Source organism: Taudactylus pleione, unplaced genomic scaffold (assembly GCF_031769625.1).
Source record: "Taudactylus pleione unplaced genomic scaffold, aTauple2 ptg000046l, whole genome shotgun sequence".
In the NCBI taxonomy this organism is placed as follows: domain Eukaryota; kingdom Metazoa; phylum Chordata; class Amphibia; order Anura; family Myobatrachidae; genus Taudactylus; species Taudactylus pleione.
Window position 1 is genome coordinate 8656402 of NW_028284448.1, and position 72089 is coordinate 8728490.

Genomic DNA, 72089 nt, shown 5'->3' on the forward strand with positions numbered 1-72089 from the left:
AACCTGGAGAAAAATTCATTAGATCTAATAATTTCTTGTGTTCAGATTGCCTGATTGATCGGGGGATAGAACCATATCCGATGTGTTAACTAAATTCTACATCCTCAAAGGGTGGCCGACTAATATACCAGAGTCCATTCCACCAAATACAGGGAGGATTAATCTACCGGAGGAGATACAAGGCGGAGACGAGGCCGATAGCATGGACCTGTCGATCGCGAGCTTGTGCCGGGAAGATTAAAAGGTGACTGTGAGCTATCTGAGCTAAAGAAATTGCAGATCAGTGTTGCAGCAATGGACCAGTCCGCTGTGTTCATTTTTGTATTCTTTTTCAGAGCTTTCACCATCCTGGGTTGCTCGGGGATTCCTGGTTTCGGTGATAGGGGACTGATACAGACAATGGGAGTTGATGTCGGCATTGATGCAGAGGAGTCAAAAGGAGGAGTGCTATACCAAACCAGGGGAGTGCCGGTCCAATATGTAGTGTATAATAATGTAGCCTGAGTTTGAGTGGTCATGCATGGATATAACGTTTATGTTGTTTTAAGTCATCTTAGGTAATGCAGTCCCAACCCATTCCAAGGCTCTCCTTATAGGATAGGTGCATCCCAACATCTTTCCCATGATCCCTTAAGGATCCGCGGTGTGCGTATAAGGACAGTTTCATGTCCCTCCCGAAGACGCATTATCTGAATGGTTCAAATGACCATACTGTGTCATACCATAATAACATTGAACGGTATATTCTCATGCATGGCTAAACAGATTCAGAACAGGTTGTGATAGCGCTTGATTGGCTATCAAAGGGTGGACTGTCAAAACCGGATAATTGGCGAAGACAGAATCTGTTTGCAATTGGAATCTGCGCAATGCTGTCTTGTAAAGGGCCAAGACTCCATCTTAGAAATAAAATCTCACAGCACTATTTTGTAAACAAAAGGTACATAGTCAGCCTTCCTCAAACACAGGCAGACTAAACAGGGAGGCTCCGACAGCACAGCTGGAAGCCTCCTCCCTGTATGAGAATTAAATTCACTGTATAAACACATTTTGCAATTGCAGTTTAAAAACATCAGAAAAATACATGTGTGCTTGTATATGTGTGTATATATATATATATATATGTGTGTGTATATGTGGCCCATTTATAATATCACACAGACTTATATTTGAAAAGTAGCAAAATTCCCTGCAACTCATACACACAATGTTAAACAGAATACAGTCAGTTTTTTAGTGATCCTTCCCAAAATCATACTGGCATGACCACACACACACATAGATGCCCTTCCAGCTTAGTGCTGCTCGCTGAGTGCCCCACCGACCCTCAGACGCACAACGCAATTCAGTGGTGTTTTCCCCGCATACATACATTTAAAAGCAATGGTCCCGTAATGCAAAAAGGATAATTAAGAAATGAATGTTTTCTGTAACTATGGCTTAGTAAATGACAATTGAACTGTGTGTGGAACCGTACTGATCGACTCTGTTTCCACAGCATTCCGGTGACATCAATATGAAGATCAGAACATGCGGCTATGAAATATGAATGTTAGAGAGAATATCTATTCGAAATGTTGTTTTCCATAGCAGCTTAGATTTGCATGTTGGGGGATACAAAAGGAGGTTGGAGACCTTTTGTATCCATTTGGAATTGTCCAATAAATGCCCTGTAACAGATTTCTCCAAAGGACTGGTTATTCCAGTCTAATCAATAGAGCTAGCTAGCTGAGAGTAGAATCTAATTAACAGTAGTTTCAGATAACCAAAAGGATACTCCCTTTCTGATGACCTCACAGGTAAAAGGGGGCGGGAACATAGCATGCAGATCCTGAGAAAACACAGTTTAGCAGGCACACTTGCAGATTTTAGAAGGAAGAGAGAGGTACACTCCCTGACCAGACACCGGAAGAATGGGTCTCAGTTTCTCTGGGTTGTTACAGCTGAGTATAAAATGTGCAATATTTAGCTTATTTGGGTGTCTGTAGCTATGTTTGGTGTTAATCTGTTATTAGCTTAGCATGGTGTGTGGTTTGTAGTTTTCTAAGGATAATCATGGGTCTGTGTTGGCATGCAGTGGATGATGTGTTGTCTGGTCTGTGCTTTTCATCTGCACTGTAGGGTACAGTGGTCTGTTGTCAGCATGCAGGAAAGGGATTGATTGTGGAGTTGTTGTGATATTTGTGGATGATTGATGCTGGTTGATTGAGACCCTCTGGTGTGTTCTGTGTTGGGGCCTTGCCATGTGTTCTGTGTTGCAGCCTTGCCATGTGTTCTGTGTTGGGGCCTTGCCATGTGTTCTGTGTTGGGGCCTTGCCATGTGTTCTGTGTTGGTGCCTTGCCATGTGCTTGAACGGTATCTCTGCTTGGGAGAGATGGGCTTGGTGTGTGTTGTATACTCATGAATGTGATCATAGGGTGGTGTCAGTGTTGTATCGTGGAGGTTGAATTGATGGCAGCTATGAATGATCGTGGGTGGTTGCCGTGTGGTGTTGTGTGAGTCAGATGGGTATGTTGTCTGCGGTTTGTTGGAGATGGCTTGCCTCCATGTGGGGTGAACAAGGGAAATGGTGATTCTGCCCAGTTGTGGTGTTGTGTGGGTCAGATAGGTATATTGACTTTGTTGTGGTTGTGGTCATTGATGGATGATTTGCGGAGTTGCAGCTTGGTGCAGGATGGAGTTTGCCTAGGGATCATGAGGCTTGCAAACAAAGGAAAAACATGTGCTTCGGCCCTTCCCCCTCCCCACGGTCTAGTGACTACTGGATGAGGTCTGTAGTAGGATGGTATTGTTGTATATTGGAATCAGCTTGTGTGGTACATGTTGGAATATTAAATGGTGCAGTGTTTGCCTGATGTGTTGGCATATGATATCCAGCGTGCATATTAAATTAACTATGGCATTATGGGAGATTTCAATGAGGTAGCTTCATAATGGAGTTTGTTTGTAGACCATGCGGTTTGGACAATAGGGCAGGAAGCATTCCCAACCCCCCCCTCACACACAAACAAACACACGCACACTCCATCACCAGCCATCTTGAACATGTGCTCTCAGCAGACATTGATATATCTCTCGTTGTATTTTAATGTCTCTCTCTCTCTCTCTCTCTCTCTCTCTCTGTCTCATATTGCTCATTGTATTTTGATCTTTAATAACCGTTTCATGTATTTTAACTGTACCTTATGACCTAATGTTTGTACAATTTATTTGCGCTCATTATTAGATCATAGCGTTGTAACATCTGTACTTTTACCTGAATAATAATCTTTAGCGCTTCGGACCGCTATTCAACTGTCTTGGTATTTCATTAATTGTATAATCAAAATAGCGACATCTTGTGGTTTTAGAAGGTACAGGCAGGTTTTGTCTTAGAGGTTCTAGGCAGGTGAATCTTAGAGGTTTATAGGCAGGAATGTATTAAAAGGTATTTACAAATTTAACAGTACCATGCGTAACGGGAGAACTGGCCCTGGGCACATATAGAAACCGTTGTAATTCCTACACCGTTCACCTGATTTGGATGTAATTACCCTCAAATTAAATTTGAAAGTCTGCAATTAAAGCACGTCTTGTTTGTTAATTTCAAAGCCATTGTGGTGGAGAATAGAGGCCAAAAAAATGAAAATTCTGTCTATGTCCCAATATTTATGCACCTGACTGTATTATATGGCAGTCTCTGCGATGCTCCCTGATCTGACGGTCACTGCGAACCACTCTGCATGATCTGGTAGCCTCTGGTTTCTGGTTTGGGATGGGGCTGGTCGTAGTACTTGTTAATAGCTCTCTGACATAACAATTTTTTATACATTTCATTGTCTATTTAAAGCACACCCACATTAAGCAAACCTTACCTACAGAGGCTATTATCATTTGTCTTTTCCCCATTGCAATGCACTGATGGAGAAACTGGGCCACTTACTTGTGTCTGCCAGGCTAAAAGTTGCCAGCCAGCCCCTGCTGCTTCTGCCCCTGCACAAACGAGGGGGCATGGCTTCTGCTGATCTTGGACAGAGGGAGGGGGGGGGGAGCAGGGAGATGGCTGGGGGAAGGGGGAGCAGGAAGATGGCTGGGGGAGGGGGGAGCAGGGAGATGGCTGCTGGTGCTAAACCTGTGTAATCACACATAGTGAATACATAAACACATACATTGATTATTAGAATGTGGCCACTAAAAAAAAACTGTAAAGGGGAGGCGTTGGGACCAGAAAGGGGAGGTGCCAGTACAGGAAAGAGGAGGATTCATAATTAATCATTAAATCGCCCCCCCTAAAAGAACAGTCTAGATCTGCCCCTGGTTCATGCATGCTGTATGTACTTTACTATTGAGTAAACTTTATGATTCTTTGACTATTTACACTTACTTCACCATTTACTGCTTACGGGTTGAGCGTTGTAAGATTCTTGTTATTGTATATGTCGGTGTTGGGCTACCCCATTACTTGCAGCTCACCCTGCCCCCAGCTGCCTCCTGTATTCACACCCAGTGTGGAAAGACACCCAGAGAGGAGGCCATACTCAGATGGAGGAACTGCACCTGCCATAGGACTAGTGCAAGTTTTGATGGTGTAACCAGGACCGTAGCTAGGGTAGTGCGGCCGGTGCCATCGCACAGGGCACCACAGGTCAGGGGGCACTGTTTGGGCCTGTAAAATTTCTGTTTATTTTCATTCTCACTTGTAGCTTCCTCTTATTTCATTCCCAGCATCTCCTGCCCTCCCCTATCTCTTCCCTGGTTCTTCCCAATGAGGCCATTCCCCTTTTTTGGGTGCATTATTGGAGGGGGACACCAATGCTCTTTCTGACACAGGGCACCAAAAACTGTAGTTACGGCTCTTGGTGCAACCGATGATGCGTCTGAAGTTGACCCCTGATGAAATGCACTGTCTTAAGACACTGCAAGTGGGCATCTCAGTTCTTTACAAATCGGAAGCGATGTCAGCATAAAGATGCAGACGTAACTGCGGCAAAAGACGCAGCTATGACCACATCTGCATCCACCTCTGAATCAGGCCCAAAGTGTCACAAAGCTGATTAGCAACCTGAGTATATTTGTGATGGAATCCAATTATGATCTGTCAGGATGGAGACATTCTAATAACAAAGTAATAAACTGGCCAATCAAATCTGTAGGAGTCTGTAATCTTAGCACACTGATAAAAGACAAGATCAGGAAAGCATGTGGTATGTGTCTGCTAATGTAACCGCACATACACAACAAAACAGAAAAAAGTCACAAGACAAGCAGCCGTCCTTTATATTTTTCTACTGCTGGTATTGACATCTTTCTATACACGATTTAATTAACACAACTTGTAATATGGTTTGGCTTCACACAGTGTGACCAGTACACTAGAGTTTACTATATAACAATTGATTACACTTATATAGTTTCTTATATGTTACATGTCAAAAATATACTATCCATGATCAGATGGATCATGCTGCAAATACTAGGCAAATAAAGATTAATTTATATATATTTATTTAATCTTAGGATTACTTTAAAGCAGGATGAATATCCCACCCATATCGGACATCTCCCCACCCCATTCTTCCTTGCAGCTTTTTAATTGCTAGCCAAGAGGCAGAGGACGTCTGTGATATTGTGGTGACATTCTTGTGAACTTCCTGTCTATGCCAGCTACAATTCCATCCCATCCTGTTCCTTACCTCTCTTGGGAAGTTCTGCAACATAAAAATCATAGAAAGAAAATGACTGTGTCAGCAGTATACAAATATAACATGTATGTGGCAATGTACAGTATAGGATACATCAGACGTTTCTGTCTCAATGCAGAAAAATTGAGAATATAATAATAATACAAATTTTTATATATTGAATGCATTTTTTACTAACTTCTTAAAACTTTATAAGTTTATTACGTACTATGATTTGTGTTCTCATTCATAACATTTGCCAGTTGGCCTTAAAGTGCTGTTGAATATGTTTCCATGAGCATACATTTAAGTACAGCAGCAACAGTGAGGAATGCACAGAAGTCTGCATGTATATATACAATATATATATATATATATATATATATATAAGTTGTAAGAGTTATCTGTCCCGTGGAGTTGCTTAGATCCAGGGCACAGATAACGGTTTATGGCTGGAGTTGTAAATATTTGGCTTATAACACAGGATACTAATATTTATACTATATGTACATTTTCAAGTGAAACTGTATTCCAAAAATGAGCCATCCCCAAAATGACTTGAGAATCTGTGAAATGTCACAGCCCACCTATCATTATTCAAAAGAACCTTGGAGCAATGTTAAATTCCCCATAGGAAAGATGAATTTATGGGGTAATATAGCCTTTGCAAACACCTTTATAACATTAATGTATAGTGTTTGTTTGTTAATATATAAATTCTCTATTATTTTAATCGAATATTATCTTTCTACAGTATATTGTCATGTGCAGAGAGAATATGTTTGAACAATTCTAATGCCAGTTGAACAACAGTCAGAAATAATGTTACACCTCACCTGCATATACACAACCTTGCTGTAGATGACTCAGACTAAAGCTGGCCACACACTAGACCAACTTACATCCAACCAGCCAACTAGTTGATTGGTTGGAATGAAAATCTGGAAAGGAATGCAATCAGCAATTTGCTCCCAAATGCTGGAAAATGGACCAAAACTGTTGTTTGAACAAATAGTTTAGATCAAACATTTAACAAACTTGTCTGAATGACCATTTTCATCTGTTTTCTGGCATTTAGGAGCAAATTGCTGATCATCATTTACTCCCATAACTTACCAGATTTTCATTCCAACCAATCAACAAGTTGGCTGGTTGGATGTAAGTTGGTCTAGTGTGTGGCCAGCTTAAGGGGGCAAACAGACACCCCAAAATTATCTTATAATGTCAGGAGACATACATAGAAATGTTCAATTGTATTTGCTCATATTAAACATAATTTAACAAGTTCTATCCCTGTGTTCTTATTGAAATCATGTGTCTGTGAATTTGTTTAGTATTAACATTGCATAGCTGTGAATCATATTATTTAGATAATAATAAGTAGGATTAAGTTAAAAAAGTTGAGCCCTTAAATCAAATCTTAGTGGTAGAGACAAAGGTAATATCAACTCTGTGTTAAAAAAAGGGGAAGTTTTAATTATTAGTAGACAGACCAGGCGGTTATTAGTGAATCAACCTTTGCCACATAAATGTCACAACAGTCTCAGGTGAGAGTTGGTCATGACACACACATTAAAGTCAGTGGTCACTGCTGTTGGATTCTGTTTGGCTTCTAAACCCACAAAGCCTGAGTTTCAATATTAAAAACCTTTCAGCATGAAAAGCGTTGTACCAGCTTCTCTGAGTGATCTGATGAACAGACCACTGTTTGTCAGTTGAGCTCAGTTGGTCCCATGAAATATTCAGTTGAGTGCAAGAGCCGAGCACAGGGAAGTATAACCAGACACTGGACGATATTTTGGGGCCCATTTATTAATTATTGCATTTGCAATGCATTCTGGGCGTGATATTAGCGCACATGATCGCATTGCAGGATGCAATCGTACCGCTGGTATGTAACAAGATGCATCCGCAGAAACAGGGGCTCTAAAAGGAGCCCGTCCCTGCAGTTTGCTGGGAAGTAAATGACCGCGTCAGCGGTCTCTTCACTCTTGTCCTGGGGATCATGCGCAGGGGCTGTCTGGCAACTTTTAGCCTGGGGGGCAAATGCATGCAGGCGTCCCTGACAGAGGAGTAGCGTGTAGCCAGAGTGCCCGAAGAACGTGCGTGCTACGACGTCCCCCCCTCAAGTGTTCCAGGGAGGAGGCGGGTCCATATGGGATTAATGTAAATTAAAAATAAAGATTAGGGGCAGCCCCGTCATGGTGCCCATATGCAGTGCCCCCCTGTGCCCCAGGAGAGGACCCCTATATGCAGGCCTCCAGTAGTGCCCCCAGTAGTGATCCCCCCTATGCAGTGCTCCTTATACAGTGCCCCCAGTAGTGGGCCCCCCTGTGCAGTGCCCCTTGTGCCCCCAGTAGTAAGCCCCTTATATAGTGCCCCCAGTAGTGGTACCCCCTAAGCAGTGCCCCTTATATAGTGCCCCCAGTAGCAGTCCACTCCCCAAACAGTGCCCCCAATAGTGGTAACCCTTATGCAGTGCCCCTTAAATAGTGGTCCCAGTTGTAGTTTCCCCCTTGCAGTACCCCCAGTATTACCCTTTATATAGAGCCCCCAGCAGTGGTCCCTTGATGCAGTGCCCCCAGTGGTAGTCCCCTCCCCCCTATGTAGTGTCCCTAGTAGTAGTCCCCTCCCCCCTATGCAGTGCCCCTAGTAGTAGTCCTCTCCCCTTGTAGTGCCCCTAGTAGTAGTCCCCCCCTTGTAGTGCCCCCAGTAGTAGTCCCCCCTTTGTAGTGCCCCCAGTAGTAGTCCCCCAAGTTGTAGTCCACCCCTTGAAGTGCCCCCAGTTGTAGTCCCCAGTAGTGGTCTCCACCTTGCAGTGCCACCAGTAGTGGTCCCCCCCTTGTAGTGCCCCCAGTAGTAGTCCCCCCCTTGTAGTGCCCCCAGTAGTGATCTCCCCCATGTAGTGCCCCCAGTAGTGGTCTCTCCCTTGTAGTGCCCCCCAGTAGTAGTCCTCCCTCCGTGTAGTGCCCCCAGTAGTGGTTCCCCCTTGTAGTGCCCCCAGTAGTAGTAGTCCTCCCCCTTGTAGTGCCCCCAGTAGTATTAGTCCCCTCCTTGTAGTGCCCCCAGTAGTAGTAGTCCCCCCCTTGTAGTGCCCCCAGTAGTAGTAGTAGTCCCTCCTTGCAGTGCCCCCAGTAGTGGTCTGCCCCTTGTAGTGCCACCAGTAGTAGTAGTGCCCCCCTTGTAGTGCCCCCAGTAGTAGTAGTCCCCCCCTTGCAGTGCCCCCAGTAATGATCTCCCCCTTGTAGTGCCCCCAGTAGTGGTCTCCCCCTTGTAGTGCCCCCAGTAGTAGTAGTCCCCCCCTTGTAGTGCCCCCAGTAGTAGTAGTTCCCCCCATTACAGTGCCCCCAGTAGTGGTCTCCCCCTTGTAGTGCCCCAGTAGTGATCTCCTCCTTGTAGTGCCCCCAGTAGTAGTCCCCCCCTTGTAGTGCCCCCAGTAGTAGTAGTCCCCCCCTTGCAGTGCCCCCAGCAGTGGTCTCCCCCTTGTAGTGCCATCAGTAGTAGTAGTCCCCCCCTTGTAGTGCCCCCAGTAGTAGTAGTCCCCCCCTTGCAGTGCCCCCAGTAGTAGTAGTCCCTCCCTTGCAGTGCCCCCAATAGTAGTAGTCCCCCCCTTGCAATGCCCCCAGTAGACACACATAATTAAAAAAAAAAACACTTACCTGAATCCCCGCTCCCGCCGCCGCCATTCGCTCCTCTGTCTGTCCTCCCGAACCAGGCCGCTCTGCATTTTGGGAGTGACATCATGACGCCTCTCCCATTAACCACTGCAGGAGCCGGAAGATGGAGAGGCTCCTGCAGTGGGTGCAGCAGCAGCTAATGAGAGTCTGACAGACTCTCATTGGCTGCTAATTCAAAACAAACACAGCTGCCGGCGGCTGTGTGTTTGTCACTGTGTAGCGCTGACCGAACTCCATCTGGTCAGTGCTACACACGCGGTGCAGCCTGTGTCACAGAGACACAGACTGCCCGTGGCCCGCATGGTGCTGCGGCTCGGGGGGCACATGGCACCCTGCCCCCCGGCCCAGCCTGCCTCTGATCATGTGCATGTGTAGTCTAGAGACCACACGTGTAGCGGCTATTGCCGGGGGAGGGTTCATCCTGGTTAGATTTGTGATATGTAGCCGATAGGCTACAGCAGCTTACACCATCTTCAGATGACCCTAAGCTGTGGGGACCAACTTGGTAAATCTGAGAGCATTGTCTGACAGCATCGCATCCCCCATAGAAATCTATGGGGGTGGCGGCGCTGGCGGAAATGGAAGGAGAGCAGCCAATACATTTGGGAGATACAAAATATGTGCGGGTATCCCCCGAAAATGGGTATTTTTAGAGAATAACCCGCAAATATTAATGATAAATGGGCCCCGTCGCACTATACTGAGGAGTTTAGAGCAGAGAATATCTTTCAGTGCAGATGAGCACTTCTTTCATTTCTGCAACTCTATATTCATTGGTTGTATTCATCCTCCCATACCAACTTCTGTCTGCCACTCAGAGGTTTTATTCCCTGCAGTCACGGTCAGGGTAATGTCCAAGACCAGCCCCCATGCCATCCACAAACACTGTAATTGCTCCTGAGAACTCCTATCTCGCCAGCCATTGTGGTGTTCAGCGTTGTGTCCCTTACCCGTCCCTTCAATAATGATTGCACTAGCGGGAGGGAGCTGCTATATTATCCTGTTTTAGTGTATCAATGGACCTGTCATGTCTCATAGTGCGAGGAGTTTCCTTATATAATGATAAATTTCAGCGCTGTATATCTATTCTCCCGCCCCTCCAGCCGTGCGTTGTGTGTATATATAGTGAATGTGTTGCAGGTGGTACAGGTCCATCTTCTCCTATATAAATTAGGCTTCTGCTCGCTAAGATCACTTTACAATTTTTATTTACCATAAAAACCTTTCTTATTTGATTTGTACGCAAGGGTTCCCTGAGACATGAACATTATTTCAAGGATACCTCTCAGTTAACATGCTCTCTCAGTTTATTTAGGTAGAGCCATCTTTTATATTTACTTTCTGTTTTTTTATGTATACTTTCTGTTTCATGTCAGTGTACATACATTATTTTATATCCTGATCCCTCCTCAATGAATATGTTGGAACTTAATAAATTATACGAATAATAACTTGTTAATGCAAAAAATATTCGACTGCTTGATTAAGCTTGAGAAGATATAAGCACACTGTTTTTTATTGAGTACAGTACTAGTTAGAGCTGGTTTTGTTGATAGTTTGTAATTGGTGGAGGTCAGTTGCCAATCATTATCTGGTTAGCCTATTAGCTGCCCCGTCGAGGCGGGGTTTAGCACTTGCATTTAAGGCTAGAGGAGGAGTCAACTGTCTCCTTCCATTTTGAGATCCAGAGTGATAAGTACTCAGTAGCCATAGTGTGCAGTTCATTCTTCACATAAACATTTCTTCATCTCCTTTTTCTCCTGTCATGCTGTTCCTTTTACATTACTCTCCATCAAGAGAGCCTTACTCTCCATCAACCCCTTTTCTATTTTCTTCCTTTCCTGTCTATTTCTTTCCCTCTATCTCCTGTTATTCCAAACCCGCCCTCCCCCCCTGTTTGCAGCACGATGCCCCGTCCCCGCAGAAATGCCCCCCCCCCCTCCCCGCCGCCTTGCTGAGGCCGCCAGACCATTAGCGGTCGCCGCGACCTCTCCTCTTGCACGGAGTGCGCGCCTATCCACAGTGCACGCGGGCCCTCTCCTCCCGCCCGCCGCTGCGCCACAGTGGCTAACACTTCCGCCGCCCCACTTCCGCCGGCCCCTTCGCCATCCGGCCTCCGGGCTTGGTTTGCCAGGGGTGCGGGGAGCGCACCCAGCACCCCCCAGCTGTTTCCCCCGCACAGTGACATCCTCCCGGTGGCCATTTTGGACTGCACGGGGCCCCAGCTCCCGCCCGCCGCTCCGACTACAGCGGCGGGCAGCCCCAGTATTATAAACCCGCCAGGTACGGCGGTCGCTCCAGGGACCCCACCAATTATTTTGGCCCAGGGGGTTAGGGGGATTGCAGGCCGGGCGTCCCCGGCTGCTGGCCACGCCCCCTCGCCTCCTGCGGCCATTTTAGATGAGGAGGAGGTTTTCACCTCCTCTGACTCCCCCCTCTCTGCCCTAGGGAGAGGAGGACCGGGGTTTGCCTCAGTGCCTAGGGCGCAGGCCTGTCGTAGGAGCCAGGCTAGCATGCCTGCAGATTCTTTGCATCAACCCCCTTTTATCCATTTCACTAGGCCATTTGCGCAGCAAGATAGGGCAACCCCTCATGGTTCTTGGCCCAGGTTGCTGGCTCCAGGGTCGACCCCCCCACCTGCTGCGGCCTGCGTAAATGCGGGGCAGCAGTTCTTGCATTATCGGCCTGGCCCCGCCCCCACCCCTCCGTTTGGTTTTTCTCCTTACTTCAGCCAGGGTTCTTACCAGCAGTCATTTGCAAACCCGTTCATGGGTGCGAGCCAGCAATTTTATCCTAACTGGTATGCACAAGCGCCCGGGTTTTTCCCCCAGCAGTTCTTTTCTGCCCCGGGCAATTTTGCACCCATGCACCAACAGGTTCAGTTCATTCCTGGGCAGCACGTACGCCAGCAGCTGGTGTGCCAACCCCCCCTTCCACAATCCCCTCCCCCGCCATTGCCATCAAACACTGCAGAGCGTCAATCTTTCCCTACACCAGCCCCGCCCCTCCCACTTTCTTCCACGCTCCCCCCCCCCCCCCTACAATTTCCCCAGTAACTCCCCCGGCGCAGTGCCCCCCCCTGCACCTATTGCTACTTGTCCTCCCCCTGCTCCAATTACTAATCCGAATGTCTCGAGCCCGCAGGTTTCTTTAGTTCAGCCCTTGGCATCCGTGTCAACTTCAAGGGATGTAAGCTCGATGGGCGTGCCGCACATCGTGGGTCAAGCCTCCTCCAGGGATACGCCCGAGGTCCCGTTGGCATCTGGATCAGGTGAGATGAGTGTTACAGTTCCTTCAATTGCGCAGCTATCACATTCTGATGAGTCTTCGGACTCCTCTAGTTCTGGGGAGAGGCCGCGCAAGCTCATGAAATATTTTGTGCAACAGTTGAAGAGTAAAGGCAAGAGTCCCAAAAGAGCGGGTAGTATAGCGGCCAGCTCGGTTCCAGGCGATAAATCCTACATGATAATAGCGATTCAGAGGTATTCGTTACATACATTTGCAAATATATGAATAAGCGCCAGGCCAATCGTCAAGGCTCCTCTATACTGGCGTCCCTAGCATTAAGGGGTTCACGTCCGAGAAGCAAGGCAGCCCAAAAAAATTCCAACCAAGGGCCATCCCCAGGGCATCATACGAAAAAGGGAAAAAGGTGATAGTGAAGTATAAAGAAAAGATGTGTAAGTATAAATCAATAAGTGTTAATGAAATGCGGTCCATTGGGGAATAGCAGCAGAGGAGGCCAGGAGAAGTTATCAGAATTGGCTGACTGGTATGTACGTGTTTGCTGCCTGTTATGTCGAGACACGCCCAGCTGAATGTCTGAATGTGCTGAAGTACCTGCATTTAGTCCAGGGTATGCAGGTTGCAGCTGGGCATAATGTTTGGAGACAGTATGATGAACTTTTTAGGAAAAAACAGGATGGCCAGAAAGTTTTTAGTTTTGGGTTTAAGGATGTTGAGGTGTGGCTTGAAGTTACGCAGCAAGCCCGATCAGCTGTCGAGCCTACGGTGGGGCGTAAACATCCCTTTCCGTCCCGCCCCGGATTTAATACAGGAGGCAAGGGGAAGTGCTACGCGTTTAATAACGCCCATTGTAGCAGAGGAGCCAGTTGCCACTACCGGCACGTGTGCATGCTATGTGGGGGAAGTCATACAGCAAAGGAATGCAATTGTTCCGGGGGTTCCGCAGCAGGAAAAAAGGATCACCGTACAGGTGCTAAATAAAGCTGCGTCGCCAATAAGATTGGAAGTATTAGAGCGCTGGTTGAGGCGTTATCCTCTTAAGGAGGAAGGGGCTTTCCTATTACAGGGTTTTAAGGAGGGTTTTAGGTTACTGTTGGTTCGTCCTGTTATGGTTGTAGCTAAAAGAAATCTTAAGTCAGCTAGGGATTTTCCAGAGGTGGTCGCGGAGAAAATAGAGGTGGAGCTGAGTTTGGGGCGTATGTGTGGCCCTTTTACCTCTCCGCCTCTGGAAAATCTTTGCATTTTCCCGTTAGACGTGGTCCCAAAAAAGGAGCAAGGAAAGTTCAGGTTAATTCAGCACTTGTCTTACCCGGAAGGAGGGTCAGTTAATGACCCTTTAGATCCGAGCGATTGCAGTGTCACATAGCAGTCATTTGAGGATGCACTTGGTATGGTGCGGGATTTTGGTAAAGGGGCTCTGTTAGCAAAGATCGATGTTGAATCGTCCTTCAGGTTGCTCCCTTTGCATCCCGAATCATTTAAGTACATGGGCTTTCGGATTGGTGATTCAATTTACAAAGACAAGTGTCTGCCCATGGGCTGTTCTATTTCTTGTTCCTTTTTTGAGTGTTTTAGCACCTTTTTGCAGTGGTGTCTACATGCGGGCACTGGTCATGCAGGCGTCGCTCATTATCTTGATGATTTTCTTTTAGTAGGGCCGGCCAATAGCGCAGTCTGTAGTGGTCTGCTTTTTTCCATCAAGGCGCTTTTTGGTTCAATGGGGGTTCCCATTGCACACAAAAAAACGGAGGGCCCCGTTACTAGTTTATCTTACCTGGGTATTGAAATCGACAATGATTTGTGTTTATGCAGGCTCCCCTGTGATAAGGTGCAGAGGATCAGCGAGTTGTTATTGCATTTTACATCAGTTAAGAAAATAACTCTGAAGCAACTGCAGTCGCTTTTAGGTTTGCTGAATTTTGCTTGTCGTGTCATTCCCATGGGTAGGGTTTTTTGTTGCAGGCTGGAGCGTGCCTCTGCCGGCGTTAAAAAAGCTTGCCACTTGGTCCGCCTTTCAGTGGACATGAGGGAAGACTTTAAAGTTTGGTTAAGATTCCTACGAGAGTTTAATGGGGTTCGCATTTGGCTCGCTTCGTCTGTAGCCAATCACGAACTTCAATTCACAGACGCATCATGGTCATTGGGTTTTGGAGCATTTTTTGGCGGGGAATGGTGCGCTGAAGCTTGGCCCGATTCATGGCATTGGGAGGGTTTGACTCGTAATTTGCTCCTGTTGGAGCTATTTCCAATTGTGGTAGCGGTGGAGCTCTGGGCTTCAAAGTTTAGCAATCGGAGAATAGTGTATTGGTGCGATAACTTAGGGGTGGTTCAAGCCATTAACAACCAGAGGTTGGTCTGCCCCCAAGTGCTCAGGCTGCTTAGGCATTTAGTTTTTGTTTGTCTGTTGAGAAACATTGATTTCAGGGCCAGGCATGTTCCTGGGGTGGAGAATGGGATAGCTGATGCCTTGTCTCGGTTCCAGTGGGTGAGGTTTAGGTCATTGGCCCCAGCTGCCAGGATTCATGGTTTGCCTTGTCCTGATTTTGTTTGGCAGAGCATAAATCCAGCTTGGAAGGACTCGCTTTGAACGCACTCACACCAGGTACGTTGAGGTCTTATTCCTCAGCTTGGAATGAATGGCAAGTTTTTCTAGCAAACTCCGAGCCGGGTAAGGAGCTGCAGGTCAGCATGTCTGAATTTGTGTGGCAGAGGCATGAAAGTGGACGTTCAAAACCTTCGATGTCTGGCGTTTTAGCTGGCATTTCCAATTTCTCCCGAATGTACGGTTTAAATGATCCTACGAAGTCTTTCATCATTACTAAAGCGATGAAAGGCTGGGCGAGGGAGCGGGTGGCTCCGGCTGATTCCCATAGGCCAATAGATGTGGGTATGTTGAAGGATTTAGTGTTGGCAGTTTCAGGAGTGAATTTGAAGCGAATTTGTTTAGTTTGGCTTTTGTGATCGCATTTGTTGGCGCATTACGGGTTGGGGAGTTAGTGGCTAAAAATAAAGCATCAGTCAACTCAGGATTGCTTTTGTGTAATGTGGTAGTTAAAGAAAGTGCCATATTGTTAAAAATACACAAGTCCAAAACGGATCAGATGGGTCGGGGGCATTGGATTTTTGTTCCCTCGCACCCTGAGCTGAGCATCTGCCCGGTCACTCTAGCTAACAGATATAATCAACAGTGTCCTAGAGGTGGAGCTCAATGCCTTATTCATGAAGATCTTTCCCCCCTATCTAAGTTCCAGTTTGCAAGCATTTTCGACAGATGCCTGATAGCTTTGGATTTGCCAACTGAGGAGTACGGCACCCATTAGTTTAGGATTGGGGCGGCAACTTGCGCTGCAGCATCAGGTTCTTCCACGGAGGCAATTAAGCACTTGGGTAGATGGAAGTCTTCAGCTTACAAGGGTTATATAAGGGGTGATAAGTTACAGAAGTAGTGGCGCCCCTGGCGAGTTTGTTATTTAGGAAACCCAGTGCCTTATGCTACCTGCCGCTAGGGCGGATTGGAATTCTTTTCACCTTTGCCCTCAAAGAAAGAGGTTTGGTGTTGTTCACCTCCATCTGGGTCACTTAAACAACTCAAGTTTACCCTTCCCTGTTTTTGTTCCGTTTTCAAGTTTTTTGTTCAGCAGTTATTTCAACATTATTAACGTTATGTTATACGGTTTTTTCCATCACAGGTTTTTGAAGAAAGATGGCCGGGTGTGGATTGTTGGGCATTCTTTTGTTTACTGGGCTGGTAGGCATCAGCAGGCTAGTTTACCCCCTGTTAAGGTCCGTTGGATAGGGTTAAGAGGTTTTAGGTGGAGCGGTCTTTTGGACCTGCTATGGCTGTCAGAGAGCAAGTGGGGGACACCTGACTGTCTGGTCGTGCACTTGGGTGGTAATGACCTGGGCACGTGTAAAGGAGTTGAATTGATAACTGCTGTTAAGCGAGATTTGAAATTGGTAGCAGAACGTTGGCTGCTGGTTAAAATTTGTTGGTCTGAGATGATTCCAAGGAGATTCTGGTGAGGTATACAAGGTGGGGCAGCACTAGACAGAGTAAGAAGGAAGCTGAATGCTGCAGTGTCTAGGTTTGTGGTTGGCTTAGGCGGGCGTGCTATCAAACACCCTCGGCTTCGTTATGAGGAGGCACATTTATATAGGCTGGATGGAGTGCACCTCACTGAGGAAGGTTTAGGGTTTTTTGTTGCTGATATCCTAGCCTCATTGGAATAGTTAGTAAGGGCTGGGTTTTTTCTTTGGTGGCGTTACGTGGCCATTCCTCTTGTTCACGTTGTTGGTGGAAAGCAGTGCTCCTCGGCGGCTCAATTTAGCGCGGCAAATCTTGGCTAGCATTTCCCCTTTGAGAAAGGCGAGTCGGTTACTACCTTAAGGGAGAACCAGGTCTTCATCCTAGGGAGGGTCCAGCACTATGCTAGTTAAGGGGAGGTGGTTCTACCCAGGATAGCTTGCACAGGGGGTGGTGAAAACTCCACCCCATTTTTAGTAAAGCAATCAATTAATTATGAGCTGTAGACCGAGGTAGCACTGCTTTTTCGCCACCAGGACTAATTAACAATTCTAATTTCATATAATAAATTTGGCTGTGACCTCTTTTACCAATTCTATACAGTTGTCTGTGTCTTATTTATTAGTTAGTAAAGCTTAAGAGTGTTGTGTAAAATAATAAAACTATGGGTGACTTATATTATATTATTATTGTTATGCTAAAATGGTTACAGTACAGATGGCATACCGTATAATGGTTACCCAAGTGTATAATGCATCCATTTCTAATATTTAACGCTTGTGTGTCCAGACACTATATTATTCTATATTGTAGAATGTGAGATAAGGGTTAACATTGTACAATGGTTTAGAGCTAGGTAGCTGTCTCTATTGTACTTCTCTTTCTCTGCATCAGTTTCCTGCAGTTTAGCCACAAGCTGTAGGAAGAAAATGAAGATAAATAGTCTTACAGTCTGTTCAATGTAAGTGGGGAGTATCTCTGTTAAAATTAATTCTTTATTGCAAGTTAGCGCATCAAAAACAACAACAAAAAACAACTTTAACATGAACATGTACAGTATAATGTAGCCAACCCTGAAACACTTTGAGCCTGATTCAGTCATACACAATTCTACTGCATCTGTTGCCGCTTTGTGTGCTTGGAAAAAAAAGTGGATCTCTATCTGTATTTAGAGTTTGGACATACTTACCGACTTTTGATCTGTCCTCCCCTGGAGAAGGCCAGGGAGAGGCAGCAGTCGGGCAGTGTTGGGGCCGGGGCCTGGGCCATTCGCATCATTAGGCCCCCCTCGTGACAGAATCCCGTGGATCATGAATATTTTAATAGGGGACGGGACCAAATAATGCGATTCTCATAAAATCATGTAATTAAGCCCTGCCTCCTAATGACGGGCCGCGGATTCCAGGTAAGTTTCTCCCCATTCTGCCCACTTCACTAGAGACGGTCAAAACCCCCTAGTGAAGCCTCTCCACCCTCTGCTGCTTGACCAAGCTGTCTCAATTTACAACTTCATCTTAACCTCTGCTCTCGACTCTGCTGCCTGGCCATCACTCTCAGGTTTGCTCCCCAACTCTGGCACTCAACAAGTACTTGATGCCTTCAGAAATGTGCCCACACATCTGAACAGTACTGGAGGTAATCATATGCTCACACTGCTACTTCAAAACTCTTATGTCCTCTAAATCCACACCTACTCTTTGTTACCTTCAACTCCCTTCTCTGCCCCGCTATCTCCAACCCGTACCTCTTTCAACTCTACCCTTGGTTTAACTCTCACCCCAAGCCTCCCCCCTACATTTTCTACCTTCTCCCATCACTGCTACGGAAAGTCTGTATCCTTCTTTCCACCTTCACCTGTCCCCTTTACCCTATAACCGCCCACCTCATCCATTTGCTTTCTCCTGATACTTGCACTCATCTCTTCAACCTGTCCCCTCTTCCTTAAAACACTTTCACCAGTCCTTAAGTAACTCTCACTTGACCCTGACTTTCTCTATAATGCTTTGTCTGCTGCCTCTCTACCGGCCTCCATGACTCTGTCATTTACACCTCCTTAAATGTGAATCTCCTCTGAAATATTATGCAAGTTTGAAAATGGATTGCAAATAAAATTCGAAGTGTGAGTTCGCCGTGAAAACGGCTTGCAGGACCCTACTCACACATAACCGGATTAGGTTGAAAATATTACTATTCTATAGTCACAAAAGCTAGAAAATCTATTGGTTAGAAACTCATAATGATGAAACCAGGTGTATCAGGGTGATGTAACAGTAGGCAGCTTGAAACTCATAACAAGAATATACAGTAGAGTTTTAGGTATAAAAGTTAAGGTAGCTTCAGGTCTCAAAAGAGTACCGGGACACTGCAATATTGGGTAAATCCCATGAGACTCTGCAAAGGGGTCAGAGGAGCATGTGCTAAGCTCTGAATTGAGTAGCATGCTCCTCTGACCCATGGAGATCAGCAGCAGCGCAGCCTCATGGGAGTGACTCATTGTAAGGCTGTGCCTGCTCCGCCAATTGAGGCTTCTTGTGAGTGTTGCTTCCAGTTTGCTGTGCTTCCCCCTTCCAGCACCCCTTCTCCAAGTTGCTGTTGCTCCCTCTTCCAGTCCCACTCCCTTGCTCCCACTCGCAGTACACATTCCCCTCAGTCTGTTATCTCTTCTGCTCCCAGTCCCAGCACCCTTGCTCCAAGCCCCAACGTCCCATATACCAATCTGTTGTCCTTTTCCCTCCTAGTCCCAGCACCCCTGCTCCCAGTCCCAGCATCTCTGCTAACAAGTTTGCTGTTTTTCCTCTGTCCAATCCCAGCACCCCATCTCCCAGTCTGCTATTTATTTCCCCCCTAGTCCCATCACCCCTGATCCCAGTCCCAGCACACATTATCCCAGTCTGTTGTCCCTTCCCCTCCCAGTCCCAACACCTATCATAAATTCACAGACCGTGCAGCCTGACGATGGGCGTCTCACCGCTCGTACACACCATCGCACTATCCCGCACAAGAGGAAAGCTGAGATTACCGTTTGCATATTCTGGAAAATGCTATTGCGAGAGCATCTGTGACTGCATTACCAACCATTTATGTATCAGGGCCTAAGTTTCAATTAAGCTGGATACTCACAATACAATTAGTGGGTCAATAAGTCGATAATTGTATGATCAACCTGATAATTGTATAGTGTGCATGCAGGAGCATTAGCCAATAAACGTCTTCAAATGCTCCTGCAAATGGTCGGTCGCATCTTATTAGCTACTCACCCAATCCGACTGATCCTGTTCAGGAGATGAAAGAAAAGTACACACTGAGCCAGAATCGCCCAGTGTATACTGGTGCGCACTGACCTGGTAATCGCTCAATTGGATCGGAAAACATTTATCGGATCGGCAGCTCCCGTTGAATAGTGTGTACCGATTTACTTTTATAGCAAGAAGAGAGTACAATAATCATACTAGTCTATTTATTATTTTATAATGCCAGCCTATTTTATTGCTCTTTACAATTGGGAACACAACAGTAATAAAATGACACTGCTAACAACAGACAAACAGAAACTAGACAGAGAGGTAAAATGTCTGTGCTCACAAGCCTACAAAATATAAGGAAATAATAAGTGGATGGGGATAAGCAGGGGAGTAACTAGACCTATGGGGGACCTATAGCAAAATGAACACAGGGCCTGCTGAGAGGGGGGGAGCGTGTACTAATTACACGGGTCCGGGCTTGCTGGAGGGGCCCGGGTCCAGTGCCACCCCCTTTCTCTTATCTCACGGCAGCCCAGCACACTCTGCTGTGTTTTGGGCTGCAGTGGGAGACTGCTCTTGGCTGCTGAGCAGCAGCCGCAGCAGTCTCCTATGCCTGTGGGGGGGATTGATCACACTGATCGAGCCCTCCCTGGCTTTGCACCGGGCTGAGGGGCACACAGCGCTGCAAAAATTATTTTTTTCCCTAAGGGGGCGTGGTCACATCTCCCGTGATTAGGCCATGCCCCCTTCCCCCGGCATGGCTCCCAGCACCCCTGACTATGCCCCCCCCCATACTACCTACCTCCTGAGCCCGGCACTCAGTCTATCCTCTCTGATGCTGGGAGGAGGTGCTAGGAATGTCCTAGCAGGATCAGCAGCACAGCCATGCCTCCTTCCAGCATCAGTGATGAGAGTTAGAGTAGGGATGGGGCACTGGGGAGTTTCGGAGTTGCTGCTGGTAAGTCTGACAGGTAGCTTGCAGCGTTGATGATCCCTTCCAACGTTAGGCTGTAATCAGCAGGGCGCCTCCATAAGGGTGGGGTGCATTTTAGCTTTTTTAAATCAGACAGGGTGCAGCGCTCCGCTAAAACAGATTAGCAAGAACGCTAGTATATCTGGCAAAGTTTCACATTGCATCTTTTGGGAATATTGATGTTTCAGACAACATCAGGAATCGATGCACATCCTTAATTCAAAGACAGACTGTTTGAAGGGGCTGCAGTCAGGAAGCAGACGGTCGAAATGCTGACCGCTGGCTTCCCGACTGTCTAATCCTAGCAGGGGTCTAATGATGGGTGTCGAAATCCCGACACCTATCATTATCCCTACGCCGGAAGCCTGACGCCTGGCATACCGAATGAAGGTAAGCTGGGCGGTGGGTGCAAACAGCCGCGCGGGGGGGAGGGTTAGGTTAAGGGCTCTCGGGAGGGGGGACTTAGAGCTAGGCACCCCCCAGGAGGGATATGCTAGGGGAAGGGGGGGTTAGGTTTATCACCCCCCCGGGAAACTTAGGTTTAGGATGCAGGGACTGGAGGCTTAGGTTTGGGCACTTAGGGGGGGGTTAGGGTTAGGCACTAGGGGGGAGGTTAGGGTTAGGCAACACTAAGGAAGGGGTAGGGTTAGGGGGTGGACAGGGTTAGTTGTTCTTACCTAAATCACCTGTCGGGATCTTCACTCCTGCCGGTCTTCCGGCATCGGGATTTGAACCGCCGGCCATGCTTATATTGTAGAAAAATTGTCCCATTGAAAGTAATGGCTGCAGCCTGATTTCCATCACTTCAGAGGCTGTTTAAAAAGGAGTTAATTTTACTAATAAAACAAATGCTGTCTCCACCCCTTGAATTTCATTAGAATATCCAGTCCCACAGATCTAAATCTAGTTTTGGTATTTGGGAGCAAATAACCACAGCCAACTTGCATTACCTACAGAGTGCCCCGTTCCACCCATGTCTGCCCAACTGCATGCATCAAAGGGGCAATTTCCATCATGGCATGCTGATTAATACCCATATCATGAAGACATGGACAGAAATGACCCTCTATATAGGTGCTGTAATGGAAAAAGAAAATTATAAATCATATTGGTGGTGTGCTTCTTTCTTGATGCCATGAACAATTAGTAAAATATTCTAGTCTATAGCAGAAAAATATAGGCAGTGATGCTAATCTCCATTTGCACTTATAATAGTAATGAAACACAGCTGCGTGTATATTCTATCTCACTAGAATCAAGATCCAGCAGAGGCTGGTCAATGACAAAACATTGAATTCGAAACTAGAAAAAAAACGCAGAACCTGTTTCACAGCATTGTTCCTTCTTTAAACCTTTACCTCATTTGGCATGAACTTGAAAATACACTTATCACAGTGAATTTAATTGCCTTGTTTATCTTACTGAAGGCTGCAGTAGAGAAAATAAAGACTTTCATAAATTATAGAACACTGAAACACTGGCCAGATTTCTGTAACAAGGAAAAACCATGCACCTCACTTAAGCTTACCCTTGATTAAAAGTTGACATACTGAAATACAATTCCACACAGGTACTTACTGGAGGTGAACCTGGACAAAATACATTAATCCAAATATACCTAGACACTGATAAATGTATCTTTTACTAAAGTAGTAAAAAGAGCTTAGAACATTGTGGAAGATCAATACAAGTTATTCAACAAGTACCCAAGTCTGGCAAAACAAATATGGTAGCGTGGAGTGCTAGCGTGTATGAGACACTGAAAGAGTCTTCCGATCTGGCCAAGAGGGATTCCTAAACCAAGCGTCCCCGAGAGTTGGGTACAGGATCCCGACGGTCACAATGCCGATGGTCAGAAAAAGGCAGGAAAAAAGAAGTGCAAAATCCATATTTTGGGGTACAAATATGGGGACTTGGTTCAGGACCCTTTGGACACCCCCCTAATGACTAATTAGTCAAAATAAATAAAAAAAAAATCTTAATTCACCCCAAAAAAGACATCATTTTTGGGGCAAAAATTTAAAAAGTGTTGAAAATAGGTTAAAAGTGGGGGCCTGATATTTTGGGGGGCTATATGGATGAGACAGGTGTTTTTGAGATTGCAGGAGGCTGCAGCAGGTGTATTTTTGAAATTTTTTTTAAATCTTCATTTTAGACTAGAGACATCAAAATATACTAATACACTACTATTCTATATTGATTCCCAGGGTCACTGAACCTTTTTATGGGGTACAGACTGATGTCTATAAAAAAAATGTGTTTTTCGCTAGTTTCGCTTTGTAAAACATTTGCCTATCCACGTTTTTGTCTGTTTTACAATTGAATAGGGCAAAAAGCGGGGACGCCCATGGAGAAAATATTGCGTCAAAACAGGCGAATGAGGCGAATTCAATCCGCTTTCGCCAGACGGAACTTTTCATGGCTAATTGAATTCAGCCCTAACTGTCCAAAATAATGTCAGAATAGCCAAGCAAGCCCTGTGGCAACAAACCCTCAGAATGAAAGTGTATTTCTTTGTATATTAAAATATTTAACTTATCTGCAAAATAATTCATGATCAAAGCATTTTGTACAGTATTTATAGAAAAATAAAATAAAACCATAATATAAATAAGATTTATATTGATGGAGAAAGAAATCATCTATAATCCTGTTTTCTGTGCTGCACATTAGACCCAAGGGTGTAGGGGAACTCCCTCCTGAAAATGACAAGCTCAGCGCTGCTGACACCCAGCTCACAGGGACAGGAAAGAAATATTGTTCTTGGAAAGGAAAAGACTGGAGGTTCCTTGAATGAAAAGGACATATGCTCCTTGCATAGCACCACCACACAACAGCACACTTGGCAACAAAATCATTTCAGGTTGTCTCACGCAGACATCAGTTCATTTTAAGATTTATAGAATAACTCCACCTTTAGCAGCAAAATGTTATAAAGTAATCCTAAACCCTTATTCTCCCCCTAAATCAAGGTTAGGGTCCCATTACAGGGACACTATTCATCTGCATTGTTGAGAGTTTCTGAAGAAATATTCCAACAGAATAGAGGGCCGGATTTAAAGCAGTCTGCTGTAAACCACTATATTGATCCTGCCACCTGCATCCTTAAGGCTGCTCCATGCCACCGATGTTCCAAATCTCAGTGACAATCATTATTGTACATGGATCATTGCAGTCAAAGCGCATATTGACAAAGGCAGGACTGATACAGTAATCAGCTGTGGCTCTTCTTTGCTCGGGCCAAATGGCAGCTATTGAGATTACCAACAGCGGATTTAGACTATTGACAATAGCCCACATCAACAATGGAAAAGCTATGTCTAAATGATCCCCATTAAGGGCTCTATTTATTAACATTTTTTTTACTAAAATAAAGTGAAATAGGGTGTTTTCACTTAAAGTTACTACAGGGCAATTGAAGTAGAATTCGTAAAATTCTACTCTAAGCCCTAATTATAACTTATTTTTAGTAAGCAGATCGAATTTCCCATAATTGTAATGGGAAATGTGTTCTGACCAAAGTTACTAAAAATAAAGGGCAGAGTAGAGCAGAGCACGGAGCTTTGTAGTAAATCCCTGTGTTATTGCCTTAATTCGCAATGCAAATTCAGTCGGTAATATCACACTACAATCTGCATTACAAATGCAGATTGTAGTAAATAGAGCCCATAAAGAGAATGTGTCACAAACATGTTTTGTGTGTTTTGAGGGCCTGATTCAGAGATAGACACTAAGCAGTAGTGGCTGCGACTTCTGTGACAGCCACTACTGCAAAATTATGGAGCCGATGGGCTGTAGTTCTAATCTGCTGTGGTGCACACAAAGGCAAACCATCGAGCAGACATGGGCTGTACCATCGGACTTCGGAGCATGTCTGACGGTATTTGGCTGCCGATGTCAGAGTAGCTGCCAGTGGTGGCTCCAGGGGTGGGGCTGCAGCGCAGTTCAAAGGGGAGCCACACCAACTGTCATTTCAAACACTGCTAAACATTGCTCACTGGCAGTTGGTGTGGCTCCCCAATTTGAATTTTAGACTGCGGTGCAGCCTCACCTCTGGAGCTGCCACTGGTAGCTGCGTCTTTCAACTCAGTCCCTGACATCGGCATGCCCCCGACATGCACACTCACACACCCGTCAACTTGAGCCACCCCCCCTATCACCGGATCTCCATGCAGTTCCAAACTGCATCTGATGGCAGTAACTATTGGGGCGCATGCATATAAGCAAAACATTGAGCACTTGCGTCCACCTCTAAATCAGAACATTAATGTTACATTAAAGATTGTGAAGCATTTAGTATATTATATGAGACACTGAGTTTTTATTTTTTCATTAGAAGATTCTTTAAACCATGGCTTATTACAAATACATGTTTTTATTTTTTTCCCCCACTGAATTCTAATTTTCCAACACGCACACAGATACAATCATTTCCTGTGAAGAACCAAATGTTCATCACATCCACCAACAAAACAGATACATGAGCAACAACAAAACTAAATTGGTCATCTGTCACTTTACAAATACAATAATGTCAATCAGGCTATGCAAAGTTTCCAAAACAAATTGCAATGTATACATACGTATTTACATGCACCAGACAGATTGTGGATGAAACAACAACCCACAAAAATTGCATTTGTTCATTATTGGTTGCTTCTTGGATTTAAATGATATGTAGATAGTTAGATTAGAAACATTGTTAAAGGTGGGTACACACCTGACAGGTATATCTGCAGATTGAGAGATCTGCATATATATCTGCAGATGATGGTCGTTCATACACACTGAACGGCCATCAGCTGCGGGACCCGGCAACAAGGAGGCGTGTATCGCCCCCCTCCTCTGCAGACATATTTGTCCATCGGCTGTGCAGCACAGCCAATGCGATATGTCGGTGAATGCTGACGTTCACCGACATATCGTGTGTACACACTGCCCAACGGGCAGCAGATACATTGGCCGATCAATTGATCGGCCAATGTATCTGTCAGTGTATATCCAGCTTAAGACAACTGGATCTGTACACAATTGGCTGGCTCTAGTGATATATTTGTCAAAATACTGAAACAATACATTTGACAAATCAAATTTCAAGACTGGAAGTAAATGTTCATGCAGTCAGCAATATTCATGCAAATGATTCATTCATCAAAACAAGTGAGGTTATGAAAGCCACAGGATCACTAATATATATTTAAATATAGTCATTACTTTGTTATCAAACACAACTTGAAAATGTAATTATAACACAGGCTCTCGCTACACTGCAATTGGTACTCTCAGAAAAGTGAACAATGGACCATAGTTTCTAGACAACCAGAGCTATAAAAAAAATAAAAGGTTTGTTTCTTTTAAGTGTTTATGACTTCCTTACACTTGTACTGTAACAACTAGATATTGTGTATAATTCATCTCAATTAAAATTAATCTGTGATCAATAAATACATAACAGGACAAGGGATACATTAGTGGATGAGTACTGTACATAGGTAACTAACTGAAAGCTATATCAATGAATTTGGCCAATAGCTATGCATCTTCTAATACTCACTTGCTTACTCTCCCGAAATGTCCAGAGCATGGTTTCTCAAACTCGGTCCTCAAGGCACCATAACAGATCAGGTTTTAAGTATATAAATGCTTGTGCTCAGATGGTATGCTCAAATTTACTGAGGTAGTAAGTAAATTACCGGATATCAATTAAACCTGGATTGTTAGGGTACCTTGAGTACTGAGTTTGGAAACCACTGGTCCAAAGGAATCATACATTTTGAGGAGCTCTCGTTAGTTAATTAGGACGGGGCCTTGTTGTGAATGAAATCATCATAACCCAGCCCATGTTGCTCTAGGACAGTAATCACAGAATTGAGCAGCAAGGGCAAAGGCAATGATGTTGAAAATTGCGTCGTATTGCTCTCTGGGGTACATAAAATAGGCAAGTGTGTTTTAATAGCCAAAACTGTAATCCACTGAAATAAAAAAAACTTAGACAAGTATGCATGTAGCATCCATTTTGTTTCCTTTTGACCTTAGATGTTGGTTCCCAAATACTTGAAAAAAACAAATGCTAATATTAACCGCTTTTACATAAATCCATTTTGTCAAGTTAATACACTTCTTTCTAAATGAATGCAACTCTTTAAAATGAATCCTAATCTCCCCTCACATACAATTAAAAGAAAAATAAATGACAAATAATGTTACAGTTCCTCACAATGTGCTTCACAATACAGGGATACATAAAAATAAATAAGCATCATAACAGTGGTCAAAGTGTAGAAGTCAAAGTTTGCCAAAACAAAAAATAACTCATACTGTAGATTTAATTCTTCTCTGAAGCTGCAGAGGCAGACTATGGTTAATGCTTTTTCAAAGAATACGTGAACAATTGCAAAACTGGTGTACTGTTTATTATATCCATACATGTCTGTGGAAAGAGAGATTGGAGACAGACAGCAAATTATAGGAATACAATATTAAGCATTTTGTAAATGACTGGCTAACCTTTCTTTCAAAACAATTATCTTAAAATATTATCATTGGCAGCTCTTAAATAAGGGCCGGCTCCTGATTGGATGGTCATGACACTTAACCGATGGGGAACAAGATGTCATATAGCTTTCCAGCAGCTTTCCCAATAGAACTGAGTATTGTAGAAAGCCTTATAGTGGAATAGTGGGTTCTATGTGTAAGACTGATGATTGCAGATGTAATAAACTAGAAGAAGATAATGTTGCATTAAACCCAACCTCAAAAATGGTATATTCCCTTTCAGATATTTTATGGCAAGTGGTGGGCTCTGTACATGTAGAGGTATTTTAAAATTAAGTGATGTGGGGCCATCAATGTTGTTTTGGGGCTGTTTCTTAATTCCTGATGTTATGGGCAGCATGTAGCCATTTTGTAAGTTGGAAATATGTCAGGTAACAGGTTGCCAATCACTGCTTTATTGTATTTCCAAAGATTACAGTTAAAAAAAAAAGTTGCAGCCCCTACGTTCAATATAAAAAATATATATTACGGAACTAAACACAATAGTTGTTAATATACTCCAATAATATTACCCCTTAAAGTCCAATACAAACATAACAATAAGTTTAATAACAAAATGTTTATGACACGATGACTACACAACATATTCAAAACAAACATTTAGACACAGATGCAGCATCATCTGATTTTTTTATAATAAAACTGTAGAACTAAGGCTGGGTACACACATAAAGATTTTCTGTCCAACCATCCAACTAGTTGATTGGTTGGAATGAAAATCTGGTAATGTATGGGAGCAGGAATCGGTATGAAATACTGCCAGCCACGATTCCCGGCAGCGGCAGCCCGACACTGGAACAGATCCCGGCATCGGCAGCCCGACAGCGCTGGAAATCCCGATCGTCCCTAGGTAAGTATTAACTAACCTAACCTACCCCCCTAACCCTAACCCTCCCTTAGGGGTGCCTAACCGCCTCCCAAGTGCCTAACCCTAATCCCCCCTCTAAGTGCCTAAACCTAACCCCCCCCTTCCCCGCTGCCTAAACCTAAGTCCCCCGGGGGGGTGCCTAACCCTCCCTCCCCCTAGCCTAACCCTAACCTCCCGGGGTGTGCCTAACCCTAATTCTCCCCGGGAGCCCTAAACCTAACCCCCCCGTGCGGCTGTCCGCTCACGGCGCCAACCATCTCTTCGATCGGGATGCCGAGCGCCAGTCTCCCAGCGTCGGGGAAATGAGCGGAGTCTACATCTAGACGCCGGGCATTTCACCCTCGCCGGGATATGACAGTGGGGAAGCCGGCTGTCGGTATAATGTCAGACGGCTTCCCGATTGCATCCCATGGGAGCATAGTTGGCGACATTCAGCTCCCTCCTTCCAGGAGGGAGCGGAATGCCTGCACACAGTGGGAGGCATGGCTGAGCACTAACTCTGCATGGGGGCAGGGCCAGGGGCATGACCACATGATCGCGTCACCATGGCCCCGCCCCCTCTTCACATTGCCGAAAATAAAGACATTGTGAAGCGGGGGGCGGAGCCACAATGACGCGATTTAGCACGAATCGCGTCATCGGGCCCCCCACTGGGGGGTTTCTAGTTGTAGTCAGGGGGGCAGGCAGCAGCCAGGAGGCTTGCCTGCCTTTCCGGGGGGTCGGGCGCGGCACCCGATTTTCGGGAGGCTCCCGACCAAATTGGGAGGGTAGGCAAGCCTGGTATGGGAGTAAGTGATGATCAGAAATTTGCTCCTAAATGCCAGAAAACAGATGAAAATGGTCGTCAGACAAGTTTGTTAAATGTTTGATCTAAACAATTTGTTCAAACAACAGTTCTTGTCCATTTTTTTCAGGCGTTTGGGAGCAAATTGCTGATTGTCATTTGCTTTCATACCTTACCAGATTTTCATTCCAACCAATCAACTAGTTGGATGGTTGGACAGAAAATCTTTACGTGTACCCAGCCACAGAATGCTTTGAACTCCTAAATGAAAATTTGGCATGCGGTGTGACTGGCATTTTCCTAACACCAGTGGATCTCCAGTCTTACATATAAACAAGTGTGAGTTTCTAACACATTTTGCTTATGTGTTCATTTGCCAATATTTTATGTTATACTGATAAGTGCACATTAAAACATGAGAAATTGGTTGAGCCACTTTCTAACATATTTTAAAAGTGTACCCATCATTGCTTTGTTATAATAGAAAGCCGTGCTGGGAACAAGAATAAAAAAAGCAAATTTAACCTAATTTCAATGTATTATTTTAGGAGTCAATGGCTAAAAATCACATTAATAGCTGAAAGGTTTGAATATACAACCTTAATAAGGTTGTAATTAGACATGTATTCATTGCTGTTGTATTAGTGTGAAAATGTTCAAGTATATTTTAAAGCAGTCAAGGCTAAAAAGGAAAGCTAGTGTGTACATAACATTTAATGCTCACTCTGGCATGTTGGAGCAAACTTCCATAAAAGGAAAAACTGATCATACAATAATACATCTGGATTTTTCACTAACACAACTTAAAAGGGGATGTAGTGAACATCCCGACAGTCAGGATACCGACAGTCACAATACTGACAGAGGCTGTGGGAGGGGAGGGTTAGGGTTAGGCTGCGGGACGGGAGAGTTAGGGTTAGACTGCTGGACTGGAGGGTTAGGCTGTGGGACAGGAGGGTTAGGCTGCAGGATGGGAGTCAGTATTCTGACCGTCAGGATCCTATACCCAAACCCTTAAAAGAATATGATGCACTGAAAGTAATGGTATAATAAAGCTGTTAAGATAGATTGTAGAACAAGAAGTGTTTTCTCCATTGTCTGTAAAATGAAACTCATAGCAGGGAGGACACTGATGAAAGGGTTAACTATATTTTTTCTTGTGATTTTGTATGTACATTGTATTTTTATAAATACATTCTTTGCAGCACTTGTTCTTTCTATCTTTTTCTTTTAGCGCTCTACATTCTAAGTGACAGTTATTTGTGATGAGCAAAAGGCATCCAGTTATCTATATACGTTATTGGTTTTTTATATATTAGACATAGCGGTACATATATATTCTCAAGATTGTAATACACACATAGAAGAACTTGAAACGTTCAACAGCTGGGCACCCTTAAAAGGCTTTACAACAAATAGATTGTAGCAAGAAGCCTTTCAAACCAGTTATTTAGATGCAAAAAGCAAGTTCTTACATTTATTCCACAGAGCTCTACATAGAGATGGAACATATTGAGTACGTACACTGCCACATCATTTTTAGCAGCTTTGTAACCTTGTAAATTAACACCTGGTTTATTTACAATTATGTATAAGTTAACTTGATTTGTGACCTTTTGGGAACACAATAGATCTGTAAGAAAACATCCCTAGTAAAAAACAGTGGCATGCATTGGCCAATCTGGCTGCTTGACTTGTAACTAAAGGGAAGATGTATCATGTCTTGGAGAGAGATAAAATTCAAACCAATCAGCTTCTAACTGCCATTTTACAGAATGTTTGAAAAATGTCAGTTAGAAGCCCACTGGTTGGTACTTTATCTCTCTCCACTGTATATCTCTACAAGGTTTGAAAGGTCTCCCCCTAAATTTGAAAGTTCCAGCCATTGGGTCCTAAGGGTCACCAAAAAAGGCAGATGGGAACATTCAACTGGATTAACAATCAATCTCAACCAACATCTTACAGATTCAGGATAGGCAGTCTTTTTGGAATCATATTCGCTGAAGCCTGACTGACCATTACATTCAAAAACAAGTATTGGTACCATAAGAAGTGATTATATTATGCTCCAAATGTCCATTCAGATTACTTTCTTCATGGATTGTCTCAGGGGTTAACTCAGCGTAATACATATACTTTAAGTGTTACTGGAGATCTGGACATGATTGATGACCCTCTTGTCTGGACAAGTCTCTCCCAGCCTTCAGGCTTCACTCCACATGTGTAACAAATACAAACACTTATTAGCTATGTGACATGTGGAGACTTTTAAACCCGATTGACAAATTCTATACCCATCACTCAACGGTTTATCGCATCTTTTGGAAAATTAATTATATTTTGGTAGAAAGTTCCCTGATTTTATGGTTGTGCATGGTGCAGATTGGAGACATAATTACTGCATTTTTGCCCACAGAATGTAAAACAGCAATACTATTAAATGCAAAGCTGGTGTGTTTTGCACTTAACAGTATTGCTGTTTTAAGTTCTGTGGACAAAAATGATATTTGGTGGCTTTGAAAAAACTGTTTAATAAATAAACCCCATAGCCCTCTCTTATAACGCTTAGGGCTCTATTTATTAACATTATTTTTACTAAAATAAAGTGAAAAAGGGTGTTTTCACACCCTTTTCACATTATTTTAGTTTCACCTGTAGTTACTATAGGGCAATTGGAGTAGAATTAGTAAAATTCTACTCCAACCCCTAGTATCACTTATTTTTAGTAAAGCAGATCGCATTTCCCATAATTGTAATGGGAAATGTGATCCGACCATAGTTACTAAAAATAAATTGTAAAAAAATACCGGGGGAAGCCCTGTGATAATAACGCCACTTGGAGGTGGCGTTATCCAGGGTCTCCCCCGGTTACCGGGCTCCCACTCTGCTCTAACGAGGAGAGCAGAGGCGGAAGCCGGTACCAGTAATCAGCTATGTGGTCTAAATAGACCGCAAGCTGATTGCTGTAAAAAAAAGAAAAAAAAAAAATGAAACATTTTTTTTTACTTACCTGAATCCAGGGACCGGTGATCGGGCCTCCGGTGATGGCTCCTCTCCGGTCAGCTGGTCTCCCACAGTGCACTGCTGCCCGGTCATCAGGTGATCGGGGCCCAGTGCAGTATGGGAGATCACCTGATCGGGAAGCCCGGAGAAGATCACTGGAGGCCAGGAGGATGCAGGTAAGTGTAATGAAGGGAGGGGGGGTCCGCGATCGCGGGGGCGGGGCTTAGCACCAGGGGGCAGGGCTTAGCGCCGGTGGGGGGGATGCAGCGACGGTGGGTCGGCGCATGCGCGGGCTCTTAGTCGCGGTATTTTTTCCAAAAATAACGCGACTAGAGTGCGGATGGGATCCGCAGGGACAGAGCTTTATCGCAAGCTCTGTCCCTGCAAGGGATTTATATTAAATCCCTGTGATATTGCCTGAATTCGCAATGCGAATTCACTCGGCAATATCACACTACAATCCGCATTCAATATGCGGATTGTAGTAAATAGAGTCCTTAGTGTTACATGTATTTATCTCCCCAATGAGTCACCTTTGGTACTTCCCTGATTATTAATATCAATCTGCACATTTTAAAGTGTCCTGTCTGAAACCTGGGCAAACTATCTCAACGATAATATCAAACATTGGGATAGCTCTGCATTGTTCTGGGAAGTTTTAAAGGTGGTGAAAGACGTTGGGTATAGACATGGCATATGCATTCTGTTTCTATTCTTAGAAGGCTTTGGAGCTATGAAGAGTACCCTCTAAATATTTTCCTACAGTCTAAGAAGCTTTTGGAAAGTTTACTAACAACCCAAACTCAATATGCAGATGTGTCCTCATACATCTAGCCTCAATACGCCATGCAGAGGGACAAACTTGGCGTGATGAGCCACCAGGTCCTCTGCAACTTTGCTAGTATCGGGTGCCTTTTTTTTCCCGAACATGCATTTTAAATCGCACTGCGATGTGACTAAAACGCACCAAGAGACTGCACTAATTCATTTGATATGTGATACTTGTATATCTGTGTGCATCTGAGTCTGTAAACGGAACTTGGCATGGAAAAAAAGCTGCAGCCGTGCATCAGGGCACTTAGTCTACTAATTCAGAGACTCAGTCGCACACAGATATACAAGTGTCAAATATCAGATTAATCAGCACAGTCTCCTGGTGTGTGAAAGTCACATTGCATTGCGACTTAGATGCATTTTCGGCAAAGAAAGAGGAAAAAAGATGCCCAACACTAACAGAGTCTAAAGGGATCTGGCACGCCAAGAGGGGCTTTCTGACGTGACTGCAGCAAAAATGTGTGAGGACACATCTGTAAACTGGATTATACTAAACAAATTCTACCATTGGCCCAATTAAATGGGAAAGTTATTATCTACTATGTTTAAATACTGGGAAAAAAACATACCTTTATCACAGCTATCAAAAGTCCTGTTACAAACTATATGCAGGTAAAAACTTCTGAAATACAATCTCCATTCTGGGATTATTATTATTATATCAAATTATGGCCCTCATTCAGACCCACTCGCGAGCGGCTGTCCGCTCGCAAGTGGGTCGATGGTCTGCACACTAGTGATGTCAGTGGGAGTGATTTTGGCTCTGATAGAGCCAAAATCACTCCTGGCCATGCGGTTGAAAAACTCAACCGCAGGCTGTTGCTCGCAGTTTTGATGGTCGCGATGGTCAAGACCATCGCGACCATCATCCTGCACGCTCGTATATGCTGTGGGTGGTGACCCACAGCTATACGAGCGTCCAGGAGGACGCTCCATATTAATGGAGGTGGGCCCTGATTCAGAGCGAGCGCTCTGGTCAGAGCGTCCGGCTCTGAATCAGGGCCAATATCAACCCTTCCACTAACCAAAGTTTACACGACCATAAGCTCTGGGTAGGCTTCCAAAGATCACTCAGGCAAAGGTTCACACATCCTAAACCTAACCTTTCCCCTTAGTGCCTCACCCTAACCGCCCCCCCAGTGCCTAACCCTATCCCTCCCCCTAGTGCCTAACCCCTAAACCTAACCCTCCCCCCAACCCCGCTACTTACCTTCGGTTTCCCCGTCGGTCGGGATGCCGGCGCCGGGATTCTGTTTGGCGTCGAGATTCCGGCGCCATAAATGTAAGCGTTGGCATTCCGACCGGGATGCCGAACATGTCTCTTAAATATAATTTTACATTCTGTAAAGCTCCTGGTCGGGATGGATTTACAGAAGAATATCTTAAAATATTGTACATACACTGTGAAAATGTTATCAAACAATTCACAGCGATAAACCTTCTTACCCCTCTTTCAATTATGAACTTATACCGCAACAATTCAAGCCCAACAAAGATTTCCATATGGTAGACTATCACTTTCTAACCTTTCTTAACACTGATTCAAGATTTTGTCAAAAAATATCGGCACTATTTTGCAGAGTATTTATTTGAGCTTCTCTTGGATCATCAGCACGGTATGTTCAAGGCCGAAACTCAGTAAGAGCCATTTGTAATGCTATAGAGCCGGTCATAGCATGTCACTTCAGCAGGATTCAAGTAAAATATTGTTGAGTTTAGATACACATTAAGCATTCAACACCTATCATTCCCTTAATCCAATATTTTTACACCCATCCATAGATCTCTTATTATTAAACAGAGTCAGCTTGCACCTTTCCTCCCCAATAATTTAATCTATCTATTGACCCTTTGTTTCATTGACTCTAATCACCTATTTCAAAGGCATTAAAATTGGTAACGCTAAAATTAAACTGACGCCATTTGCTTACTGCTGATCTCATAGAGTCTTTGCCTTTAATTTAGCAAAATATAAAGGACTTTAGAAGCATTTCAGGATATTAATATGGCCACCAGGATGTATCTAAAACTGAAAATTAGCGACACCAATTTGAAGCTGAAACATACCATTGCGTTGTGCTAAAAATCACATAACACATCAGTTTTCCAGAACATCATCTGACCTGTATCTGCTATCTTGGCTTTCCAGCAGGGATAGGGAGAGATGGAACCATCTCGTTCTGTGTAATAAAATGATTTACCTTCTGAGATTCATGTACCTTTTACCCTTTACCTCTTTTGAAACCACTTACAGGCATAAAATGCATTATATCCATTTCCGTAAATCATTTCAAATTGCATATTAGTCTTACACAGGTACAGCTAAAGTCAGGGTTTAAAGTGGTCCTGGAGAGGTGGTGGAACTCATCTCCCTCGCCGTCTACTCCCCACCCACGCTAGGCGGAGTGATTGGCCGTGGGCCTGGTGGTCGCCTAGGCCACAGAATGTTTGGGGGCTTTGGCAGTGTGAATTGCATTTTAGATGCTTTTTTTTTAGCACTCGTGACATCAGCTATAATGTTAGGTCACTTAAAAAGAAAAAAGAAGTTCTATATCATCAGTGTAACTCTTAATTATTTTTCTGCCGTACCTCCAAGTTTTTTCTATGAAGTCCCCACAAACTAGTCTATGTCACTTAGGTGCCTCATTTTTTTTGCAACCACTATTTATCGTCTTCGCTTGAGTCTTTTATTGCCTATATGCTGGTTTCTCTGCAATGAGGGACCTCTGAAGACATTGAGCCTCCCTAAACAGACAGTGTATTGAACCAGTATTCAGTATGCATATAGGAGAACATACGGTATGGCAGTCACCTGTTTGGGTATGAATAATATTTAATCTTTATACAAGATAATACATAGTAATATACTATTTGGGGTAAGGCAAATGTGAACTTCCCTGAGCAAACATCCTGGAGAGACAACATCCTCCTACGTCATCCCTCTGCATCTTTACAGTGCCACCCCCTTGCTACTCATCAGCGCCATGCCCTCTGCGTCTCACTAACATCATCCCCCTTGCATCTAACTAGCTTCATCTCCCCCTGCTTCTCAACAGCTTCATCCCCCCCACCATCTTCCTGTGTTTCACGAGCATCAGCCTCCCTCTGCATCTCACCAGCGCCATTCCCTTGTCTTCACTCTAACACAATCCCCCTGTCTCTTTCCAGCTTACCCCCTTGTGTCCTTCCAGCAACTCCCTGCCCCTGCACTCCTCACCATCAGATCCCTGCCCCTGTGTCCCCATCACCAGCTACCTGCTCCTGTGTCTGTTCTCCCACCCATGTCCCTTTAGCAGCAGCTCTCTGCTCCTCTGTCTTCTCTCCCACCAGCAGCTTACCCCCCATGTCCATCTAGCAGCATCTCCCTGCCTGTCTCCTCTCCCACCAGCGGCTTATCCCCCCAGTGTCCCTCTAGCTGCAGCTCCATGTCCGTCTCCTCTCCCACCAGCGGCTTATCCCCCCAGTGTCCCTCTAGCTGCAGCTCCATGTCCGTCTCCTCTCTCACCAGCAGCTTATCCCTCCCCTGTGTCCCTCTAGAAGCAGCTCACCTTCGTGCCTGCCATGGCCCCTGCTCCTCTTTGCAGCTCCTCAGTGCACTATGCAGCGGCAGTGACGCCTTGACATCACATAAGCCATGCTGCAAAAGAAGCCGCCAGTACACAGGCCCACAAAGTGAGTGACAGGAGGGGCAAGCCGCGGGTGGAGGAAGAGGAGGAACATGGAGCTGGAAACCGAGGCGGGGGAGGCGGCCGCCACCAGACAGAGTGGCTCTCTGTCTGTGGGACTTTTGTGCAGGGACATGGTGGAGGTGGAACTAGTTCTGCCTACCATTAGAGGTGCCCACTTTCCTGCCCACTGTAACCCCTGGCTTAAATAAATGGTAGCATCAACACACCAAATACAATTCGTTATAATCATGTAGCCATTCATGGCTGGTTTCATGAACACGATTCCTATGCATGCTCTTTTATTAAATACTTTCTTATCAATTGTGATTTACTGTATGTAACTTTCTTCTTCAGCATGACCCAAGCTTCCACAGGAGAATGAAGAAGATTCATTGCTGTGTTCCGTTTGTAAGTGTAGCATACATTCAAACAAAAACATAGTCCTAACGCCCATAAATCTGTTTTCTAACCATTTCATTACAACCCGCATACAATGGTCTTCTGCCCGGTCTCTGATTCTTGAAACCGCTGCTCATTTTATTTATATATTATAAATAAAGGGAACATTATTATATATTGATAATAATAATTATTTTTATATTACAACTTACAAGCGACCCTCCATGGCTTCACACGGGCGAAATTTAATCTCGCCAAAGCCTTGTGCATCTCATAACAGTCTACTACATGTCAACACACCACAACCCCCTGCTTCTCACTCCTGCCCCCTGCATCTCACCAATGTCTCCACAAACCCCACTGCTGCTGCCATGCAGCTGGCTGAGGTCCGGCCACTGGGAAGTGCTGGGTAGGGCAAGAGGATCATAGATGAGAGATTTGTATTGCAGCTACCGTAAGCACTATCAGCAGCATATCCCTGGGGCTAGAGCACCTGTGCATATTTCCGCAGCCTCAATGTGCACCCCTCCCCAGCTGCCAAACATGTTGATGAGCAAAGTCCTCTTTGCACAATGTACCCTGTATTACCTGAGCATCCTTGCCTTGGTGCCCCTGTCCATGAACAGCGCTGACTTCCATGGAAGGTGCCTTCTGTTCACTGGGTGCATGTGACGGGAACATCACACTCGAGAGGGAGCACTTCACCGTGGAGGAGTGGTGGCCAGAGTTCGCCTGCAGGTTCCATCAATGTTTATGTTCCGATGGTAGTTTTTTACCAATTGATGGTGGTGGCCCAATGTTTGCTGCCATCTAATGGAAATCATTTGATGGTGTTCCGATGGTTGATCATTATTATCTTTTTTAATTCCTGATAGTTATGCCACCCCTAGTAGCTACTGTGTCTATATCAGGGCAACTTCATGGGTTCGTAGGAGGCCTTCTCTCACTCTCTGTCTGCCTCAGATGTGACCTTGCTCAGTCCCTGACTCCCTACCCTCCGTGCCCTACTAAGCAACAGAGCACATTGCTATCTCTGATTGGCTCTCACTGTCTCTTGCTATTTCAACACTCTGGCAGGCTCCTATACAGCAGCACGGTGCAATTGTTTTTATGTAACGTTGCTTCACTAAAATCATCACTGCTCTGCTCCTTCATAGATGAATGTTTCATACACATTTCATACATGTAAACCTTCCTCTACCAATGCTGTATAGAATAGTGAAAACCCCATCAAAATCCATCCAGTGGTTCAAGAGATTAGCCTGAATGAACAGGCAGAGCCCTAAACTGGGGACATTTAAGAAAATGCTGATGGGGATACATTATATAAAAAAACTAATATATTATTAATATTAGACTAAAAGGGGCACAGATTGTTATTATATAATTAAAGGCCATAGATTATTATTAGACTAAAGGGCACACATTATTACTCGAATAAAGAGGGCACATATTATTATCATTATACTAAGGGGAGACTGATTATTACACTAAAGGTGGAACAGATAAAATACATTAGATTAAAAGGAACACTGTTTTGTGTCTGCGAATATGAGGCTGCTTATTATCATGTTGTGTCCTTAGTGGGAATGGCTACACCCCTCCAGTTGATATCCACACCCACCCAAAGGCTGATAACACCCCTTCAGTGGGCCTTTGTATTTCTCTGGTGGGCCCCTCAGGGACCAGTCTGACACTTCACATACACAAGACTGCATCATTCACGTTCAACTTTAGGTTACACCCTTCATCGTACTGTGAGGAGGATTAATAAGCGTTCCCGATAACAGAATTATATTTATTAAACAGCGTATTCTGTAAATAAATATTTGCACTTATTTTATGGAAGTTACATAAATTATAAAGTAGAACTAATGAGTTGTATTAACATTTTCTGACCACTAAATTGATGAGGTCTGATACATATTCATGAGGTACCAGCTTCTCAGTAAATAGGTAGGCTGTATTCTTGTAAATACTGTATTTGTTCAACGAACACAATGACTGACTCCACTATGTATGGGAAACAGATCCACTTTTACATTTATTTTTTTGTAATCTTTCCCATTATTTTCTATGGGTCCTTAAACTTCAGATCTTTGTAATTTTATGGCAGAAACACATGGTATTGATAATCACCCGTGTTGTGAGTCAAGCAGCAATTAGCTCTGAATGATGTCCATTTAACTATATACTGCTACAATTATATGCTATACCACCTTTAAAGCAGATACTGTTCCTTTAAAATGAAGGGAACTGACACTGCAGCAGAAGTTCCCCATCTAAGAAGCTGATGAAGTACACAGGGTCACATACAGAGATTACTACGCGCATTGTTTTAGCCCCCTGATGGAGAAACACTCCAGCATTGTTGTTGCAGCCTGTTTGGGTAGTCCAGCTGAATTCTGGAAGTGCTGAGACAGCAGGGAACAGAACTATGAACAGACAGCCGCTTTCTGCAGCATAAATATCACACAGTGCTGTTTGCTGGCAGGCGAACACAGTTTGTTTTTTTAAGTATTAGTTGTAAACAAATTTTCATATATTGCTCTAAATTACTATAAAACACAACAGTGAAAATTAAATTAATATATCTAATATATGCTTGGAACAGACTATTTTTTAAACATACTTCTTTTGTAGCTATGTAACATTTGAATTACCAGTCTCTACAAAGAAAATAATATGCACATTTGAACTGTAATCTGACATGCAACTGATCCAGAGTGAGAGAATGTTAGTCCTGGAGCTGCAGGTGATAGAGGACCTGATTATGAGATGGGCACTGATGCCACCACAGCTGCCAATTTGTACGCAGCGACCGTGCGAAAATAGTCCGCAGCTGCCTGCATTTGTATTGAGATACCCACCGGCAGCTTCACAAATCCATGCGACTGCGTACACAGTAACCCGGTGGTCATGCAGAGCAGCCACGGGAACTTAGACACCAAAGCTATTTTTACTGCGTATGGGATCGCAGTCGCAGCATGAGGCACGCTCTGAAAACGCCTGCATGTTTCAATCCCCCCTATTGCTGTCGACAAACAGTTCCTGCCTGTCAATCAATTTGCAAAGAAATCCTCACTGCGAGCTACATCGGTAATGAAAGTGCGACTTATACGCATGTACTGACCACCAAAAGTCACTCAACTGCGTAAATATCGGCATTGCGTCCATCTCTGAATCAGGCCTGTGTACCTAATTATTTTGTACTTTAGTTTTGTTGTTTACTATATTTGACTAATTATACTAATAATGAGATTTTGTCAAAATAGTTGCTTAATTGTTTCTGTAGCAGCAAAAGTCCAACCTTTACAAGTGTTGACTACATTTTAGTGTAACATGAAACATGAAAACGTAATCGTCTCGGTTTTATTTTTTTCAGTTCTCTCTGCCAATGCTTCTTGTTTAGCCAAAAGCAAAACACATCTCAAAGTCTGCCTTGTTCTCGTCTCTATACAAACTGTTGGTTTATTCTATGTACTGTGCAGTCATGTGATGTTTTCAAGATTGGGATGGTAATCTTCTAGGAACTGCTTCATAAAAAACACTAGAACCATTTTCTGACAGACTTAATTCTCAGAATCTTACTTTTGTACAAAATGCCAGTGACAAAACCTCAACAACACTCCAGGCTGGACAGTTGTTTTTCAGAACAAAACCATGGACTCTTTGTACTTTTTAATAATTAATCACTCTACACTGTCAAATAATTATTTCAAAACAGTACATAACTAAAATAAACAAAAGGCATTATTGATGTTCTAGTGCAAGATGAAATGGATTACTATTGGGCTCTCATGAGGGGTTGGGTATGGGATCCCGGTGGTTGGGATCCCGCCGGTCAGAATACCGACAGCAGCATCCTGACATTCAGATTCCTAACACCCTGAGGTGAGTAAGCTAACACTAACCCTTACCCCTAACCTCCCCCTCCCCGGTACCTAAACCTAACCCCCCTTAGTGCCTAACCCTTCCCCTAGTGCAGAGCCAAATTAAGGGGGGGGGGGCACAGGGGACGAGTACCCCCGGGTCCCCCTCTCTCAGGCCCCCTAGCCAGAGCTTCTCTGATCCAGCTCTGGCACTAGAGCGTCCAGACAACATTCTCTGCTTACTGCCTGGCTGGCTATCGTAGATGCAGAGGGTGTGCAGGCTTTCGTAAAGTGCCAACCCTGCTCCCTGCACACAGCCATGCTGCACAAAGAGTTACACAGTCACAGCTACAGTAGCAGCTGTCTGGCTTGCAGTGACCACGCCTCCTACAAGCGTCACTGTAGAGAGACGGACCAGGCGGACTGGACTGGAGACTGAACAGTGAGAGAACACACACATCTGAAAGCGGAATCGGTATGAAATTCCCGGCAGTGCCTGGCCGACAAAAGCAGAGTTCCCGGCAGCGGAAGTCCGACAGTGCTGGAAATCCCAATCGTCGCTAAGGTAAGTATAAACTAACCTAACCCCCTAACCCTCCTTAGGGGTGGCTAACCCTAACCTCCCCCCAAGTGCCCAACCCTAATCCCCCCTCTAAGTGCCTAACCCCCCCTTCCCCGCTGCCTAAACCTAAGTCCCCCGGGGGGGTGCCTAACCCTAAGTCCCCCCCGGGGGTGCCTAACCCTCCCTCCCCCTAGCCTAACCCTAACCCTCTCGGGGGGTTGCCCAACCCTAAGTCCCACCCAGGTGCCCTAAACCTAACCCTCCCCCCGCGGCTGTCCCCTCGCAGCGCCCAGCATCCCTTCGATCGGGATGCCGAGCGCCTGTCTCCCGGCGTCAGGGAAATGACAGGCGTCTAGATATAGACGCCCGGCATTTCACCCTCGCCGGGATATGACAGTCGGGAAGCCGGCTGTCGGTATTAAGGCAGCCGGTTTCCCGATTGTATACCCTGAAAGCAGCTGCACTCTGCTGATAAGAATGTAAAGCAAACTAGTCTGGAGTCTGGACTATGGAGAGGTGAGCACCCACCCCACACAGTAGTTAGTGAATGTTACAGTCTGCAGTAGCACAGGCTGACGCAGAGCTCACTGTGGCATGGGGGCCCATATCCTATACACACTACCATGTACTAATGTAAAATCTCATATCCCTTTGTACAAAATGTATCTCTTTTTTTGTACTAATGTTTATGCCCCATAACACTGTAAGGAATCTTGTAACATGGAAGCAGTGACAAGTGGATGTGGGTACAGGGAATTGCTGCTTCCTTTATTCGACAAACAGAGTGATTGAATAAGATTGGCGTGGGTTAAACTTCGAGTCTGGGAGCTGGCTTGGGTAACACCATGTGACTTAGTTGTCCTATAGCAGTGTTGGCTAACCTTGACACTCCAGCTGTTATGGAACTACATAACCCAGCATGCACTGCTACAGTTTTGCTATTAGGGCATGCTAAAACTGTGGCAGGGCATGCTGGGATATATAGTTCCACAACAGCTGGAGTGTCAAGGTTAGCCAACACTGCCCTATAGGATAGGTATGTGTGTTTTAACTAGGTGTGTGGGCTGAGGGCCTGATTCAGAGCCGCTCGTAAGCGGCCGCTCGTTCGCTCCGAACGATGTTCGCACATCTGCGCATGCGTACGGGTTGTAATGCGCATGCGCGAACCAGTCAGTGCGGTCAAAAATCGTGTGCTCGCAAAATAGCGAATGCCTGCTAATTTGAGTGACAGAATGAGGCGTTTGTGGGTGGTAACAAGGGAAGGTGCTTGAAAACGGGGAGTGGAGATCCAAACGCAGGCGTGCCAAACGGTCAAAACAGGCGATTTAAGGGTGTGCATAATTAACAAAGCAGCGTCATTGACTACGTCACTTGGTTGTCTTTTAGCCTGAACTGCTCGCATGATTGCGGTAGGAAAATGCTACCACAAGCACTGCGAGCAGTTCATACGCCTTTCAATGTACTCGATTAATCAAATAAATAGCGGAGATGACGTATGATGCGAGCAGCCAGGGGGTGTTTTTTCCAAAATAGTGAGCGCATGTTTCGTTTGCTCGTTCAGACATAGAGGCGTCAACAGACCGCAAAGAGCGAGCGCTTAATTTAAATAGCCAGCCCCTTTTTCTGAACGAGTGTCCGCAAATAGCGTCCAGCTCTGAATCAGGCCCTGAGATAAAAGCCTCTTATGTTCCTGTCTTGGCAGAAGATAAGTGCTGTGCAAGATTGTGCTGTTTAATTGTGTTTTTCTTGCATTCTTCCTAACTGCATTTCTGTGTCTAGCTCTCTTTCATTCTCTACTCTTCCTCACTGTTATTCTTTTCCTGTCTTCACCTACTCTCATTTTCTTTCCTTTCCCTTCCCTCTCCTCCTGTGCATCTCTTTCCCTGCCTTCCTTCCCTTGCTCTGTCATCTAGTATATCCCCTTCTGGAGCCCCATGTCCCGCGCGCGCCGCTCAATTTTACCCCCCCCCACCGTTACCTGGACGGTGCCAGGCCCCCTCCCGCTGCTGCCGCCGCCTCATCCGGCGTTTGCAGGGGAGGCCGTGGAGTGCGAGCGCGGTTGCCCGCCATGGCGCTGGCGGCTTCTGAAGCTGCCGGCTCCATTACTGCTCCGGCTGCTGGCTCTAATAGGCGGGCGGGTCAGCGCACTTCTGTAGCTGTGCCTCCCCACCCACATGTCCCAGCTTGCGGCACTGCTGCGGGCCGCGGACGCACGCAAGTGTGTGCCCCAGCCCGGATACCGGCTGGGGCTTCTGTATTAAATGAGGAGGTGGCCGTGGGTTTGAGACCAGCCCGGTCTCGGGCCCCGGCTCGGACCTCCAAGGCAAGTAGGGCCCGCAGAGATCCTCGGGTCCGAATTGCAAATGGCGGCCCTGCTCAGCTCCCTGAGCCTGCTCGGGGGCGGGGCTTAGCCGCCATTTTAGTGATATAAATCAGAGCTTGCTGCAGGTGGGCTCTGCCAGAAGCTCTACAGGGAGGGATAGCCAGGCTCAGGGTGCCAGTCAGAGTGCTGGGCCACAGGCACAAGGGGCTAGTCTCAGTGTAGGAACCCCCAACATGAATACGATTTCAATGCCCATAAACTCTGGGGATCCTGCAGGTGTTTTAAATGTCATGCCCTCCATGGCCACGTTATTTGCCCCTTTTGTGGCTGCCTTATCACAACTACCTGCGGCCTGGTCTCCAGCTTGTGCGACCCCGGCAGCTTCTACGTCTCAATTATCATCACCCATGCCGGACCAATTTCTGTCAGCAGTGCGCGCGTTTGGGTCCTTAATAGCGCAAAGTACCTCAGGATCGGTCCCTTCCCTGGTTTCGCCCAATTTAGCTGTTCCTTCTTCTGCACCTTTGTCTGCATCGGGGGCTGTGGCGCCAGATGCTGTGTAACCCTCTTTTTCAGATGGCAATGCCAACGATGGTGTCGAGGATGCAGCTGTGGACGAGGAGGTGGCTTCGGCCGATTCTTTGGGTGGCGAGCAGCTGAGTACATCAGGTGGGTCTACTTATGACAAAAATTATGACAGTAGCAGTTGTTGTTCCTCTTCATTGCTAGTGTCTGATGCCAGCAGCTCTGTAAGGGCGTGCAAGCGGGCTGCTAAATATGCTAAACGCGAGGCCGACCGGAGAGATAAGTCATCTAAGCATCGTCGTTCACGTTTGCTCGCCCCTTCCCGCAAACGTTCTAAATGGTCACTAGGGGTCCGCTGCGATAATACGGCAGTTTTACGTGGCTTGCGCCCATGCTGTAAGCGTAAGATAACAAAGGGCCTATATGTGGACATTTTTGTGCTCACAGACAAAGCAAAAAAGGATTTTAAGGCGGCCAAGACTAGGGGAGGAGTTGGCATGGACGCTTTGAAGTCACTGGATCGCGGGTTTCTGCATGTTTGCATCATGCTATTTAATAACTCATCCTGAGGAGCACTTAAATATTATCAGGTATCTACACCTGATTAATGGCATGCAGCGCGGTTCCCGGGGGTTTGCCTGGCGGGCTTACGACGAAGAGTTTTGTCGAAAGCAGGATGCCAGGCCTGTCATTGAGTTTAGTGGTAACGATGTGGAGGTGTGGCTGGAAGTCACTCAGTCACCACGTCTTCCAGTCGAAACTCCCCCTATTCGGCGTCCCAATTCGGCGTCCAACAGGACCGGGTAGTTTTTCCGCCCAGACTCAGAATAAAGGCAAATGCTTTGCTTTTTACAATGCCACCTGTACTCAGGGGCAGCGGTGTTGTTTTCGTCACCTCTGTTTGCATTGCGGCGGAGCCCATCCCGTGTCCAATTGTTCCCGACCGGCTGGACAGCAGTTTTCCAAGCCACCCGGGAATGCTGGGGCTAAGTAAGACATCTTCCCCAGTGCATTTGGATGCTATGATCAAATGGTTGGGTTGGTAACCTAACCTTGAGGATGCGCGGTTTTTGTATTCCGGTTTTACTTTTGGTTTTCGGTTACCCATTAGGGGTGAGGTTAAGGTGGCCTCCCGAGGAATCTGCAGTCAGCGCGCGAGTTACCTGATGTCTTAAAAGCAAAAATTCAGAAGGAGGTGAGCCTAGGGCAAATGGCAGGCCCATTTGAACAACCCCCGCTGGAGGATTTGATTCTTTCTCCAGTGGGTGTTGTCCCCAAGAAGTCTCCAGGTAAATTTAGGCTCATTCAGCATCTGTCGTACCCATCGGGGTCATCAGTGAATGATGCTATACCTCCAGAATTTTGTTCGGTGGTGTATCAGTCATTTGACGAGGCTTTGGAGATGGTTAGGTCGTATGGACCTGGTGCTCTCATGGCTAAGATAGATGTGGAATCGGCTTTTCGTCTACTTCCCCTGCATCCTGACTCCTTCAGGTACATGGGGATTTGCATTGGCGACAGATATTTTATAGACAAGTACTTGCCTATGGGTGCTCTGTTTCCTGTGCCTTTTTTGACAGATTTAGCACCTTTCTTCATTGGTGCGTGGAAACTTCTTGTGGGGGTCACGGGTTACCTCACTATCTCGATGATTTTCTGTGCGTGGGTCCTGAAAATTCAGAACATTGTGCTTTTCTTTTGTTTTCTTTACGAGCTCTGTTTTTCCATTTCGGGGTAGCGGTTGCCGATGAGAAGACTGAGGGTCCTCTCGCTTGCCTATCGTTTTTGGGCATCGAGATAGACACCTTGGCAGGGGTATGCAGGCTTCCTCGGGACAAGGTGGCGAAATTGCGCGACGCGATTGCGACATGTTTGGCGGCAAACAAAATTTCTTTGCGGCAGGCGCAATCGATCTTAGGTCTGCTGAATTTTGCCTGTAGGGTTATCCCGATGGTAGAGTTTTCTGTCGAAAGCTGGAGCGGTCCACGGCTGGGGCGTCCAGACCGCACCATATGGTTCGCCTGTCCTCCGAAATCAAGAGGGATCTGTCTGTTTGGGCATCTTTTCTTGACAAATTTAATGGTGTAGTGATTTGGATGGTTCCGGTTGTCGACAGCTTTCAGCTGCAGCTGTTCACAGATGCGGCGGGTTCAACGGGTTTTGGTTGCTACCTTTCCGGGTCCTGGTGTTCGGCACCTTGGCCTGAGGAATGGGTGCGTTTGGGTCTCACACGGGACCTGTTGCTCCTCGAACTTTTTCCAATCATGGTTGCATTGGAAGTGTGGGGTGAGCGTTTGCGTGATCGCAGCATAGTTCTCAGGTGTGATAACCATGGTGTTGTGCATGCGATTAATCGGCAGGGCGCCAAATCATTGCTAGTGTTGCGAGTTTTGGCGCAGTTAGTCCTAACTTGCTTGCGCTGCAATATTTCATTTAGAGCGCGGCATATTCCCGGGGCAGAGAATGAAATCACAGATGCGTTATCACGGTTTCAGTGGCTTAGGTTTCGATCTTTGGCCCCTGTGGCTGATGCTACTGGTGTGCTTTGCCCCTCTTATGTTTGGCAGGTCATCAAGCCGGCATAGAGGGCTTAGCGTGCCGGACTCTTGCCCCGGGTACTTCGAGAGTTTACAGCCAGGCATGGGAAGAGTGGAAAGAATATTCCCGTCGCCACAGGCATGGAGGTAAGAGCAGGCATCAGTTGATGCTTTCATTTATTTGGCATCTCTATGTCTCTGGCAGAGCCAGAGCTGTGGTTTCGCGTTATTTGGCCGGTATTTAAATTTTCTTTAAGTTAAAAAGCCTTCTAGACCTGACAAAGAGCTTTGTGATTCAGAAGGCCTTGAAAGGTTGGGCTCGTTTGGTTCCGGTTGCGCCCGACAACAGACATCCTATTGATATTTCCCTCCTCCCATTACTCCTCGCAGCCATAGCGGACGTGGCGGATTCGGTTTTTGAAGTTGATTTGTTCAAACTAGCTTTTTCTATGGCCTTTCATGGGGCTTTCCGGATTTCGGAGATGGAGGCGGCTTCCAAGCAAACCGATTCTGCGCTCCTTCGGGCGAACGTTCTGGTAGGGGAGAGGTCGTTGCTTTGTAGGCTTAGGCGCTCCAAAACAGCAGGTCAGGCCTGCTGCTGCGGGCTCTTGGCTCCTGCATGAGGATGGTTCGCCATTAACCAAATACCAGTTTGGTTGGGTTTTGAAGCGCTGTATCTCTCGTGTCGGCCTCCCCCCTCAGGGGGGCAGAAACTTCCGCTGCTTCAGCGGGATTTTCTGTTTCCTAGATTAAGGCTTTAGGCCGTTGGAAATCCTCCAGTTATAAGCGTTACATTCGGCCTCTGCATTGATTGCATTTCGCATCTAATAATGTTATGTTTATTTGTTTGTCATGTTATTTGTTTGTTTACCTTCGACGTATGGTCTTGTGTGTCTTGTTTGTCCTGTCTACCCGACTCGGGGATTAGCTACTTGCCGCTGTGGCAGCGGAAGTCTGGAGGCATTTGACCTTTTATTTTTGCCTGTACTGACGGACCTAATTTGGCTTATTGACATCACTAATTAATTACAATTAATATGTCCCTCAGCAGGTTTTTCGGTTTTTCCTCCAGCCAAGTTATCCGTGTTTCCCTGCTTTCCCCCTCCTCCCCACTCCCCTCCGCCCCACCCCCCTTTTACCCTCATGTATCTTTATGTTTGCTTCAAATTGGCACTGAAGCTTGTCTAAATTTCAGCCTGGCAGCTGTTTACACCAATATTTTTCTTTTTGGCAGATCCTCCGCTAGTTAATTATAATTGCAAATTAATTTAATTTTGCATTCTTTTTTCCCCCCTTCAGGTGTTAAAATTGACCCTCTCAAAATATGGATTATTGGCCACTCCTATGTTTTCTGGGCTGCTAAGTTCATGAATGCTTGTGGTGCTCCTTCCTTCCCTTGCTCTGATTGTGTGCGGTGGATTGGTGTGAGAGGAATGTTGTGGCAGGCCTTGTGTCCTAAACTTTTAAAATCTGCAAGGCGTTTTAGGACTCCCGAGGTTTTGCTGATTCATTTAGGTGGAAATGATCTTGGTAAAATGACTGGGTTGGAATTGAGGAGATCCATGGCCGACGATGTGGCTAGGATTGCGTCAGCATGGCCTTCTTGCAAGATTGTATGGTCGTGTATTGTGCCTCGGCTGGTCTGGCATGGTGTACAGAATGGTAGGGCGATTGATGAAGCCAGAAAGAAGGTGAATGCAGCAGTCGTAAAGCAAGTGTTGGCCTCTGGTGGTGGTGTTGTTGTGCATGACAGGATATGTTTCCTGCATGCATATCTGTATAGGAGGGATGGCGTTCATTTGACTGAGGAGGGGGTTTCGATTTTTGTTGAGGATCTGTTCCAGGTTGTTTCTTCAGTGTTTTAGTTAAGGTATGGTGGCGGTGCGTTTTTTCTGTAACCAGACCTTCGCGTTGGCGGGAAAGAACGGCAGGTCGTCGCTTCGGGTGCAAATAGCTTTCAGTTGGTAGTTTTATAATATTTGAGTGCGCTCACCCTCTTTGACTCGTTTTGTTCGCTGGATCACCCTGCCATGGATAGCGTCATCACCCTTCCAGGTGGGTAGTCATGTTAGAGGGTTGAGTGGATACCTTTTGTTGACAGTTGTTTAGTTACCGGTTGCTCTGCACCTTAGGCGGTGTCCGCTTGGTATGCATGTCTGTGTTCTGCATGGCTGGAATAAACTGTATGTTGCCGTCCTTTCTTTGCCACCATATCTCCAATCAGTTTAGATTAATTTAATATGCATGTCTGTGTTCTGCATGGCTGGAATAAACTGTATGTTGCCGTCCTTTCTTTGCCACCATATCTCCAATCAGTTTAGATTAATTTAATACTCATTAGATAATTTTAATAAATTACTAACTAATTATTCTGCCAAATCATGTCTCCGAGTCTTTATTTCATACAATTTATTAAGAAGGTGTTTTATCGCATGGTGTTACACAAGGCACCCCTCTGACGATTGAAAGTTTATATACTGGCTAAAGGGAAAGTGTGAGCACCTTGAAAGGGAACCCCTTCAAAATATAACTATGGGCCTTACAAATGTATTTACACCCATGGGCGGTTTAAGAGAGTAGTGGGCTGTGTGCAGCTTCTGTGCGGGCCCCCCCCCTTCTCCAACAGCACAGTAGCCCCTGCTTTGTGCGAGTCTACTGTGCATGCTCAGGTCTGTAGGAACATGGCGTACCCACTATGTTCCGGGAGACTTCTCTATTGCTTATGCGCAAATCTCCAGGAAAATGGCTGCAGCGCATTTTCCTGGTGATTTCTGTCTTCAGGGCTGGCCGACGCAGGACTCCAGAGAGGTAAGTTTAATATAATATGGGTGCAGGGTGTGCAGTGTGGACCCACACACACAATGGGCACAGCCAGGGAACGGTGCTGACAAGAGGGGAGGGCCCCCCTGTCTTAAGTGCCCCGAGCCCCCCAAAGGCTTAATCCGGCCCTGCCCTAGTGCCTAATCCTAACCCTCCTCCCAACCCTGCTACTTACCTTGGGGATGCCAGCGGGATGCCAGCAGTCGGGATTCTGGAGCTGGGATCCTGACGCCGTCGGGATTCTGGGGCCGGTATTTTGAGAGTCGGCATCTCGCACGCCGGGATGCTGACTACATCCCCTCGTGAGAATGGACCTGTTCACCGATGACATTTCATGGGGACCTATGTATCAAGCTTTTTACATAAAATTATGCAGAAACTGCAGTTGGTGGGCTGGTGTCTGGCATCGCAACTCCGGACATGGGCGCCGCCATGCCAGTCGGCCCATGTGACAGTATCTCCATCCCAGGATAGGTGAGTGATCAGCTGATGCTGTGCATCTATCAAAGGGTTCCCCTGGGTATATAACTGCCCCACTGGTTACAGGAAGTTGCCTGAACAATGGTTGTCTCCTACTGTGCTATAGTTGAGTTCCCGGTCCAGGTTCCTATCCATCGTTACAGCAGCAGTGTATATCATCCTTACCTGTGTGCCTCCCGTCTCTGGTGAATATCCGTGCAGCAGTGTATCCCACCTCTACCTGTGTGCCTCCCATCTCTGGTGAATGTCCGTGCAGCAGTGTATATAATCTCTACCTGTGTGCCTTTCGTCTCTGGTGATCCCTCATGTAACCGTGAGTCCATCTCTACTTGAATATCTTCCTTGCTAGTGATCTACGTGTCAAGGGGTTAATACACCGCACTGTAGGTCAGCGTTTGTGCTTACCCAGGCATATCCTCTCGGTCCATGGGTGCTGTGTCTCTATTCCCAAGGGGCTTGGGTACCTGGCCAAAGGACTGCGACCTGCTCTCGGAGTGCAGCGAAGCCCAATCCCGCTTGGAGGGGTCACTGGCAAACACCATCCCGTGGGTTAGATTCCGCACCTTTGCCCAGGTCTCGCCAACACTCAAGACCTGTGATGAGGAGAACATATATCCAGGCCCCTCGTCTCTGCTTCCTTGCGCAACTTAGGCCCACCACGTCCCACATTCCAGTCTCAGACGTGACAGTTTGTTCAGGCCCAATGGAGGCTGCGGGGTCCCAAGGTACTGGGGCCCTTATTCAGAGCCAGATACTCTGACAGAGCGCTCGCTCTGAATCAGGGCCGTCCCTTCTCCTTTTTGGAGCGGCCTTCTGACCGCTCGCATAGCTGTGGGTGACCACCCACAGCTATAGCGAGCGGCCAAAATGATGGTTGCAATGGTCAAGACCATCGCGACCATCGGGCTTGCGATGAGACCCTTGCGGTAGGGTCTCGCTTCCGCAAGCCCTGGAGTGCTTTTGGCTCCATCAGAGCCAAAAGCACTCCCACTGACATCACTAGTGATGTCAGTGGGGCCGGCCCCAGACGGTAGGCGTTCCCATGGGACCGCCTCCGTCTGGGCAGCCACGCCCCCTGCACACCCACCAAAGGGGGCGTGCTGTCACTCACCATCGACAGGATGCCCCCTTTGGTGCGAGACCCATAATGACGGCTTGGCCATCGTTATTCAGGTCTCGCACATGCGCACGATGGAGCCGCCTCCATCGTGCGCATGCACACTTGGACAACATCGACCCGCTTGCAAGCGCTCACGAGTGGGTCTGAATTAGGCCCTGGGTCCCTACAAGAGTTGACCTCTCGGATGGACAACCAAGAGGCCGCCCAACAACAAGTGGCTCAGTATTTACAGGAGCTCTCGAGGCAACTGATTTCTATTCAAACCACGTTGGCTTCTATTCTTCCGGTTCCTCCGGCTGCAGCCCCTGCACCCTCTCCTCTGGTTCCTCCTCCAGTGGCTCCAACTCTCAAACCCCGACTCCAGTTGGAACCCCGGAGAGGTTTGATGGCGATCCTAGGTGGTGCCGAGGATTCATTAATCAATGCGAGATCCAATTTGAATGTCTTCCACAGAATTTTCCCACGTCTCGGGCAAAAGTGGCATATGTGATCTCATTGTTAACAGGAGCAGCATTAGATTGGGTCTCCCCTTTATGGGAACAGGCCAACCCCATCGTATCTACCTATGAAGAATTTGTCTTGGCATTTAAGGGAATTTTTGATGAGCCTGGTCGCTCTGCGTCAGCATCTTCTGATCTACTTCGTGTGCGTCAGGTTACTCGATCCATAGGACAGTATGTTGTTCAGTTTCAGACCCTGGCATCCGAATTAAAATGGAATGAGGAGGCCCTCAAAGCATTCTTACTTCATGGACTTTCTGAGAGGATGAAGGATGAACTTGCCTCTAGGGATTTGCCAGAATCCTTCGCTGACATTATTTCTTTCTGCATCAAAATTGACCTTCGTCACCGGGAACGGTGGGCTAGTAGGGGAAGAGGTGAACGGTTACCAGCTCGTTCTTCATCTGCAAATCCGCCTATGCCCACTTCAGCTAGTGAGGAGGAACCTATGCAAGTCAATAGGTCCAAGCTCACCCCGGCAGAACGTAATAGACATTTCCAGAATAAATTGTGTATTTACTGCGCTGCACCTAACCACATTTTGAAAAATTGTCCTCTGCTTGCGGGAAATGCGAGACCCTGACTGAAGTAGGGAGCATTCAGTTAGGGGTCATTCTCAAGCCATCCCAAATATCAGATAGTCTTCCACTAGTGTTGCTTTTCCATAAGTCCAGGACAAGAAGGATCCAAGCCTTAATTGATTCTGGAGCCGCTGGTAATTTTATTTCAGAAAAATTGGTTCACAATTTAGGTATCCCAGTCGTCCCCCTACCTAATAAGTTGCTACTCTCCGGTTTAGATGGTAAAACTCTGGTGGGGCCCCCCATTTCTTCTCTCTCCCAGCATGTGGCTTGTCCAAATTGGTTGTTTGCACCAGGAAATGCTGGAATTTTTTGTCCGGCCGAATCCTCCTACGAGCTAGTATTAGGATTGCCCTGGTTGAAAAGACACAATCCTGTCTTTGACTGGGATAGGATGCAAATCCTGTCCTGGGGTTCACATTGTTTCCAAAATTGCTTGACCAAGGTCATTCCTGTATGTAACCAAGCAACAGTTACTAACGCAGCAGAGAAGTCCCTCTGTCCTGAGTCTTCAAGACACCCCTCTCAACCTTGTTTGCCTAAAGTCTATCAAGATTTTGCTGACATATTCTGTGAACAAGCAGCGGATAAACTTCCTCCGCATCGACCTTGGGATTGTGCAATCGATTTATTTCCTGGGAAAAGTCCTCCACGTGGCCGTATTTACCCCTTGTCTGTTCCAGAGACCGCTGCCATGGAAGAATACATTAAGGAAAACCTTGCCAAAGAGTTTATCGGCCATCTTCTTCTCCTGCAGGGGCAGGTTTCTTTTTTGTAGGGAAAAAAGATGGAGGGCTCCGTCCTTGCATAGATTATCGAGGTTTAAACCAAATCACCATAAAAAACTGGTACCCCTTACCTTTAATCTCCGAACTTTTTGACAAAGTCCGATGGGCTCGGGTCTTCACCAAGCTAGATTTACGCAACGCTTATAACTTGATTCTAATTAAAGCTGGAGACGAGTGGAAGACCGCGTTTAATACTAGAGACGGGCACTTCGAGTACCTTGTAATGCCTTTCAGTCTTTGCAATGCCCCAGCTATATTTCAAGGCTATGTCAATGAGATCTTCCGGGATATTCTTCATAAATTTGTTGTGATTTATATTTAAATTTTTTTCCAGAGATTTACAGAACCATCGTCGTCATGTACGGGAGGTATTGTCCCGCCTTTGTGATCATCACCTTTTTGGAAAGCTTTCCAAATGTATTTTTGAGCAAACTTCGGTACCTTTTTTGGGACATATAATTTGCAGATGGACCCTGACAAATTAAAAGCAATTTCTGACTGGCCTCTGCCTACTTCATTAAAGGCCACCCAGCAGTTTTTAGGATTTGCAAACTATTATAGGAGGTTTATCCCACACTTTTCTACACTGGTGGCACCCATTACCTCCCTCATGAGAAAAGGAGTCAACCCATCTAATTGGTCTGTTTCAGCAGTACAAGCATTTCAAAAATTAAAAACTGCTTTCTCCAGAGCCCCAATCCTCTGCCAGCCTCAAATAGACAAACAATTCACCGTAGAGGTGGACGCACCCTCTGTTGGAGTAGGGGCGGTATTATCTCAGATTGCGGAAGATGGGAAAACCCATCCTTGTGGATTCTTCTCCTGTAAATTTTCTCCTGCAGAGAGGAATTATATAATAGATGACCAAGAACTTTTAGCAATGCGTTTAGCCTTGGAGGAATGGCGGTATCTTCTTGAAGGGGCTAAATTTCCAGTCATGATTATTACAGACCATAAGAATCTGATCTATCTGCAAACCGCACAACGGTTCAACGCCAGACAGGCTTGATGGTCACTTTTTTTTTCTAGGTTTAATTTAAAGCTTCAGTTTCGTCCAGGTGTACAAAAAAGCCGACGCGTTATCACGCTCTTTTATGACCAAGTTGGAGGAGGAGGAGTACTCTGAAGTTCACCCTGTTCTCGACCCAATTGTTTTGCTCTCACTCAAGTAGTGTCTCTACCACCTGGGAACATTTTTGTGCCCTCTAATTTACGTAAAAAATTATTGGGTTGGGCTCATGCATCTTTGTTTGCTGGTCACACCGGAATCACCAAGACCGATCAATTTCTACTTAGATCCTACTGGTGGCCTGCCATGAAGAAGGATGTCACAGAATTTGTCCTATCTTGTGTTAAATGCGCTCAACATAAGACACCTCGTAGGAAGATAATTGGTCCTCTACGCCCCTTACCAATTCCAACTGCTCCATGGACCCACATCTCAATGGATTTCATTTCTGAACTACCTCGGTGCAAGGGGTATAACACGGTATGGGTAGTCGTGGATCGCTTTTCTAAAATGGCACACTTTATTCCACTGGTTGGTCATCCTCTTCAGCTCCTCAATTAGCAAAAATCTTTATTCGAGATATTTTCAGATTGCACGGTCTTCCAAAGGAAATAATCTCTGACCAAGGTGTTCAATTTATAGCCAAATTCTGGAGAGCCCTGTGCAATACATGTGGAATTAAACTGAAGTTTTCTTTGGCCTACCACCCACAGACGAATGGTCAAACTGAAAGGGTTAATCAAGAGCTGGAGACCTTCATTAGGCTCTTTGTGTCATCCTCCCAGGATGATTGGGTGGACCTTCTACCGTGAGCTCCTTTTTTACAGTCTTTGGAAGACACCGTTGAGTTCCAGATTTCCAAAAACTCCCATCCACGGATGTTCCAGCAGTAAACAAAGATATCCAATCTTTTTCAGTTTTGTGGAGTAAGATTCATAAATCATTAAAACAATCCTCTAAAAATTACAAGAAATTTGCGGACAGGAGACGATTGGCGGTTCCACTGCTGAGAGTTGGGGACAGGGTTTGGTTATCTTCCAAGAATATTCGGTTAAGAGTACCATCTATGAAACGCGCCACACGCTTTATTGGGCCATATCATGTCCTCAAGGTGATCAGTCCAGTAGCTTATAAATTAGAACTTCCTCCTCAAATGAAGATTTCAAATACTTTTCACGTTTCCCTCTTATGACCTCTGGTGCTTAACCGTTTTCAGAGTTGTTCTCCCAAGTTACCTCAAGTAAAAATGTTACAAGGTACTGAATTTGAGGTGGAAAGGATTCTAGATTCCCGGCACAGATTCAACACCCTTCAATATCTCATTGATTGGAAGGGCTACGGCCCCGGGGAAAGGGTCTAGATCAGAGACGTTGATGTACACGCTCCGCAATTAATTCAGAACTTTCATAGGAGATTTCCAGATAAGCCTGATGGGTGTTCGGTGCCCACCCTGAAAGGGGGGGGTACTGTCAGGGCTCAGCCGGGGATCGGCTCTCACTTTCCGTCCCGCCGGCTTCCCCTGACATCCCGGGCGATCGGGCAGCTGGCGCGGCGGCGAGGAGAAGCTGAGCATTCTCCCCGCATGCAGTGGCTTCCGGGTGGGCCGGTGTCTGGCATCACAACTCCGGACATGGGCGCCACCATGACAGTTGGCCCATGTGACAGTATCTCCATCCCAGGATAGGTGAGTAATCAGCTGACGCTGTGCATCTATCAAAGGGTTCCCCTGGGTATATAACTGCCCCACTGGTTACAGGAAGTTGCCTGAACAATGGTTGTCTCCTACTGTGCTATAGTTGAGTTCCCGGTCCAGGTTCCTATCCATCGTTACAGCAGCAGTGTATATCATCCTTACCTGTGTGCCTCCCGTCTCTGGTGAATATCCGTGCAGCAGTATATCCCATCTCTACCTGTGTGCCTCCCGTCTCTGGTGAATATCCGTGCAGAAGTGTATAACATCTTTACCTGTGTGCCTCCCGTCTCTGGTGAATGTCCATGCAACAGTGTATACCATCTTTACCTGTGTGCCTTTCATCTCTGGTGATCCTTCGTGTAACCATGAGTCCATCTCTACTTGAATATCTTCCTTGCTAGTAATCTACGTGTCAAGGGGTTAATACACCGCTCTGTAGGTCAGCGTTTGTGCCCACCCAGGCATATCCTCTCAGGCCATGGGTGTTGTGTCTCTATTCCCAAGGGGCTTGGGTACCTGGCCAAAGGACCGCGACCTGCTCTCGGGGTGCAGCGAAGCCCAAATCCCGCTTGGAGGGGTCACTGGCGAACACCATCCTGTGGGTTATATTCCGCACCTTTGCCAAGGTCTCGCCAACACTCAAGACCTGTGATGAGGAGAACATATATCCAGGCCCCTCGTCTCTGCTTCCTCCCGCAACTTAGGCCCACCACGTCCCACATTCCAGTCTCAGACGTGACAGGCCGGCTCTAGGGGTGTTCGACCAGTGCGTTCGCACAGGGGCGCCACCCGAAGAGGGCGCACCCCTCCCCAGCATCCCGATTTCAGCCGGACAGTACTGTCGCGCTGTTCCACCCGTGGGCCAAAATGGCACGCGGGTCATCAAATCGGGAGGCTGGGGACCTCCGGCCCCCCGTAGTGTGAATGGATGCTGCGCGCATGCGTGCGGCATCCATTCACTGATGGGAGAGGGCTGGGGGAAGCCCAGCCAGTGACGGAGTGCTGGGCTTTACCCCCAGCCTGACGTTATTTGAAGGCGTGCCATGCGGGCATGCCTCCAAATAACGGCATGTAGGGGGCGTGGCTTATGGTAATTAGGCCACCCCGCCCATTTCGGTCGCGCACGTGATATAAGAGCTCCTTGTTCTGGGCCGGCACAGGGTGCTCCAACCCCAGGAGCCGGCCCTGGTAGTTATGTACTAAAAGCACAATGCAGGAGATTTCACAGAAATCTCCGTCAAAGTGCTAATTAGCACTTCAGATCGCAGTCCCCATTATTATTAATGAGGACTACAATCTGACCATTATGTTTAGCCCCGGTAGTTTACAACATCTTCAGATGGAGTAAACTGCTGACAGCCTATGGAGGCTCCAGAAGCAGGAGAGAGATCTATGGGTCTCTCCCCTGCAGTCCCAGGGGCTGACAGTGTGCGCATGCATATCAAATTAATCAGCAGAGTCTGTTGGTGCATCCTAGTCACATCACATTGCGAATAAGTGTCGAATTTAATTAGAGGCGATAATTCATCCGATATCGCCGGAGAAATCGGACGATTTTGCGACCAGTTATCGCGCCCGCGATAGTTAGACAGTGAAAAACAGGCTAAAAGTTTTCACCATCTCAGCCCAGGAGAAAGAAAATCAAAAATCACTATTTTTAACTAAAAAATTTGGGGATTTCTTTCAGAACCCTTTGGGCACCCCCCCCCCTCGATTATAAAGTAACCTAAAAAAATTGTGAAAGTTACGTAATTTGGCGAAAAACTACCAGTCAAATTTTATGTGCAAAACATTGAAAATGGGTTTAACGTATTGGGTCTGGTATTTTGGGGGACTATATGGATTCTTCAAGTGTTTTAAACATTGCACATGGTTGCAGCAGGCGCTTTTTTAACGGTTTTTAAAAGTGTGAGTTTGCAAAACGAAAATATACTTTCACCCATTTTAATGTACCCTGAATTTATGTTAAACAGTAATTTCCTGGAAAAAAAATTGCTTTCTATAATTTTTTAAAATGTTTTCATTTACGCAAATTACCGCCAACCGGTGCAATTAAGTAGCCTGAATACTTTTATTACGGCCAATAATACACTTTTAAATTTTTTTCCGATGTACGTCAGTCATTTTTTGGGGTACAGACACAATTTCCTGCCTGTCCTGACTTTTTCGCCTATTTTCACCAGTTTTTTGGTGAAACACGGCCGCTTTCGCCATTTTTTTTGCCGATTTCACATCTAATTGAATTCGCCCCTTTGACGCAATTTTTGGGAAGAAGATGCAAAAAAAGATGCCTGTCACTAGCAGAGTCTCACAGGATTTGATGCACCGAGAGGGGCTTCTTGGCTCCACTGCAGCAAAGATGTGTAAGGGCACATCTGTACGCATTATTACTAGCCGGCGCACTACAATGTCCAGCATACCCTGTATGCTCCAGGTTGTATCTTGCTCCCAGGTGCGTATCTATAATGCACCCATACTTTGTAATACTTACCACTCCGAAGTCCCGCGTCGCGTCTCCCAACCCTGTTCAAACGCCGGAAAATGGCAGTTGCTGCCATTTTTCTGGTGTTTTGTGCATGTGCCGTAAGGAGATCTCTGGGAAAATGTCGGCCGCGCCATTCCCCGGCGATCTGCGCATGCGCAATAGACCCTGGGCACACTCTAGTGCCCAAAGTCTATTGATTCTGTGGTGGCCAGCCACGTCAGTCCGCTGCCGGCCACCGGAGTGAGAGGAGGGGGCACGTGACGGGTGATGCACACAGGCCTCCTCCTCTATAAAGACGCCCCTGCTTGCTCCATACTGTATATGCAACCTGTACCTGTGATAAACCCTGTGTCTATTAACTGTGTCTATTAACTTGATTAATAAACCGTCTACCTGGTTAAGTTACTTGTTGTGTAGACTGTCACTCGCACATCAACTGTGCCTCCAGCCCAGAACCCCAGCACCCTGCTAATAGCACCAGTGACCTGGGGCTCAGAACCTATAACTCTGCAAGTACAATACCCCCAGACTTATAGTTCTGGATTTGGTCCAGTTAGTTTGTTTTAAGGGTTTTATATAGCTGATTTAGGACCGTATTCAATTTGAAGCAAAAAGCCGTTTTTGCGTGTTTTTGGCGAAAACTTTTTGCAGATGATGTCATTTTCGCCTGTTTGTGTTTTACTCTGTATTCAATTTGAAAGACTTTCCACCTAGGCGGAAGTAAATGCAATTTAATAGGCGAAAAAGTTTCGCCTATGAATAGCAGGCGGAAAAAAGTGCAGAATTTGGGTTTTGGGGTGCAACATTGTGGGAACCCCCGTGCAGCCTTCAGACAGTCCCACAAAGGTAAACTGTGTCAAAAATAAGGACCCCCCAAAAAATTACTTTGAATATGGGGGCAAAAAAAAAAGTTGGGGGACAAAGTTAGAAACTAGCGAACTTGACTCTGGGGGGGTCCCCAAGTATGCCCCAAGTGTTTTTTTTATTGCAGGTGCTTGCGGCAGGTGGATTTTTCATGATTTTTTCAACTTAACTTTAGCAACTTTAGAATATGCTGGCCCCCATTTTCAAATACCCCAAATTTGCTGGGATAAGTTATTTTCTGGAAAAAATACACCTGAATACTATTCTTCACCACGTATAAAAAAACGCTATTTAGCAGTTATTGAGCCCGTTTAAAAACACCAAATACCTTCAGCAAGCCAAATCGGGGGGTACCATAGTGAACTCCCATGTCAGAGCATCTTTTGGGGGGTGTTAGGCTGATTTCCCCAAATCTGACAGTACTTTCCGCCTTTTCAAGTTTCGCCGGGTCCTGTTTTCGCATACTTTCATACTGAATACGGAGTTTATCTCGCACGGTCGCGATACTTTTCCGCCTACAAAAGACGCGATGTAGGCGAAAAGTCTGGGAGGCGGAAAAGTATTGTGGATCCGCTCTAATTGAATATGACTCTTAGTTTGAAGGTAACATACTACTGAACGGAGTGTGGCTGTTTCGGTTGGGCTGTCTAGTTTGTCGTCCTACCGGTTAGGCAATATCGAGACCTAGGTTCTTCCCAGTACTTGGTGATTATTAACCTACCCTTGTAGTTGCTGAAGCCAACTAGGTGAGATACTGAACTCTGCACGTGGTCAATCATCTTAACTGGTGAACGCTCAAGTTATACATGGTGTCTGGGGCGCTTGCATCTGTGATGACAATGCACACAAACTGGTAGAGGGTGCCATGTTCTCAGGGTTTTCTACTTAAATAAGTAAGTTGACAGGTACTCACACTGTGTCTTTCCTCCTAGTGCTGCCCTGAACTGCAGCAGGTACAAGTATCTTGAAGGTAACTGTGTGTGAACCATGAGTACCCCTTTCCAACCCTTTTCACAGTCACTTAAGCAGTATTACAAGTTGCAGTCACGACCTGACCCTTTCTGACAGCTTTCCCAGGCAGGACGGGGTTACTCCTGTTGCTAGGCGATCGGCACGCCTCAGGAAGTGATGTCTCTTCCACAGGTGCACCTCGATTAAGTGCTGCAGCCTATTTATACTCAATGAACTATTGCACATGTGCCGACTATAGCGTGTCTGTGGATTTCATCAGCTTAGCTGCATGGGCATGGGACCAAGCAGCTCCCGTGCTGCCACCAATCTCCAAACGGCTTCCTAGCCACATCTAGCAGCTCCCGTGCTGCCAACATTCACCATACGGCTTCCTAGCTGCACCAAGTAGCTCCCGTGCTACTACCAATTTCCAAACGGCTTCCTAGCCGCATCTAGCAGCTCCCGTGCTGCCTACATTCACCATACAGCTTCCTAGCTGCACCTAGTATCTCCCGTGCTACCACCATTCTTCATTCAGCTTCTTAGCCACTCCAAGCAGCTCCCGTGCCGCAACATCGGCACCATCGCCACAACATCGGCACACTTGCCGCACCATCGGCTCTCAAAGCCATTTTCATTCCCTAGACTGTTTATCTATGGCAATTGTCGCAACATCGGTACCATCACTGCAACATTGGCACACTTGCTGCACCATCAGCTCTCAAAGCCATTTGCTAACCCTAGACTGTTTATCTATGGCTATTGTTGCACCGTTGGCACCATCGCCGCAACATCGGCACAGTTGCCACACCGTTGGCTCTCAAAGCCATTTTCATACCCTAGACTGTTTATCTATGGCAATTGGCGCAACATCGGCACCATCGCTGCAACATCGGCACACTTGCCGCACCATTGGTTCGCAAAGCCATTTCCAAACTCTACACTGTTTATCTACGGCTATTGCCACAACATCGGCACCATCGCCGCAACATTGGCACAATTTCCGCACCTTCTGGCACACTTGCCACACCATCGGTATCATTGCTATATCATCGATGCAATTGCCAACTCATCAGAACCATTACCTGTATCAGCTCTAACTGTACACTTCATCTCTTGAATTTCCTTGTACTTCTGTGTGAGCCTCTACTACCCAGAGCGTAAGTCCAGGCGGCCGCCTAAGTACCGGTGAACGTATCATAGTTCTAAGGGAACAACGGGCGGTTGTTATTGGTGAAGATCTCACTAGCCAGGTTCTAGGGGTCTCACATGGAGCAGGCAGTGGGATTCATAACAAGCAGAGGACAAGAGGCACGCGAAGACCATAAATATTGCCATAGCTGTAATAATATTCAAATTAGAGAAATTCTTGATAGATTTCATATATTAATATATTTATCACATTAGTATCATGCTTTATTTTCTCATAGGGATGCACTTGAATGGTCATGGACAGAGGTCATAGGACTTTAAGGCCCAAATACATGTTTATAAACATCAGGATATTATTCAGTATACAATATTTTATTGTGGTGTAGGAAATTATGAGAGTACGGCTGTCTTCCAAAAACCTTAGAATTACAGTGGGGGCTTCTTCTTTTTTTATCAGCTATTTCCAGATTTGTCTGGAAAAGGACACAGCTAAACAACTTACTCTAAGGTGTATATTTACTAAAGTTTGAGTTTTTAGAAGTGGAGATGTTGCCAATAGCAACCAATCAGATTCTACTTAACATTTATATAACACCTTCTAGAAGATTATAGCTAGAAAATTATTGGTTGCTATGAGCAACATCTCCACTCCTAAAAACTCACACTTTAATAAATATACCCTCAACTGTCTGGATGGCAAACCAGGAGACACCAAATAAAAATACTTAAGGGGAGAAGGCAGCAACGTGGACCAAAACCGATCAGAGACTTATGACTCCAATCTTACAGCATTTATATTGCAAAATACAAGCATAACATTACCAGTTATTTTGCTATCATTTGCTAAGCGTACATATTTTGATACATGACATATAAAAAGTGATTAAATTGAGTCACCCATCGAAAAGGACTAACAATTTACAACTGCACAAAATGTGCCGTGCAGCATTTCAGGAAAGAAAAAGCTTAAAGTCAGTGAAGATATGCTGCCAAACTGGAAAGGTCTACCATACACTGTGACAGAACTGAGCAGTAGTAAGTGGTTACCGCATTCAATATGCCTATTACTGTATCTCAAACAAGCTCAACAGCATAAAATCATTACATTTACTGCGCAGCAGCAGATTTCTACATTGATCTTCTATATAACCGTGAGAAGGTCTGGGAAGACAGGCACAACATTTACACAATAGAACTCTTCTCTCTTTTAACTAAGGGTCTCATTCAGACCCGCTCGCGAGCGCTGTACGCTCGCAAGCCGGTCGATGGTTCCCAAGTGCGCATGCGCATGACGGAGGGAGCTCCGTCGTGCGCATGCGCGAGACCCAGCGAGCGACGGGGAAGCCGTCGCTCGGGGTCTCGCACCAAAGGGGGCGTGCTGCCGATGGTGATTGACAGCACGCCCCCTTTGGCGGGCATGCCGGGGGCGTGGCTGCCAGACGGAGGCGTCCCCATGGGCACGCCTACCGTCTGGGTCCGGCCCTACTGACATCACTAGTGATGTCAGTGGGAGTGATTTTGGCTCTGATAGAGCCAAAATCACTCCAGGGCTTGCGGCAACGAGACCCTACCGCAAGGGTCTCGTCGCAAGCCCGATGGTCGCGATGGCCTTGACCATCGCGACCATCACCATGGACGCTCGCATAAGCTGTGGGTGGTAACCCACAGCTATGTGAGCGTCCAAGAGGCCGCTCCAATTTTAGGTAGGCCGGCCCTGATTCAGAGCGAGTGCTCTGGTCAGAGCGTCCGGCTCTGAATCAGGCCCTAAGTTAATTTAGAACTTCTCCATAGAAGCAATATTTATATTTTTAAGATAAAAAAGCCTCATTTGCTCCTTTCAGCAGAGCATAATGTTAAGGTGAAAGATACTATCATGGGTAAAATGTGATGCTACATTTCACCCCTTAAAGATTAATGAACATTTTAATATTTTTTTTGCCTGGCTATACAGAAACCTCTAGATGTTTTTCCCACAAACGTATCCTTTATCTGAAACCACATCACCAAAATCAAACTCAAACCAATGTGGTATCTTATCTGTTCTCATTACAGCCGCTGAAATACACTTGCTTATTAAGGATCTGAAAAATGGTAAATCGCTGGGATTCGACAGGTACACTTTACTACAAAATATTTAATAAATCCCTGACTTCCACACTTATACCACTTTCAGACTAAAATCCCAGGTCCTACCTAGGTTATTGAAAATGGGCCCTGATTCAGAGCCACTTGTAAGCGGCAGCTCGTTCGCTCCGAGCGATGTTTGCCCAACTGCGCATGCGTACGGATTGTTATACGCATGCGCGAACCAGTCAGTGCGGTCGAAATTCATGTGCTCGCAAAATAGCGAATGCCTGATAATTTGAGTGACAGAATGAGGCGTATGTGGGTGGTAACAGGGGAAGGTGCTTGAAAACGGGGAGTGGAAATCCGATTGCAGGCGTGCTTAAAGGTCAAAACGGGCGTTTTAAGGGAGTGCATAATTAATCCAGCAGCGTCATTGACCACGTCACTTGGTTTTTTTTAACTCAGAACTGCTCGCAAAATAGTGGTTGAAAAAACCAACCACAAGAATAGCGAGCAGTTCATACGCTGGTCGATGTACTCGATTAATCTAATAAATAGCGGACATGACGTATGGTGCGAGCGGCCAGGGGGCGTATTTTTCAAATTTACGTTCGCATGTTTTGCTCGCTCGTTCAGACTTAGAGGAGTGAACAGACCGCAAAGTGCGAACGGTTCATTTGAATAGCCACCCCTTTTTAGAAAACGAACGACCGCAAATAGCGAGAGGCTCTGAATGAGGGCCATGGTCTCAAGTCGTGTTACAGCTGCTCAGACCCCTGCACCTGGTTATTTCTGAGTTGTCCCAGGAGTTGTTCCAGGAATGTTTGCGATGCATGTCACTCCCTTCAAGGCGGGCCTCTGCATTCACAGCCAATCAGTAGATTTAAACTTAACCCTAGTCAAATAACCCGGGTCCCCCCTTTCAGACTGCATTGTATCCGGGTTGGTCCCTAATACAGACCTGAAATGTGTGCATAGGTTCTAGCTAACAAATGATCTTGCTTACTTAGCTTAGGGCCTGATTCAGAGATGTACGCTAATGCATTCGTAGCTGCTGTGTGAAAACATGCTAATGTTGTAATCGTCTGGAAATGTATTGAGGAAAACACCGGTGGCTTTGCAGAACGTTCGATAACACTGGGGAATAGTCAATCTGTTGCCAAGGATTTAAAAGTCGATTTCGATTAATTTTGTGCTCCTGATCATAAATATGCCATGCTTATTTTTCAATTGGCTATAGTTTTTCAGATATGCATATGTCTTTAATATTTCTGAAAAATTAAATTAAACAATGTTACCATTACTTGAATATCCTGGTGGAACCGTTCACACTGTTTTTCGCTTAAATCTCCAAGATTGGACGGGAAGTGATCTAAATGGCTTCACAAAAAATGTACTTTAATACTCATGTTGGCACCTACTTTCTCTAAACATTTTAGCATGTTGTGGACTAATTCATGATAGTTGTCTGCCTTGTGATTGTCTAAAAAATTTTGAATGACAGACACATAACTCACATCGGTTTCAGTCATAGACGTGGTAAAATTTGGATCCTTCACCAGTTTCCGTATGTGTGGGGCGTCAAAAATTCCTGCCTGTAATTTTTCAATACTAAGAGATGGAAATGTTCGACAAATATACGTGAAACAATCGCCTGACTTGTCCAATGCTTTTACAAATTGTTTCATTAAACCCATGTGTGTCTGCATCAGTGCATTCCTTGCTGAATCAGGCCCGGAGTTCTAGCTACCTGAGCCGGAACAGGAATTAAGGCATGATACAATGTCCAAGTCACCTAAAACAGCCGGGACCTGCCACCAAGATGATCCTCTGTCGCGGATCATAACACGGAGCTGTTTAGCCAGATTTCAGTCTGGACCAGACCTTCTGGCATTTTCCAAATGGCCAGTCCTGGCCTGATCTCCACCCAATATGGAGTTTTCTGCATTAGGAAGTAGGAGCTGGTTGATCATTGCTCCCTCCTCCCCTGTCTCTGTACTTACTGTAAACTGCAATCTTCTCTGCAGGCACTACAGACATGGGGTTGCCATATAAGATTCAAAAACTGCCAATAGGGATAGAGCATGTTAAGTGTCACCATTTCAAATAAGGTGAAGATAAAATGTCAATGGGATATACAGTAATCCTTTGCCAGACTTTTATGTAAAATAAGGCTCCCTAAATAGGAGACATTCAAATTTCAGTAAGAGCTGTGTGTAATGGATGTTATAAAGGTAAGAGGGGTGTAGTGGATTTAATAAAGTTCTGGGGGCCCTGTAATGGGACATTATCTGAACTGGAGGCACTGTAATTAGCATAATATGAATTACAATGCACTGTAATATTATGGATTAGAGACACTATAGTGTGGCATAATATGAACTGGAAGCACTGTAATGTGGCATAATCTGAACTAGGGCACTGCAATGAAGTATAATATAAACTGGGGGCACTGTAATGGCATAGTATTAACTGGAGACACTACAGTGTGGTATAACAAACTGTGGGCACTACATTGTGGCATAAAATTAACTGGGATACTGCAGTGTGGCATAATATATAAACTGGGAGCACTACAATATTTCATAATATGTATACTAGGGACACTCTGTGTAATAACATGACCTTCATGATGCAGCATAACTATGATGTGATGTATGGTGAACTGGGGGTACTACAATTTGGCATAACATGAACTGGGTGCAGTGTGTGGTATATTGTGTGACAGGGGTACTACTATGGTGCATATAATGAACTAGGGAACTACCATAAAATGAACTAGGGAAATACTATGGGGTTAAAATTAACTATAGCACTACTCTCAAGAAGCATAGGGCTAGGCCCCCTTCAAAATGTTGCTATGGGACAACAAAGTTGTGGCTACGCCTCTGGCTTTTCAGATAGTGTTATGGGGCATGCCACAAAGTGATTTAAGGTGTCTTAAGGTGCCTACACACAGTACGATGTAGGTAACGATCCAAACTCTTTAACGATTTCCCTTGAAATCCTGAACACTCCCGGACAACGATATTGTGCATACACATGGAACGATTGTACAAACGATTAAACAATATAGATGGATCGTTAACAACTGCAAATCATTAACAATCGTTTGGCAGCAAACAACCTCATGATGCATCTGCTGGAATTTAAATAAAGGGCTGGCTTAACTAGGGGGTATATAAAGCAGGCACCATATTAAGTCTGTGCACTTCTGCTCTGCGTACATTGCTATTGTGCTCTGCTTTGTTTTGCCTGGCTTAACAAAGTGTGTTTATCCTGCATTCTATCCTGTATTCTGTGGTGATGGATTCCTATCACTATAAATTTCTGCTAGCCTATAGTTATATGAATATACACAACGTAAAAAAATCCTTGAATAAGTGCTCCAATATTGGGATATCTAACCATCGGTTGTCAAAAAAGGATTTCTTCTGGAGGATTGGAGATGTATTTGCTTTTGGGACTAATACACAGTGCGTCATTTTATCTGTCCTGCTCTCTGTAAATGGTTTAGATATCCCAATATTGGAGCGCTTATTCACTGATTTTTTTGTGTTGTATATTCTGTATTTGGATGTTGTGGGATCCGTTGTGAGTTTAAGCTGCACCCAGGTCTTAGTGCAGAAAGTATTTATTTTATTTATATGGTTATATGAAGCTGAGAGCTGAGAGGGATCAGGAAAGGAGGAAGCTGAGGTCTTGCTGGACGAAGGAGTGGCTGATGAGGAGGGACACTCGCTCCCACATGCCGCTGCTGATGGAGATTAGGGAGAACAATCCGGAAGACTACTGCAACTACCTGTGCATGGATGACGCCACCTTCCAGGAGTTGCTTGGCCTGGAGACTCCCTACATCGGGAGGCAGAATACTAATATGCGGAGGGCCATGCCTGCTGAGGAGAAGCTGATTACTACCATGAGGTTCCTGGCTACAGGAAGGTCACTGGAAGACCTGAAGTTTGGGACTCTCATCTCCCATCAGGCTTTGGTGAACATCATTCCTCAGACCTGCAAAGCTATTGTGAATGTGCTGAAGTACTGTAATTGTGAGGTTAGAAAAAAACACTACACGTTTTCTTGTGCACGAAAATAATTTTTATTTTTCACACAAATGTAAAAAATCTGCAACCAACATAGCTGCATTTTGTAAACGAGGCAACCGACATGGCTGCATTTTGTAAATGAGGCAACCAACATGGCTGCATTTTGTAAATGAGGCAACCAACATGGCTGCATTTTGTAAATGGCTGCTTACTGTATAAATTTGCTACATCAAAATATCTTAATGTAATAATATTAAAAGTTTATTATCAGCAAGATTTATCTGTCCCAATAGTTATGTTGCTCTATGAAATATGGTGGGTCTTAAGGATACTGAATTTGAACTGCTATACACTCCTGCCTATACCTTCTAATGTCCTACCTATACATTCTAAGGATGACGCTATTTTGCGTACGGAGTTATACAGTAAATAAAGACTTCAGACCTAGAACATGTGGTTCCAAAGCACAAAGTATTATTCAAGTAAAAGTACAGTCAGTTACACGCTTTTGATCCAAACACAGTTCAGTGCAAAGGAATTATACAGACCCAAGTACAGTATACATACGCAGCGCTTCTGGTCCAGATGTAGGCATCAGCAAGAAACCCCTCTTCAATCAGCATTTAGCAAGAAGACTAAAACCCAGGGTTGGAGCACACATTTTTATACCCCCCAGAAATAGACAACACAATAGAGAAGTTTGTTGCTGATGCCATTGGTCCTCAAGGGGGATGCATCTGTTACAGAGCATTTAACAGGTTAACTCAAATAGACACAACCCAGCCTCCAACAACTGGGGGTCTCGGGTTTCCCGCCTCATGCAACATCCTAACAGTTGTTCATATAATATACATTTTGTTGCTTGAAGTCTCTGCGGTCCATAAGTTGAGAATGCATGATGCGATCTCCACACCGATGGTACCGGAATACTGTTGAAAGAGTATGCATCAGTACAATACCAATCACGGCTTACTTATCATGTATAAAACCTTAGTTACCAAATAATCTTTATTTCACAGCATTTATGCTAAATGAACAAACTTAAATCTTATACTTTAAAGCTTATTAAACCTTTTATGTGAATATGTAATGTGTAAGTATGCGGGGTGTGATGTAAAGACGCTAGTTAACTTGGGGCAGATGCGTGCGCATGAAGCTAATAAACAGCATTTTCATACAGGATCTAATGCATTCGCTAATATGCAATTGTGCGTATTAATGTGTGTATGAGAAATGGTGCACTTAAATCTCACTTAAACTAAGTAAACACCTAGCAGTGTGGAATGCTGAGCATTATAGTTCCACACGCCCCCCTCTCTCAGCAGCCCCCACCCTTCCCAGGCTCAAAAGTACAGTCCTTTGTTCTCCAAGGATCTTGTGTAAATGCAAATTAGCACAGCTACAAGACCCAAGCCTCAGATAACACTCTTGGCTTTGAAGGTATTTTATTGTAGGAAGCCTGCTAATGTAAGGTGCTACAAACGACCCTCTTGCTGTATTCGAGCAGGGCCACCTGGAGTGAGAGCAGACGTTATGTCCAGGAAGCTTGTCTGCACAGGCTAGTTGTCACGTGGCCATTTGCTCTGCTGTTGCTAATGAAATCCAATTTTGACATACTGTACAGCCATTTCTGAAATATATCCTTTAGGGGAATTATAATAATATACACTTTATCCAGAGCACCCAAACTACGTAAAGTCATGAAATGGGCTTTTGGTGAATCGCCGTAACTTATGGCGATGGTCACAGATGCAATCGCATGATGCTAATAGTAATATCGCCACATGTACTAAAGTGAGAGTTTATCTAAAATGGCGCTTAGGCGGCCATTCGCAAAATGGCGTCTTGCGATCTCATTTCCAAGATGGCGTCTTGCGGCCAGTCGCAAGATGGTGTCGCTGCGATTCAATTTTAAACTGATCTTGTCTCAGCCAATAATCCAGCCTCGACAGTCTGATGCCGATTTGAATAGGCCAAGAAACACATGGCGCAAGTCCAGATTTTCGCCCCGGCTTTCAACAATCTATCCTTACACCTTGTGTTTAGTGTCCAATCAGCATCATTACCACCATATACCATAGAGTAGCTATTGGGAAAGATAAAACTTATTGATAATTGGGGGAGAAAATATACATTTTGGATTGCATTTCAAAAATTTTAAAATTGAAGCGGCTCCTCGTCTGCCACCAGCATGGCTCTGTAGTTGGCTTCTGAGGGTGTGGGCGGGTATGTGGGTTTGGGAGCAGGGTAAGTGGGTTGGGTAGTAAGGTAAGTGAGTTGGGAAGTAGGGTGGGATGGGGTTGGACCCATCACTGCAGTGGGCTGGTAGGTGGTTAGGAGGTTATAGTATGATCGGGAGGGACCATTCAACTGAACGGGCTGGATAGTTGCCTGGGGCAGAGGCTCATCAGTAAGCCATGTGGTACAGGCCAGCTGTTTGGTTTCCCCCCGTATCACCATGTCGTACAGGAGCCGCTCAAAGTGGATTTGCTGATCTGGCTCCACAACACGTATAGAACTCGCTATATGGGTGCCTAGGTTGTTGAAATTATCAGGCTGTTTTTGTAGCGCCTGTTCCACCTGCTTCAGTAGTGGAGATGACGTGCCTTGCGCCGATATCTTCTCTTGCTGGGTGGTTGACTGGATTCATCCTCACTTTCAGTCACGGTAGCCATTAGGGGGGTAGGGCTCAGGTCCAGGTCTGGTGTAGAAGACTGTTGGAGGGGAGAAAAAAGTTTCATAAATATCATGTTCTAAATTTGTTTTTTTCTATTTTTATTCTAGTTCCCGTCAACGGTGAAGGAGTGGAAAGCCATCGCAGATGAATTTAAAAGGCATTGCAATTTTTCCAAACTGCGGGGGAGCCATTGATGGAAAGCATATCCGCATAACCCCACCTGCCAACAGTGGATCTTATTATTACAATTGTAAGTTATTTTTTAGCATTGTTCTCATGGCGGTGGTGAATGCCAACTACGAGTTCATTTTTGTTGATGTTGATGGGCATGCTTCAGATGGTGGGTCCTTGGAAAAAAACCCTATTCTACGATAGGCTCACCTCCAAGACCCTAAAATTGCAGACTGTGGAGGAAACGAAGCACAGACTCAATTTTATGTTTGTGACTGACGAGGCGTTTGCACTGCACGAACATATAATGAAGCCATACGAGCAAAGTGCCATAACCAAAGAGAAGGGGATCTACAATTCCAGGCTTTCCAGGCATGGCGGATTGGAATTTTAAGCAACCGCTTCCGCATCTTCCACAACGCCATCAACCTGCTCGTGGACAAAATTGATTGGGTCGTCTTGGCATGCTGTGTCCTGCACAACTTTGTCAGGCACAAAACTACCCAACAAAGGACATCAGGCACAGCTATGCCAGACGACCCTGACCAGCCAGAGGAGATAGTTCAATTGCCCTCTGTGTCAATACCTGGGAATCTGGAAACAACGGGGACTGCGCAGGCTAAACAGGTCAGGGAGCAATACCTGGCCTATTTTAATGCAGTGGGGGCAGCGCCATGGCAGGAGGACTGTCTCCAATGAACCATTGTGGACTATTGGGGACTGTTAAAAGGACTTTATTGAAAAACATTTGGCATGGCGTGTATACACTGTGTCTGTACTTATCATTTACCACATCCAAAGAAGATGGTTCACCCTCTTCTTCTGTGTCCTCTCCTGCCTCTTCTGCCATGTTCTCCACCATCAGACACTGGGATGGTCTTAGAGGGTCCTATTCATGAATGAAATGGAGCAGGTTGTAGTACCGCAACAAGGTTCTATAGATGTCCTCTGCCCCTGCTCCAGAAGCCCGCGAGTCATGCATCTTCTTATATTCTTTTAGGTAGACAGTGTGGATGTTCTGGATCTTGGCCTTGCCCATTTAGGGCACCCTTCATTGTGGTATGGCGTGCCATATCGTACAAGCTCCTCAATGGCTGCTGCCTTCTTTTGCTTGTTACTGTAATCTTTTGGTCGCGGTAAATCTCAAGGAAACCTGTTAAGAATTCCTTCTCTCTTTCACTTGCCATAAAATCAATGACAAAATTGTTTTAGATACACTTGTTATTTTAATGTTTTTACAGTTTTAATGTTTTAAAATTTTCAAATGTTGACCTGTTTATTGTTTTGTTTTTACATTAAAATTCAATTATCTGTGTTTAACTTTTTGCATTGCATTTTAATAGCAAATTTGTGGGCAGCATTGTTGGGCATTTAAAAGTAAATACATTGGTGGGCAGTGGCATAACATTGGGGGACACTGGCATAACATTAGTGGGGCAGTGGCATAACATTGGGGTACACTGGTATAATATTGGTGGGGCAGTGGCATTGGTGGACAGTGGTATAACATAGGGGGACACTGGCATAACATTGGTGGGGCAGTGGCATTGGTGGGCAAAGGCATAACATTGGGAGACACAGGCATAACACTGGTGGGCAGTGCTGTCTTCTCTCTCTGTCATCAGCTGGCACATAAAAGGACCCAGGGGAGTGGCCAGGAAAAGTGACGATAAAACGTTCATCATCCACGACATCGTTCATCGTGCATACACACGGAACAATGTGTGTCATATCGTGAAAGACAGTTCGACATCTTTCCGCATGTTGAAAAAATCCATGACCAACGGGAGCGTGCATCGCATCGTTATCGTGCCTATATATGGCACATTTTTAAACTATTTGTCGTTCCAATCAGTCTAAAACAGCAATATCGTTAAAAAAATCGTACCTTGTGTGGGGGCCTTAAGAGCTAGTACATGTCAATATATACTG

General features: G+C 45.5%; 1 pseudogene; it reads left to right on the forward strand.

The window, feature by feature from the left end:
• Window positions 1-45339: 45339 nt before the first annotated feature.
• LOC148537662 (uncharacterized) lies at window positions 45340-49123 on the forward strand (annotated as a pseudogene).
• Window positions 49124-72089: the final 22966 nt, after the last annotated feature.